The following is a 72,089-nucleotide window of genomic DNA, read 5'->3' on the forward strand; positions in this document are numbered from 1 at the left end:
TCTTCCTCAGTGTCTACATCCTTTCCTTTTTTTTTCTAATTTTTAATTTTGTCTTCAAAAAAGTTTTACGTCACTGTAATTCACATACACAATATAGAGAACTCCCATATATCCGACATTAAATCCTTTTCCCCTTTCCCAAGCAATGATCTTTTAACATGTTCATGTTATATTTGCTGCAGCTAATGTACAGATTTTGAAACATAGTTATGAAACATGGTTCCAGTTTGGTTTACATTAAGGTTTATATTTTAGACTGCACAAATTTCTAAATTTTTAGCTTCCTTATGTTTAACATTATGGTTTACATTTTAGCTTATATACTTTTATAGATTTTGGTGTAAGTTAACATGTCCTATATCCATCATTGCATGATCTTGTTGAGCATTCCCATCACCCCCCAGTTGCCCTGCTTCCATCTATTCTATACCTCACTTCCCCTCCCCTCAGGGTCCACAGTGACAATCAATCTTCAGTACTTGAGGGACCAGATTTACAGATACTGCAACAATGCAGAAGGCTTGACATACTAGCCTACCCTAACTAATTGGGTGCCATGGATTCTCTCAAGAGACACAATTCCCTTTATAAAATATCAGGTCTCCCCAGGATTTGGGTACACCTTAAAACTCATTGTATGGGTCCACCCAGTAATATAACACACTATGACAAAATGAACACTCACACACTCCCTAAAGATTGCCCCTGAGTAGATGCCCCTCCTTATTCATCTTAAACACGTAATCCTTTCTTATTTTATTTTCTAAAGTGTTTTCTCAACATTATAGCTTCAAACATATACCTGACATCGTCCCATATTCATCTGTTCCCCCAGCACTCCCTCCAATTCCTTGGGCCATCTGACTCACTCTCCCAACCCCCTCAAGCTCACAAAGCCCCACCCAAAGGTATCGCTATGCCCCATCTTATCCCTTCCCTGTGCAAATAACTTACCTTCAACTTATCATAGACTTCACCCATGTAGGCTTCAGCTCACTACTTCCTCTCCCCCCCAAATTCTTTTAAGCATATCTTCCAGTCTCTAGCTTTCTGACACAGCTTGGTTTGCTTGTTTCATATCAGAGAGGTCATGTAGTATTTGTCCTTCAATATTTGGCTTGCTTCACTCAACAGAAGGTCCTCAAGATTCATCCATGTTATCATATGTGCTTGTACTGTATTCCTTTTTATAGCTGAATAGTATTCTGTTGTATGTATATTCCACATTTCATTTATCCATTCATCTGTTGATCATCTTTTGGGTTGATTCCAACTTTTGGCAATAGTGGACAATGCTGCTATGAACATTGGTGTGCATATATTGGTCTGTGCCCTTATCTTCAGTTCTTCTGGGTATATATCCCACAGTGGAATTGCTGGGTCATATGGCAAATCTATAGCTAACTTTTGAGAAATGCCAAACTGTCCTCCACAATGTCTGGATCCTTCTGTATTGCCACCAGTAGTGGATGAGGGTTCCCGATCCTCCACATCTTCTCCAGCACTTGTAGTCTTCTGTTTTTTTTATAGCTGCCAGTCTTAAGAATGTAAGATGGTATCTCATTATAGTTTTGATGTGCATTTCCCTAATAGCTAGTGATTTTGAGTATCTTTTCATGTGCTTTTTAGCCATTTGTATTTCTTTTTTGGAGAAGCATCTGTTCAAATCTTTTTCACCTTTTAAAATGGGTTGTCTTTTATTTTTGAGATATAGGAGTTCTTTATACAGGCAGGATATAAGTCTTCTATTAGATACATGGTTACCAAATATTTTCTCCCACTGTGTAGGTTCTCTTCACTTTCTTGACAAATTCCTTTGAGTTGCAAAAGGCTTTAATTTTGAGGAAGTCCCATTTGTCTATTTGTTCTTTTGCTACTCATGCTTTGGGTGTGAAGTTCATAAAGCCATTTCCTATTACAAGGACCTGTAGATGCTTCTTTACATTGTTTCCCAAGATCTTTATGGTCTTGGCTCTTACCTTTAGGTCTTTGATCCATCTTGAGTTGATTTTTGTATAAGGTGTGAGTTGGTAATCCTCTTTCCTTCTTTTGCATATGGAAATGCAATGCTCTAGGCACCATTTGTTGAAGAGGCCATTCTCTCCCAGTTGAGTGGGCTTGGTGGCCTTCTCAAATATCAGATGACTGAATATATGAGGATCTATATCAAAATTCTCAATATGGTGCCATTGATTGGTATGTCTATCCTTGGGCCAATACCATGCCATTTTCATGACTGTAGCTTTGTAGTATGTTTTGAAGTCTGTTAGTGTGATTCCTCATAGTTTCATTTTTCTTTTTCAATATGTCTTTGGCTATTCAGGATCTCTTTTGTTTCCAATAACTTTCATAGTTAGGTTTTCTAATTCATTTAAAATGCTGTGTTTATTTTTATTGGGATCGCATTGAATCTGTAGATCAATTTTGGTAGGATAGACATCTTCATAATATTTAGTCTTCCTATCCATGAACAGGAAATATTCTTCCATTTATTTAGGTCTTCTTTGATTTCCTTGAACAGTTTTTGTAGTTTCCTCTGTATAAGTCTTTTACATCTTTAGTTAAATTTATTCCTAGGTATTTGATTTTTTAAAATTTGCTATTGTAAATGGTATTTGTTTCTTGATTTCCACTTCAGATTGCTTATCATTGGTGTACAGAAATGCTACTGATTTTTGTGCATTGATCTTATACCCTGCAACTTTACTGAACTCATTCAAAAGTTCTAGAAGCTTTGTTGTAGAGTTCTCAGGGCTTTCTATGTGTAGGATCATGTCATCTGGAAATAGTGAAATTTTGCTTTCTTCCTTTCCTATTTGGATCCCTTTATATCTGGGTCTTGCCTCAGTGCTTGAGCAAGTACTTCTAACACAATGTTCAATAAAATGATTGATAGTGTGCATCCTTGTCTTGTTCCTGATCTTAGAGGGAAAGATTTTAGGATTTCATCATTGCAAATGATGTTAGTTGTGGATTTTTCATATATCCCCTTTATCATGTTCAGAAATTTTCCTTCTATTCCTGTCTTTTGCAGTGTTTTTATCAAGAAGTGTGCTGTATTTTGTCAAATGCTTTTTCTGCATCTACAGATATGATCATGTGATTTTTTTCCCTTCAATCTGTTTATGTGGTGTATTACATTAATTGATTTTCTTATGTTAAACCACCCTTGCATACCAGGAATGAAACCCACTTGGTCATGGTGTATAATTCATTTAATGTGTTGTTGAAGATGATTAGTAAGTATTTTTTGAGGATTTTTACATGTATATTCATTAGAGAGATTGGTCTGTAATTTTCCTTACTTGTGGTGTCATTGTTTGGCTTTGGTATTAGGGTAATGTTGGCATCATAAAATGAGTTAGGCAATGTCCCTTCTATTTTGGTTTTTTGGAAGAGTTTAAGCAAGGTTGGTGTTAGTTCTTTCTGGCATGTTTTGTAGAATTCACCTGTGAAGCCATCTGGCCCAGGGCTCTTCTTAGTTGGGAGGTTTTTAATGAATGATTCTATCTCTTTACTTGTGATTTGATGGTTGAGGTCATCAATTTCTTCTTTCATCAATGTAGGCTGCTTATGTGTTTCTAGGAAATTGTCCATTTCCTCTAAATTGTCTGTCTTGTTGGAATATAATTTTTCAAAGTATCCTCTTATGGTAGTCTTTATCTCAGTGGGGTCAGTGGTGATATCCCCTTTCTCATTTCCTGTTTTCTGTATTTACATCTTCTCTCTTTCTTTCCTTTGTTAGTCTAGCTAAGGGTTTGTCAATTTTATTGATAGTCTCAAAGAACCAGCTCTTGGTTTTGTTTATTTTTTTCAAGTGCTTTCTTATTTTCTATTTCATTTAGTTCTGCTCTGATCTTTGTTATTTCTCTCTTTCTTCTTTCTTTGGGATTAGTTTGTTGTGTTTTTTAACTAATTCCTCCAATTGTGCATTTAGTTCTTCAATTTTAGCTCTTTCTGCTTTTCTAATATATGTATTTATGGCTATGAATTTCCCTCTCAGTACAGCTTATGCTGCATTCCATAAATTTTGATACATTGTGTTATAATTTTAATTAGTTTGAATGTAGCTATTAATTTCTATTGAGATTTCCTCCTTGACCCACTGTTTTTCTAAGAGTTTGTTGTTTAGCTTCCATATCTTGGTGCCCGATCTGGGTCTCTGGCCCTTGCAGATTTCAAGGTTCATTCCATTGTGGTCAGATTCCAGAGGATGTCCACTGGAATCTGCTATTATATTATATATTTAATATAAAAATATCAAATTATTTTGTATGATTTCAATCTTTCTGAATTCATTGAGACTTTCTTTGTGGCCTTGCATGTGGTCTATCCTGGAGAAAGATCCATGTGCACTTGAGAAGAATGTATATGCTGCTGTGTTTGGGTGTAATGTTCTGTATATGTTATTAGGTTCAGATCCTCTAATATATTGTTCAAAGTCTTTGTTTCTTTATTTATTCTCTTTTGAGATGTTCTGTCCAATGGTGATAGTGGTGTGTAAACGTCCCCCACTATAATTGTAGAGGCATCTATTCCTTCACTTAGTTTCTCCAGTGTTTGCCTCACATATTTGGAAGTGCCCTTGTTCTTTCTTCTTGAAAGATTCTCCTTTTCACTAATATGTAGTGTCCATCTTTGTCTCTCACAGTAGTTTTTCCTTTAAAGTCTATTTTGTCCAATATTAATATAGCTACACCTGCCCTTTTTTGGTTATTATTTGCCTGTAAGATTAATTTCCAGCCATTTACTTTCAACCACCTTGAATCCCTGGGTCTAAGATGTGTTTCTTGTAGACAGCATATAGATAGGTCATATTTCCTTATCCAATCTTCCAATCTGTGCCTCTTTTTTTTCTTTTCACTTTTCTCTCTCTTTACTTTATTATATTTTTAAAGTTACATTAAAAAAATGAGGTCCCCATATATACCCACCCCCCTCAGTCCACTCCTCCCACATCAACAACCTCTTTCATCATCATGGGGCATTCATTGCGTTTGGTGAATACATTTTGGAGCACTGCTGCACCACATGGATAATGGTTTACATTGTTATTTACAGTTTCCCCCTGTCCACCTAGTGGGCCATGGCAGGGCCTACAATGTCCAGCATCTGTCCCTGCAGTGCCACCCAGGAAACTCCAAGTCCCAAAAATGCCCCCATATCATTTCTCTTCTTCCCTCTCCCTACCTTCAGCAGCTACCACGGCCACTTTCTCCACATCAGTGCTACATTTTCTTCCAATTACTAATCACAATATTTCCAGAATAGAATACCAGTAAGTCCACTCTAATCCATACTCTATTCCTCTGTCCTGGGGACTCTGGGATGATTATGTCCACTCTACCTCTATATCGAGAGGGGGCTTAGATTCCACATGGATGATGGGTGCAATTCTCCTGCTTGCAGTTGTAGGCATTCTTGGCTTTCTGGTGTTGTGGTTGACCTTCTTCACTTCTCTGTTAGCTGTTTGGGGTAAGTCCAATGAACCAGAGGGAAGGAGTTGCAAGTCTGCTGAGGCTCAGGGCCTGGCTGTGACATGGACAGTCCAGAGATTCAGGTCTCCTGGGTATACACTAACCCCAGCTCCAACTACCAGTCTAGTAAAAGTGACAGAAGAGGCATGTGTAGAAAGGTCATATCTGAGTCCACTCCATCACACTCAGGAACACAAACTCTAAAGTAGGGCCAACTGACATGGCACTGAAACCCAGAACCATCTTCTATGACCATAGAACCTGTGGGTCCTCTGATGACCTCCCAGTTGAGTTTAATCCATTGACATTTAGTGTTATTACATTCAAGGAATTAATTATATTAGTCATATTTTCTTTGAATTTGTGTTTGTTATATGTGCTTTGATTTTTTTTTCTCTTTTTGTATTTTAGTTGATCTTACACTCTCCTCCAACTCTTCCTCTCCTGTTTTTTTCTTTCCTCCTGCAAAACTCTCTTTACTATTACCTGAAGGGCAGGTTTCTTGTTGGCATGCTCTCTAGTTTCTGTTTATCTGTGAATATTTTGAACTCTCCATCATTTTTGAAGTTTTGCTGGATAGTTTTGCTGTATAGAGTATTCTTGTTTGGAAATTATTTTCTTTTAATATCTTGACTACGTCATACCACTGCCTTCTTGCCTCTATGGTTTCAGATGAGAAATGAGCACTTACTCTTATGGAGACTCCCTTGTTTGTGATGGTTCTCTTTTCTCTTGCTGCTTTTAGTATTTTCTCTTTGTCTTGCAAATCTGATTATATGTCAAGTATATGTCTTGGGGTAGACATGTTGGGATTTATGCTGTTTGGGCTGTGTTGTGTTTCCTGGACATGTACATGCATCTCCCTCAATAGGCTTGGGAAGTTTTCAACCATTATTTACTCCAACACCCCTTCTGTCCTTTCCCTTCTCTTCTCCTTCTGGGATGCCTATAATGCATATATTTGTGTGTTTTGTGTTGTCATTCAGGTCCCTAAGCCCCTGCTGGATTTTTTCTATCTTTTTATCAATTAATTCTACTATCTGTTTGATTTCCAAAGTACTGTCTTCCTCATCACTAATTCTTTCCTCTGCATCTTCAAATCTGCTGTTATTTGTTGAGTGTTTTTTTGATTTCTTGGATTGTGCTGTTGATCACCATCATATCTGTTATCTTTTTGTGCAAGATTACAATTTCTTCTGTATGCTCTCCAAGTCTTTTCTTAATATGCATAATATCTTCCTTTATTTCATTGAATTGGTCCATGAAACATGTTTTGAGAGCTTTAATTATTTGCTCGATGTTCCACTTTTTCTCCTGGTTTTTAGTTTGTTCATTGGATTGGGTCATGTTTTCCTGATTACTGGTACAGTCCGTAGTTTTCTGTTGTTGTCTGGTAATCATTTTATCTTGTTGGGTTTATTCAGTTGATTAGCATCTTCATCTTGGGGTTTAATTAGTTGTTGTTTTTGTGTGTATGTTAAAACTTATCTTTTTTTTATTGACTTTGTAATAATATTACATTAAAAAAATATATATATATGAGGTCCCATTCAACCCCACCACCCCCACCCCACCTTTCCCCCCCCCCCCCAGCAACACTCCTTCCCATCATCATGACACATCCATTGCATTTGGCAGGTACATCTTTGGGCACCTCTGCACCTCATGGTCAATGGTCCACATCATGGCCCATACTCTCCCCCATTCCATCCAGTGGGCCCTGTGAGGATTTACAATGTCCAGTGATTGCCCCTGAAGCACCATCCAGGGCAGCTCCATGTCCCAAAGACACCTCCACCTCTCATCTCTTCCTGCCTTTCCCCATACACATCAGCCATCATGTCCACTTTTCCCAATGCAATGCCACCTTTTCTATGTGGACATTGGATTTGTTGTGTCCATTGCACCTCTATGTCAAGAGGAGGCTCAGATTCCACATGGATGCTGGATGCAATCCTCCCACTTTCAGTTGTAATCACTCTAGGCTCCATGGTGTGGTGGTTGTCCTTCTTCAACTCCATCTTACCTGAGTGTGGTGAGCCCAATAAATCAGATTGTAGGTGCTGGAGTCTGTTGAGGCTCAGGACCTGGCTATCACATTGTCAGTCCAGAGATTCAAATCCCCTAAATATATCTTAAACCCCAACACTAACTGCACCTCCAGCACATTAGCATGAAAGTCTTATGAAGAGAGATCCCATCTGAGTCCAGATTCATCACATATAAACACCATTTCCAAAGAGGGGCCATCTGACCTGGTAGTTAACCCCATTGGCCATGACCATAACTCCCATGGATCTCTTTATCCCTCAAAGCAACCAATACCTGGGGGTTGTATCTGCTTTATATGTCTTTCAGACTCTGCTCAGTTGTGCATAAGGGCAATCCTTCTGACAGCCTCCAGACTCTTTTTTAGAGACTCGTAGCCATATAAACTAATTTCTCCTTTCCATTTCCCCCTTACATTAGGTCAAACAGCATTTTAAAGTCATGTTATTTTATGTAGACAGGGATATTCTGCTGATCCGCGTTGAACCTTCTGTATAAGGTCATTTTCCAGTTGCATCATCAGTTGGTAGTTGATAGTGGTCCCTCGGTGCCAGGGAGGCTCATCCCCAGGTGTCATGTCCCATGCTGGGGGGAAGGCATTGCATTTAGATGCTGAGTTTGGCTTCGAGACTGGCCACATTTGAGTAACATGAAGGCTGACAGGAGGAAATTCCCAGGCACAATGCTGCTCTAGGTCTTGTTCTTATTTTAGGCTTATCAGCTCACAAGCATAGTCATTAGCATCAGGGGCTCACTGTTGAACCCTCACTCCCTCCCCATCCCCGCCGCTGCACCTGTGAGACTGTCACTGCTCCCCTAGGGACCATGACAGAGCACCACTGGCCAGGAACCCAGTACCCCCCTGCTGTGGTTTTTAATTGTTGCCACTATGAGTATATCCAAACATTACCATGCACCCTGGACATATGTTCTGTACAGCTCCCTGTCAGCCATATATCCCCTGTCAATGGTATCCTATACCAGTATTCCTCCATTGCTATTGTTGAACCACTCTGTGATCCAGAACACCCTGAAATTTGAAGCCCAATATAACGTCAGGGTCCCTTACTAGGAAATGGCATATAGCAATGGGTTTAAAGGTTAGATAAAGAATACGTGTTGACTTGGAAAAAATTCTACATCCTATCTTTTTTTTTTTCCCCCCTAATTATTGAGCTTCTCTTCACAGGAGCCCTAGACTACAGCAATGCATATATATAGTATACAGCACTCCCATACATCCACCACAAAACCTTTTCCCTTCAACAGCGATACTCTTACATCCTATTCACATCATATTTACTTAACGTGATGTACAGAGTCTGAGACAATAGCTTTCAAACAAGGTGACGTCTGTGCTTACATTGTGGTGCATACTTTAGGATACACAGTTTTTTACATTCTTAGTTATCCTATGTTTTACATTATGGTTTACATTATCTGTCTGTCATCTCCTATATGTTATGGTGTAATATTACATGTTTTATATTTATCCTTGTGTACTCTCACGAAACTCCTCTCTTACCCCCCATTTACCTTGGTTCCACACATTTAACGTCCATTTTCCCTTCCACCTTGGTGCCCACAGTGACAGCCAACCTCCGTTTCCCGAGGAGCCACTTCCAGAGATAGATGGAATAGTGTTCAGGGCCTAACTTGCTCAACTACCCCAATGCCCTGGGAGCCACCCTTTCTCTCGAGGGATACAGTTCCCTCTATTTGATGGCATTAGTCCTCCCCAGGATGTGGGTCCACCCCCACTCTCAGTACTTGGGTTTCTATCCCATGGTGTCACCCACTCTGGCAGAATGAGCATTTAGACATTCCCCAGGAGCCCATCCTGCATCAGACCCTCCCCTCCGAGCATTTTAAACAGGTAACCCTCTTTATTATATTTTGATATGATTTTCTCAGCATTTTACTCTCCACCAACACCTGACCCTCTCCTGTGTTCATATGCTACCCCTCCCTCCCCCCACTTTTTGGCAATGTTACCCATCTGCCCATCCCCAGCCTCCCTCAAACCCACAAAGTCCCAACCAAAGGCAACCCCTTGCCCCCCTTTTATCTCTTCTTTGTGTTCATACTTACCACCATCTCATCTTAAATTCCACCCCTGCATACATCGGGTCACATCCTTCCTCCACCCTCCGATTTCCTGTAAGCCTATCGTTCAGTCTCTTGCTATCTTGGGCAGCTTGGTTATTTCATATCATTGAGGTCATGTAGTATTTGTCCTTCAATGTCTGGGTTGCTTCACTCAACATAAGATTCTCAAGATTCATCCATGTTATCACATGTGTTTGTAGTGTGTTTGTTCTTACAGCCGAGGCTTATTCCATTGTGTGTATATACCACATTTTATTGATCCACTCATCTGCTAATGGGCATTTGGGTTGATTCCAACTTTTGGCGATAGTGAACAATGCTGCTATGAACATTGGTGTACATATATCGGTTTGTGTCCTTGTTTTCAGTTCTCCTGGGTATATACCCAGCAGTGGTATTGCTGGGTCATATGGCAAATCTATGGCTAGTTTTTTGAGAAACCGCCATACTGTCCTCCAGAATGGTTGGATCCTTCTGCATTCCCACCAGCAGTGGATGAGTGTTCCCCTTTCTTCACATCCTCTCCAGCACTTGTATTCTTCTGTTTTTTTCATAGCTGCCAATCTTATGGGTGTAAGATGGTATCTCATTGTGGTTTTGATTTGCATTTCCCTGATAGCTAGAGATTTGGAACATTTTTTCATGTGCTTTTTTGCCATTTGTATTTCTTCTTTGGAGAAGTGTCTGTTTAAGTCTTTTTCCCATTTTTTAAATGGGTTGTTTATCTTTTTATTTTCAAGATATAGGAGTTCTTTATATATGCAAGTTATAAGTTTCTTATCAGAAATATGGTTGCCAAATATTTTCTCCCACTGTGTGGGCTCCCTCTTTACTTTCTTGACAAACTCCTTTGAGGTGCAAAAGGCTTTAATTTTGAGGAAGTCCCATTTATCTATTAGTTCTTTTGCTGCTCGTGCTTTTGGTGAGATATTCATAAATCCATTTCCTATTACAAGGTCCTGTAGATGTTTCCCTACACTGCTTTCTAAGGTTTTTATAGTCTTGGCTCTTATATTTAGGTCTTTGATCCATCTTGAGTTGATCTTTGTATAAGGTGTGAGATGGTAATCCTCTTTCATTCTTCTACATATGGCTATCCAGTTCTCCAGACACCATTTGTTGAATAGGCCGCTCTCTCCCAATTGAGAGGGTTTGGTGGCTTTATCGAATATTATGTGGCTGCATATGTGAGGTTCTATATCAGAGCTTTCAATTCGATTCCATTGGTCTATGTGTCTCTCCTTATGCCAATACCATGCTGTTTTCACCAATGTAGCTTTGTAGTATGTTTTGAAGTTAGGTAGTGTGATTCCTCCAATTTCGTTTTTCTTTTTCAGTATGTCTTTGTCTATTCGGGGTCTCTTTCCTTTCCAAATAAATTTCATAGTTAGTTTTTCTAGTTCCTTAAAGAAGGCTGTGTTGATTTTTATTGGGATTGCATTGAATGTGTATATCAGTTTTGGTAGGATAGACATCTTAATAATATTCAGTCTTCCTATCCATGAACAAGGAATAGTCTTCCATTTCTTTAGGTCTTCTTTGATTTCCTTGAACAATCTTGTATAGTTCTCAGTGTATAAGTTCTTTACCTCTTTAGTTATATTTATTCCTAAGTATTTGATTTTTTTATTTACTGTTGTGAATGGTATTTGTTTCTTGATTTCCTCCTGATCTTGCTCATTATTGGTGTACAGAAATGCTACTGATTTTTGCGCATTTATCTTATAACCTGCGACTTTACTAAACTCATTTATGAGTTCTAGAATCTTTGATGTAGATCTCTCAGGGTTTTCTATGTATAGGATCATGTCATCTGCAAATAATGACATTTTGACTTCTTCCTTTCCAATTTGAATGCCTTTTATTTCTGGTTCTTGACTCAGTGCTCGAGCAAGTACTTCTAAGACAATGTTAAATAGGAGCAGAGACAGTGGGCATCCTTGTCTTGTTCCTGAGTTTAGAGGGAAGGAGTCTAGAATTTCTCCATTGTACACAATATTGGCTTTAGGTTTTTCATATATACTCTTTATCATGTTCAAAAAATTTCCTTGTATTCCAATCTTTTGCAGTGTTTTTATCAAGAAAGGGTGCTGTATTTTGTCAAATGCTTTTTCTGCATCAATAGATATAATCATGTGATTTTTTTCCTTCAATCTGTTTATATGGTGTATTACGTTGATTGATTTTCTTATGTTGAACCATCCTTGCATACCTGGGATGAATCCCACTTGGTCGTGGTGTATAATTCGTTTAAGGTGTTGTTGAATACGATTAGCAAGTATTTTGTTAAGTATTTTTGCGTCTAGGTTCATTAGAGAAATTGGTCTGTAATTTTCCTTTCTTGTGATGTCTTTGTTTGGCTTTGGTACTAGGGTAATGTTGGCATCATAGAAGCAGTTAGGCTATGTTCCTTCTGTTTCAATTTTTTGGAATAGTTTCAGCAGGATTGGTGTCAGTTCTTTCCGGAATGTTTTGTAGAATTCACCTGTGAAGCCATCTGGCCCTGGGCTCTTCTTAGTTGGGAGATTTTTAATAACTGATTCTATCTCTCTGCTTGTGATTGGTTTGTTAAGATCATCAATTTCTTCTTTTGTCAATATGGGCTGCTTATGTGTTTCTAGGAATTTGTCCATTTCCTCTAGATTGTCATTTTTGTTGGAATATAGTTTTTCAAAATATCCTCTTATGATAGTCTTTATTTCTGTGGGGTCAGTGGTGATATTGCCTTTCTCATTTCTTATTTTGTGTATTTGCATCTTCTCTCTTTTTTACTTTGTTAGTCTCACTAAAGGTTTGTCAATTTTGTTGATCTTCTCAAAAAAACAGCTCTTGCTCTTGTTTATTTTTTCAAGTGCTTTCTTATTTTCTATTTCATTTAGTTCTGCTATTATCTTTGTTATTTCCTTCCTTCTTCTTCCTGTTGGGTTACTTTGTTGTTGTTTTTCTAATTCCTTCAAATGTGCAGTTAGGTCTTCAATTTTTGCTCTTTCTTCTTTTTTGATATATGAATTTATGGCTATAAATTTCCCTCTCAGTACTGCTTTTGCTGCATCCCATAAATTTTGGTATGTTGTGTTATCATTATCATTTGTTTCAAGGTAGTCATTGATTTCTTTTGAGATTTCCTCTTTGACCCACTGTTTTTCTAAGAGTGTGCTGTTTAATTTCCAAATCGTGGTGTGAAATCTGGGCTTCTGTCCCTTGCAAACCTCCAGCTTGACTCCACTGTGATCAGAGATAATGTTTTGTATGATTTCAATCTTTCTGAATTCGTTCAGCCTTTCTTTGTGGCCTAACATATGATCTTTCTTGGAGAATGATCCATGTGCGCTTGAGCAAAATGTATATCCTGCTGTGTTTGGGTGTAGCGATCTATATATGTCTATTAGATCCAGCTCCTCTAATATACTGTTCAGATGTTTTGTTTCTTTGGTGATTCTCTTTTGAGATGTTCTGTCCAGAGTTGATAGTGGTGTATTAAAATCCCCCACTATAATTGTAGATATATCTATTGTTTCACTTAGTTTTTCCAGCGTTTGCCTGACGTATTTATACACACCCTTGTTAGGGGCATAAATATTTATGATTGTTCGATCTTCTTGACAGATTTTCCCTTTCACTAAAATGTAGTATCCTTCTTTGTCTCTCACAATTGTTTCACATGTAAAGTCTATTTTGTCTGACCTTAATATAGCTACTCCTGCCTTTTTCTGGTTATTGTTAGCTTGTATGATTGTTTTCCAGCCATTCACTTTCAATCTCCATGCGTCTCTGGGGCTAAGATGTGTCTCTTGTAGACAGCATACGGATGGGTCATATTTCCTTTTCCAATGTCCCAGTCTGAATCTTTTGATAGGTGAGTTTAATCCATTGACATTCAGTGTTATTACTATCAAGGAATTATTTGTGTTAGCCATATTTTGATTGGATTTGTGTTTGTCATATTTTGTTTGTATTTTTCTTTGTCTTTTTTGTTGTTGTTGTTGGTCTTATACTCTCCTCCAACTCTGCCGTTCCTGTTTTTTCCTTTCTTCCTGCAGAACTCCCTTTAGAATTTCTTGAAGGGGAGGTTTCTTGTTGGTATACTCTTTCAGTTTCTGTTTGTCTGCGAATATTTTGAACTCTCCATCATGTTTGAATGCTAGTTTAGCTGGATAGAGTATTCTTGGTTGGAATTTTTTTTCCTTTAGTACCTTGACTATATCATACCACTGCCTTCTTGCCTCCATGGTTTCAGATGAGAAATCAGCACTTAATCTAATTGAGCTTCCCTTGTATGTGATTGTTTTCTTTTCTCTTGCTGCTTTTAGAATTTTCTCTTTGTCTTGAGCATTGGATAATTTGACAAGTACATGTCTTGGGGTGGGCCTGTTGGGGTTTATGACTAGTGGAGTGTGCTGTGCTTCTTGGATATGTACATCTGTCTCTTTCAGTAGATTTGGGAAGTTTTCAGCCATTATTTCCTGCAACACTCCTTCTGACCCCTTTCCCTTCTCTTCTCCTTCTGGAATGCCTATAATACGTATGTTTCAGCATTTTGCATTGTCATTCAGGTCCCTAAGTCCTAATTGGAATTTTTCTATCTTCTTATTGACCCCTTCTACTATCTGTTTGATTTCTGATGTACTTTCTTCCACATCACTAATTCTCTGCTCTGTCTCTTCTAGTCTGCTGATATTTGCTTCAAGTGTATTTTTGATTTCTTGAACTGTGGTGTTCATTCCCATCATATCTGTTATGTTTTTGCGTATGTCTGCAATTTCCCCTCCAAGTGATGTCTTCATGTTGTTAACCTCTTTCATTACTTCGTCAAATTTGTTGGTGATAAATGTTCTGAGATCTTTCATTGCTTGTGCCAAGTTTTGCTCCCCTTTGTGATTATTGGTTTGTTGATTGGATTCAGCTATGTTTTCCTGATTACTGGTTTGGTTTGTAGATTTTTGTTGCTTTCTGGTCATCTCTTTATCTTGATGGATTTAATCAGTTTCTTAGCTTCTTTGTCTACTCTTGGAGGTTAATTAGCTGTTATTTTTGCATAGGTGTTATATCTTCTCTTTGTCACTGTTTTCTTCTTATTCTAGTTTCTTGTTGTTGGTTAAGTTCACTTTAAAGGAAAGTATTAGTGTTGGGGAAAGGCAATTGTGTAAGCAGGGAAAAGTGTAAAGTAGTATTGGTGATATATGTTAACAAAGCAAGAATATGAGATCTGGGAGGATGGAGGTTAGATTCATGTAAATTGTGTAGAGTTATAGCTGTAGATAGAGTACCTATTATGAGGTAGATGATTGAATATGGGAGGAATATGGTATGAGCTAAAAAGCTATTGATTTCATGAGAGAGGGAAAGAGAAAAGAAAGGTAATAGTTTCAAGAGTGGATAACAGACAGAAAACAAAACAAAGGTATTAGAAATTAAGACTTAGACCCTTCGTGGATCAAAGAAAGGGAGGTGGGAGGTGGAATATAGGAGAGACAGTAGATGGTGGTGGATATCAAGATGTAGGGGAAAGAGGATAGTGTAGGTAGCCTAAATCAGTTCACACAGAAATGAGGCAGTGGAGGATGAGAAAACCCAGCAAATGTGAGGTGTTTCCTATTGTATAATTGAGTTAAAATAAACTAAGTAGAATATGAGGGACAAGAGGGAGAGAGACAACAGAAAAAAAAGAAAGAAAAAAAAAAAGAAAGGGGGGGAAGGGACGAGAGGAAGAAAGTAAAAGGGGGTGGGCAGAGGGTGGGGAACAGGTAGGGGAAAGAAAAAAAACCCAGATATACACGAACCAGAATTAAAACACCCACTACACAGCACCTACCACAAAAAAAAACCTTAAATAACTGAGTAAAAAAAGACTTTGGGGGATACGCTGTGAGAGAAGACTAGGGGACAATGCGGTGTTAACAATCAGGAAATTGAAAAAAGTAAAGAATAAGTCAAAATGAAAATAAAAACAAAACAAAATGAAACGATAAAGAAAAAAAGCCAACGTTGAAGGCTAGGGCATTTAAGGACCTCAGATTGACCTCAGTGCATGATAGATTCAGGGATGGAAAGTCTGAGATATTGAGGACTCAAGAGGTGTGAGTCTCTGTGGTGTGGGCCACCAGAGTTTAGGGAATTCAGATCTGGCAACCTCCAATCTGGTCAACAGGAAGCCTGGGAGCCCCACAGTGTAACACAGCCCTCAGGGATCCCCACAGCTGGGTGCCAGCCTTATGGGGGAAGTCAGATCCGCAAACTCTATATTATGACTGAACCCTGCAATTCATTTACTTAGCTGGGCTCATTAGTATGAGTATATCTCACTTCAGCTTTGGACAGCTCCCGTCCTGTGATTCCAAACCACTGCCACTAGAGGGCGTCTCTACACCGCAGCCATTTTACTAGTACAGATCTGAAGCCTGGCCTGTGATGCCGAAAACAGATTCCAAAACCGGAATTCCCAAGCTTCGCAAAATATTCCCTAATTGGCTTCCAGACGTGTCCCCCTCCCTTGCCGCAACCTAAAACAACTTTCTGATTACGTCTCTTTATTGCCTACAGCCTATTTGGGTTGGAGACCGGCTGCCAGGCTTTTGGGGGTGGGGCTTCAGGCGGAAGTGCTATTGTTTATGTTCGCAATCACAAGTTTCTCCCGCTTCACAACAAAACACCGTCTATCTTCCCAAATCGATCCGCAAAGGTGACCCTTCGCATCAACCCACCAACAGCTCGCCCAGAACTCGCGAACTCCTTAACAGCTCAGAGCCATCTAAAAGCGGTGCCACCTGGCTGGACCGTGGTTCCCCCCACCCCCAATAGGGAGGAGCCCGTGTGCAGGTCTCACCTACGGGCAATAGAACCCAAATTATATCTACTAGACCAATCCTCTCCGTTACCTTTCCACCCAATCAATGTCCAGGCACTTCTGCCCTGCAAAAATCCCGAAAAAGCCCGGCCTTGGAGAGCCTGTAGCCATGCCCAGCTGTCTCTTCCTGGGACCGACCGCAAAGGCAAGTTCACTCAGCGACCATCTTGCCTCCTCCCTAAATCTTATCTTGATGGCTTTGTTCTTCTTATCCTATTTCCTTGTTGTTAGCTAAGTTCCCTTGAAGGAAAATATTAGGGCCAGAGAAAGCAAAAGGGGTAAGAAAATAAAATATAATAGTAGTAATGATAGTGAATATTAGCAGAAGAACCATGTGAGATTTAGGAGAATGGATATTGAACTCACATAAACCGTGTATAGTTGTAATTGTAAAAAATGGAGTCCCTTTAATGACATATTAAACTGAATATGAGGAGGAATATAGTATGAATTAAAAGGTCAGTGTGGTCAGAAGAGAGGGGAAGAGAAAAGAAATGGCAGGAATGTAAAGAGTGAATAAAAGATAGAAAACAGATTATAGATAATAGAGATAAAAAGTCAGAAATATTGGGGGCTAAACAAAGAGAGGTGGAATATAAGAGAAAAAATACATGATGGACTATAGAATGATGTAAAGGAAAGGGGATAGCATTGGTAGCCAAAATCAGTACACACAGAAAAGAGGAAATTGAGGACGAGGAAGTATAGCAAATAAGAAATGTTGTCTGCAGCATCTAATAAAAATAAAGAAAAAAGAAGAAAAATGAAAAAAGGAAAGATTAAAAAAATTTGAAAAGCAAGGAAGAAAAAGAAAAGGAAGTAAAGAAAAAGAAAGGGACCTAGGGATAAAGGGAAAAGGAAAACAAGAAAATAAACCGGCAAAAAAAGACCAGATAAGATCTCAGGCAAGGAATCCTCTTTGCAACTGAATTAACTGCTTAGGAGTCTGACCTTCCCCCTTTCTCCCTTCCTCACTTCCCTCTCTCTCAGGGCAGCAGGAAGGCTGTGTGAGGGCTCCTATAGGAAATTCAAATGGGTCCCTGGTGAACCAACTCACCACAGAAAATAATGTTTCTTAATTTCTTGAAAGAGAGCAACCACCCCTTGCCAGGACCCCTAAACATGCTATTGGAAGCCCACAAAGCACATCCTACTGTCCCTTTCCCTGAGGTGTTCTACAGGGGGGCTAGTAAATTTTCTGACTCCACCTTCTCCCAGACCAAGTTTCCTATCCCAGGGCATTTAGATAAGTCAGGCTCTCCCCTCTCTTCCTAGCCTCTCCCCAAGTCAGCTGATATGTTCCTCCAAACTCAATAAAAGGAGGGTACCAGAAAATTGAACCTGCACTCCTTGGGCCCCTCTGCAACCCCCACCTAAACTCTCCCACTCCTGGAGTTAGTCCATGACCAGAGGGGTTGGGCAATGTGGGGTTTCTGGGAGTACTGGGCTCGGGAAAGGGCCCTGGGGTAATGTGGACTCAGGGTATATAGGTCTGTGAAATGTGGTTGCCGGGGTTTAGGGAACATGGACTTGGGGTTCATGCATTTGGGGAACATGGGGCTTGGGAAAGCTCCCACACAACTGACAGCTCTCCACAAGTGCTACACCCTCAGCCCTAGGGGGAAGGGATTTACCTTCCCACAGCTTCTCAGTTCAGTGTTAAAAACCTGCCATTCTACCTTGAGCAAAGGCTCATTCTGGTACAGTCTTTCCAGGTCAATGTCCAGACACCTCTTACCCTGTAGGTCCCTGAAAAAGCCTGCTCTGCCAGCATTCTGTCAACACAAAGCTGGTCCTTTGTGGGAGAGATGAGGATGGTGTACTTACTCATCTTTTCCCACCTCCATGACTGACTCCTGAGGACATTATGTTATCAATTTTGATTATTAAAAAAAGACTGATCCCTTACAATAGATATTCACAATTTTACCTGGTCCTATATTTCTTTCTTTTAGAAAATATCTGTTTTAATCAGTGTGGGATGGAAGAGAGAGACATATGGGAATTCTTATATTTTTTGAGTAACATTTATGTAATCTAAGTTTCTTTTTAAGAAAAGAAAAGAAAAAAGTATATTTTAAAAAAAGAATCAACCCTGCCTATGTGTGAACTCGAGCTCTTTCAAACACTGAATATCCCTGTGCCTCACTTCCAATTTCACAAAATAGTGAGCATGCTAATAGTTATTTTATACTAATAGTACCTTCCTCACAGGATTTGTTTGAGGATTAAGAGATAATGACAGTGAAATTCTTAGTACAGCTCCTGGCACAGGGTTGCAGTCATGAAGTGCTAGTTACCATTTTAAAGCAGCTTTCCAAGCCTTCTTTGGCACTGCTGTGTTAACACCCTGCTCACTGTCCCCTGGGCAGAAGGGCTGAGCTAGTTCCAAATACCTAAAAGCAGGGCTCTCTGGAAGTGTGCAGTGCTGTGTCCTGTCTATAGGCCATGCAACTGGCTGGGCTGAGGCTGCTATTCTGCGTTAGGTCCATGGCCTGTTACTTGCTGCTTTATTCCACAATATGCCCACAAGCAATGGAGGGAAGACTTGAACTCAAGGTATTGACTTGAGGCTAAGGGGGGTTTAACAGATTTCCTATAACTTCAACAAATATTTATTGTAATACCAGGGTTCTGAGTTGCACTAAGAATGATAAAATAGAAAAGAATGTATTGTCTCTGCTTCTGATTTCCAGAAAATCTTAGGAAAAAAATCTTTCAGCATCTCAAAGCCTTTTGGATAGATGAGTCTTTCTAAAGAATGAAAGTTCAAAAATGTATTTGAAACATTTTTGCATACCAAGTGCTTCCCTGCTTAGATTACAAATTTCATTTTGATTTCTTCCTATACAGATACCACTGCATCTTTTTTAAGTAGTTGTGCAGTGAAGGGATAAGATGGGGATAGGGACACTTTTGGGTGAGGCTTTGTAGTCATGGGGAGGCTAGGGTTGGAAGGATGGGTCAGATTGTCCAAGGAATTGGGGCAGGGATGGTGGGAGGAAGTGAACAAGGGAGATTGTCAAGGATGTGGATGAAACTATAATGTTGAGAAAACTCTTTAGAAAATATAAGGAAGGTTATAGGAGAATAAAAGCGCCCAAGAGCACCCTGTGCACAGCCGACAAGGTATAGCTTGTTCAGTAGCTGACATGCTGTCTCTAAGGCAACCACACAGCTAAATGGAATGGCTGCTGTACATGAGGTGAGACAGAATAGCAACCAAGCCCTGTCCAGCTACACCAGGTCTTCTTCCTCCTCTCCGAGCCCTTCTCCCTTTGTTTAATCCCCAACAATCAGGCAATATGGTGCAAAAAAGCTCAGCCTATGTGATCAACCTAACCATCCCCCATAGCTTACCCCTCTCCTTGTTTGGACATATATTCACCCCCGCCAATCTAATACCACCTAGCCCCCCTTCCCTATTGCCCTGAACTATAAATTGCTGTTCCTACATAATAAAGTTAGACTTGGTCCAGAACCCTGTCTCCGGAGTGTGCATAGTCTCCGTATTCATCCTCATTCTCCCAGGGCCAACTAGCTCGAGCCCACTGGCCTGGGGGATGCCTCAGTCTGGTGGAAAACAGTAGCAGTGTCAAATTGCAACAGAAGGTTACTGGTTTAAAGTGTTTGATGGGGGCATCTGGCACAGGGTACACCTTGATAATGATGACTAAGCTTATGAGCCAGTGTGCTTGAAATTTCAACTAGGCCTAGAGCTGCAGGATGCCTAAGAGTAACCCCTTGAGCCTCCATGTTGCTCAAATATGGCCATGCTGTAAGCTAAACTCAGCATGTAAATGCATTATCTTCCCCCCAGTGTGGGACATGACCTCCAGGGATTAGCCTCCCTGGTGCCGAGGGATTACTACCAAGCATCAGCTGGTGATGCAACTGGAAAAAGACCTTGAATAATAGGGGGAAATGGAAAAGACAAATGAGTTTATATGGCTTAGAGACTTCAAAATGAGTTGGGAGGTCATCACAGGTTTATGCACATCTCAGCAGGGTCTCAGAGACAAAGTTTGTACAATCCCAGGCAGTGGTGCTACTGAGAGCTACAGAGATACCCAGGCCCTTCAGTCATGACAGATGGCTGTGGAGATCAAGACTGCCAGTGGGCCCTACTTTGGAATCAGTCTCCTGAGTGTGATGTGGTGGGACTCAGATGTGACCTCTCTATGCATGCCTCTTCTGTCACTTTTACTGAACCTGTGGTTGGTGCTGGGGTTCGTGTATACTCAGGACACTTGAATCTTCAGACTGTCTATGTGCCAGCTGGGCCCTGAGCCTCAGCAGACTTGCAACACCTATTCTCCAGTTGGTTGGACTTACCCAGGGCAGCTAAAAAGGAGGTGAGGATGGTCAACCACCATACCAGGGAACCAAGAGCATCTACACCTGTAAACAGGAGAGTTTCACCCATCAGCCATTTGGTATTAAGCCCCCTCTCAATTTAGAGGTGGAATGGACATCACTGTCCCAGAGTCCTCATGATGGAAATATAAAATATGGATTAGAGTGGACTTATTGGTATTCTACTATAGAAATATTGTAACTCTAGCAATGGAAGACATTTTATCATTCATGTGGAGACAGTGGCCATGGAAGTTGCAGAAAGAAGGGAGAAAGAAAAAGAGGTGTGATATTGGGGCATTTTCAGGACTTGGAGTTGTCCTCAATGATATTGCAGTAATAGATGCAGCATACTATATACCCTTTATAACCCACTGAAGGGACTCAGAGAGAGTGTAGCCTGCAATGTAAACTGTAATCCAAGCTGTGTAGCAGTCCTCCAAAATGTACTCATCAAATGCAATGAATGTATCACACTAATGAAAGAGGTTGTCAATGTGGGAGGAGTGGGATGTGTGGAGAGTGGGGTTTATGGGAACCCCTTATATTTTTCATGTAACATTTTGTGTGGTCCATGTGTAGCAGTCCTCCAAAATGTCAGCTGATCTGCTGCATCTCTTATTATCTCTTCTCTATGTCTCTTTTTGTTGTACCATCTTGCTGTGACAACACTCCTCATGTACCAACTCTCTGCATGGACCAGCATGTTTTCACCAGGAGGCTGTGGGAACTGAACCCTGGACTGCCTATATAGTAGATGGGAGATCAATCACTTAAGCCATATCCACTTCCCCCATTGCATCTTAATTCAATTTTTTCTTACACAATTAAAATATTCTTTTTAATTATATATTAATGGTCTGCTGATGCATAGACCATTTGTCCCTATAAAAAATTGTCTCTTAATATTGGCCTTTTTGAGTTCTTATGTCTCTTCTGCATTTTTTTCTATCTCCTTCATCATGACCAGGCTTCTAAACTTCACTTGACTCAGGTAGTATGGCTTAAAATCTGCTTGAATCTGTTACTTAAAATCTAATGTGAGAAGATGAACATGAAACTTACAAAATTTACAAAGGTCCTTTATAAGGTCTGGGCAGACCAAGTGGGCCCTAAGGAATTCCCAGGAGCTCCTCAGCTACTGGCTTGGGCAGTTGTGCTGCTCCAAGCCATCCACACCAAATTCCCCATGCAATACCCAGAGGTTCTACGAAGCACGGCCACACCTCTAGTTCAGTTAATCATTCAGAGCACTGGGGCAGATGCCACAGCCTCAGGCTAACTCAGCTTCTGACCCACAGATTCAATGTGCTGTGCCCCAGGAGCCTTCCAGGCCAAGTGGGGCCGCACCATTGTTTGCCTTAGAGCTGGTAAAGGTCTAAAGATATACAACCTTTCCAGTCTCCTTCTTTACTAGCCAGGACTGCCTGTTGGAGACTCAGAGGGGAGGGGAAATATGTCCAACTTGGAAAAGGGAGGGGATTGTCAGGGAAGAATGGGGAACTGTCACTGAGAAAATTTAAATCACAAGGCTCTTAGCCTCCAGGAAGGAAGTTTAATCACATTGATCCTGTCTGTGTTGCAACAAATACACTCTGACCAGGCATTGACTAAGAGTCGTCAAAAAGGACTGTCTGATAATAGACAAAGAAGGACATGTGAGAAAAATAAAAATATGTAAGAGGCCTTTTCTGGCATCTATAGCTCTCCTCCCCAATAACCTAGGAAGCAGGTCTGCAACTGATTACTAGTTCATGAGCCTATTATTGACAATTAGCAGGGAAAATTCTGACAATCCAGGTCAAGCCAAAAATCAAAGACCAGTGGTAACACACAGTGTCCCACCACTAAATCCCTACAAAAGAGAAAGAAATTGAGCATCTGAGTAAACTATTAATACATCCTAATCAGATATCTAGATATCAGCAAAAAACTATGAGCCATACTAAGAAAATAGAAGACATGAACCAAAGAAAGGAATATATCAAAGCCCCAGAAGAGACATAGGATTTGAGAGAACTAATTAGCAAGATGCACACAAATTTCCAAAATCAAATTCATGATTTGAAAGACAATATGAGTAAAGAGATAATGACATCATAAGACATTGAGCAAGCACAAAGAAGAATTTGAAATCATGAACAGAAGAGTCACAGAGCTCATGGGAATGAAAGACACAATAGGTGAGATCAAATACACATTTGAGGCATAAACAACAGACTCAAAATGATAAAAGAAAGAAAAATAATACCAAAGAAGAACTGCTAAAATTGGATGCAGAAATGAACAGAGAAAAGAATGAAAAAAAACTGAGCAGGGGCTCAGAGAGTTGAATGACAGTATGGAATGCAAAAACACACCTGTTATGGGAGTTTCAAAAGGAGAAGAGAAGGGAAAAGGGCAGAAAGTGTATCTGAGGAAATAATAGCTGAAAATTTCCCAACTCTTATGAAAGAAATGAACTTAGATGTCCAAGAAGTGCATCACACCCCAATCAGAATAAATCCAAATAGATGTACTCTAAGACACATAGCACTCGGAATGTCAACAGTCAAAGAGAAAATTCTCAGAGCTACAAGGGAGGAGCAAACCTTCACATACAAGGGACATCCAGAGAGACTTTGCACAGATTTCTAAGCTCCATTTATCACATATCCCTATCTGCCTGATATCTGCATTTATTGTTGAATTAATGATGAAAACAATAAGTGATGATAGCCCTTCTCCTTCCTCAATTATTTGAATATCTGAGTCCTTGGGCAACACCCCCTTCCCTAAGTGATGAAACTCCAATCTATTTTTCCGGTAATAGAAAAGGGTGATCCCCATGTTTTACAAAGTGATGGGAAGGACCTTAAGCCTATGTGTCAAAACAATACCATTTTCATGCCTCAGTGAAAGGAAGCATAGTGTGTGTTTAAAGAGGAATTAAGGGAAACAGACTTGGTTTACCACAGGGGAGGTCTACAGGTCAAACCCCAGGCCTCCTTGACCCATGTGGAGCTGGCCCATGCACAGTGCTGATGCATGCAAGGGGTGCCCTGCCACACAGGGGTGTCCCCACATAGGAGAGCCCCATGCACAGGGAGTGTGCCCTGTAAGGAAGGCCACCCAACATGAAAGAAAGTGCAGCCTGTGCAAGAATGGTGCCACCTATATGGAGAGCTGACACAACAAGATGATGCAACAAAAAGAAACACAGATTCCTGGGGCCACTGATAAGGATAGAAGCAGTCACAGAAGAACACAGCAAATGGACACAGAGAGCAGACAACTTGGGGGGAGGGGAAGGGGAGAGAAATAAAGAAATAAGTCTTTAAAAAGAAAATAGAGGAATTAAGTGAAGGGAAAATCAGCCTGAGGTTGAGCAAAGATTAGAGAGAAAACATTTTATTATGTTCTATTTACTTGAACTTCCCAATACACAACAAGCAATCTATTTGATAACTGTTCTTCCTACTTCTGGGAATCCTCTGAAGCCTTTGCTTCCCTGAGCAGAGTCTTTAGCTCAGTTGACCTGCTCAGAGTGTTCTGGTCCTACCTCCCTTGGTACATTGTCTGCAATAGGAGCAGCCTTTTCCTAAGGGCAGTCTGTTGGTTGGATGGTTGGTTATAAATGAGTTGAGAAAACACAAAATTTGCCTGAAAGTAGCAATTGTATCAGGTAGCACTAAGTTGAGTAAAGGATGTCTCTTTTTGCCTCACTAAACCCAAAGTAGGATTTGTTATGCAGCAGAAGCCCGAGGACAACAGCAGTAAGTGTTCAGGAAGGACAGAATGATCAATTAGTCTGAATATAACTGAGAAGTTGAGAAACATGAGGGTCAAGTACTGATGTTTAGAATTCAGTGGTATGGAGTGTGTTGATTTGACCAGAGCTCTCTCAGGGCTTGGAGCAGACAGAAGCCTGAAAGCAGTAGGCAGAGGAGAGAAGGAGAAGTGAGGTAGGGGGTGAAGACAGGACAGAGAATTTTCTGTTTGGGAAGTTGTGCTGTCATTGTGGTTGCATGGAAGAAACCATTTACTAGAGCATATTTTGATGCTGGCAAGAGCAAGGAAGTGGAGAGGAAATTGATGGTGATGAAAGACAGAGAATGACTGCTGGAACCAACTCCCAGGCAGATGAGAGTAGGGCAAATCCACAGCATCAACGGAGGCAGTGGCCTTTCAACATCTTCAAGCCACTTTGGGGTACAACTATACAGTGGACAATTTCCTTGGGATAAGGGTCATTGATTGCATGTTCACAAATCTACCTTTCACATATCACAATGCTACTTCAGGCCATGTGTGTTCTCACAGATTAAATAGGATTTATGGTTCCTGTACCTACATGGTCCCATTTTTAAAATCCAAACTGGAAGCTTATTTCACATTTACTTAGGATGTTATTTGGAACTATAGTATTTGTTCCTATTTTCATCCCAACTTTAACACTTAATGAAATACGTATGTCTTTATATTTCAGTTACTGCACATTGAGGATATATCACAAAGGAGAAGTAATCAAGAAACAAACTAATTCAACAAATATAACATCAAGATGATTTGAAACTACTTTAGAAATAATGTCAAATACACAGTGCCTCAATGTATGTGCAGACTTTCTGAATGCAGTGCTTGTGAAGAAAGTGGCCAGATTTGTATGGGGATCTAATTGGTCTGATATTTAAAAAAAAAAAAAATGGAGATCAAAATTATTTAAACACTTGTGTCTGAACCTGCCAAAATTCTCAGCTGATTTGATCTCCACACTTTGGACCCCCACAAGCTGAGAAAACCTGTCATCATCTAAGGGCATGTATTTTGGAGGCAGAGAGCCCTGGCAGGAAGCCCTGGGTTTTCCAATCCTTATTGCAGACTGATCCAGGGCTGGAGCTCCAAAGAAACACCTAGGTAGGAAATAAAGATCTGCCATTCAGATCAGAAGGAGCAATTGTAGCCCCAGGAACAGATGCTCTGAAGTGAGGCCTTTGACCTTTTACAGGTTTTTGAGATGGCTGTGTCATGCCAAGCATCACATTGTCCCACAATTGCAAGCACGTATTTTATGTGGGCTTGTCTGCATTTCTATCATAGATGAAAATCTTCTCCAACTCACCCACCACCAGACTTCTCTACTCCAGTTGCCTGGAAGTGGATCACCCTCTTGTAAGAAGGCCAGGAAAGCAGGAGTATGGCCCTCTGAACCTCTAGGTAAGGGATGGAACAGCTATTGGCCAGCAAACAAGTGTCTGCCACAGGGATTTGTCAAGAGAAGTTTCAATGGAGTGCTTGAGGTAGAAGCCACATTGCAGATGGTCAGGGAGTAAAGTGGAATTAAAATGAAATAGTGGATTTAGGCAACTCTTCCAAGAAGTTTCCTTTACCTATGAAGAGAAGGAAAGACAGGGTGATAGCTGCAGGTAGTGAGAGATCAAAGAAAACATTTACTGAAAAAAAGATTTAGGTATTTAAAAAGTTATGAGAAGGAGACTAGGGGCTTGAAAATATAGGAGATAAATGATAATCAGTTGATTCCAGAGGTTCCTGGAGCTGTGGTAAGGGACGACGCCCAAAGCCCAGGTAGGGGAGGGTGGTGTCAATCTTGGAGAAGAGGAATATGACTTTCCAGGAAGGAACAAGGTGGCAAGTAGGGATATATTTAGTTGGTTTCACAGTCTGAAGTCTGTAAAGTTCCCATCTGATGACTTTTATTTTCTCTGAGCCTTAGATGGCAAGATCATCAGTCGAAAGTGAGTTGGAAGATGAAAAAGTAGAATGTGGGGGAGCAGATGTAGCTCAAGTGGTTGAGCATCTGCTTCCCATGTACAAGGTCCTGAGTTCAATTCCTAGCACCTCCTAAAAAAAAAAAAGAAAATAAAAGAATGTATAAGAAGAATAGAGTAGTTTTGATGAGGTTTGGAGGTGGGCGTGGGTAGATCCTGAGACCACTGACTGTGGAGGCAGATAGACCTAACGGTGAAAGCCCAGATCTTACCCCATCTCCATCTCCTCACCCCCCAAATCCAGATCACCATTCTTCCTACTGTATGGAGTGGTTTGATTGGCAGCTATAAGACAGTGCCATGCCTGACACAATGGATATTCACTGTATCATCATATTCCCTTGATCCTAAAATGGTATGTGTTATGTAATTATTGAAGTTGAACAAAATAAAGCAAAACCACTATCACACTGCATTTGCCTGTAGATAGAAGATGCTTGTAGAATTTCAACAATATTAAATGTGGTAAAAGTTGGTATAAAATGGAAGAACTGGACATGATTATAGCCTCTCTGAAGAATGGGATAAAGGTCACTTAGGGACACTGGGACACTTAGAATATGGGAACATAAGGGCAGAGCAGCAGGCTTCTGACATGAAAGGGAGCTCTGCTCAAGGGGCTTCCAGTGGGAGCAGAAGAACCAGGCTGGAGTTCATTGTAGATTCTTTAACATCTTGGAAGGATGTCAGTGCACAGTGAAGAAAACTCAACAGTATTTGCACTGCTGAGTATGAGGAATCAATACTTTTAAAAACCAAGAGTATTTATTTTGGGAATTAAATATTGATACAAATTTGATATTTAAATTCTCCTAAGGGACTTACATTAGATAATAAATTTAGTATGGCAGATTTGTTTTGAAAACCTCTAACAACTTATATGGTAGATAAACATACTCAAGAAAAGTAATAAACTTATTAATAATGTTATATCAAAACTGAGCAAAGTGAACTTAAATTTTTCACATTTGTGCTGATTTTAATCCTTTCTAGGGTTTTGTAATCTTACCAGACTCAAGAAGAGGCTAGAGGAGGTTGCACTTTTTGGTTGTCAAATAGTTGTCTCTTGGACTTGGTTGTGTGTCTAAGATGATTCAAACCCCAAAAACAGATGATTATTTTCAAGAACAAAAACGTTTTCTTTGTCATGTCATGGCACTCTTTTACTGCCTTTTATTTAAATTTTAATATTGAAAATGTGCCTTTCCCACAAATAAATGGTTCTTTAATTTTTCCTTGTCAGTTGGTTTACAGGTAATTGTCCCTTCATTATGGCATGCTTATTTAATTGGCATTATAAACACATATATAATTCTTGCTGGAATCTTACTAAAATTAGTATGGGTTATTATAATTAATAGAATTAATATCCTGTGAAGGATGTAGTGTTGAGACCAGATCTATATATGACAAGGACACACTCATTTATCTTTTTGCATCTGGAGGGGACCCTCTGTTTCAAGAGCTATTTGGTATCACCACATTCAGCAGTTCTATGCTCTCCTCTCCACTTATTAATTGAAACCAATAGCTTGGTCAGCCTTTCCTGCTTAGAATATTTCTCATTTTTTCTTTGCCTGTGATTCAATTAAGTTTTAGTTTACTCTATACCATTTATACAGGCTGAAAAAATTATGTATATTGGACATATTTGCTTAACATAAGAAAAATATCCATATGTATCAATGGCTTCCCACTAATAAAAATTAATGAAAAGTACAAGTCTATGTATCTACCTTTACCCTGAATCAACAACCACCTTTTCATAAATTTTATAGTGACGTCCCTCTTTTGAATAGCATTATGAACATAGAGAAGTCTTCCGATTAAAACAGAGCCATGAAACCATTATTTTCTTTTTGCTCTTTTTAAATTGATGTCTGATGTACAAATTGTGGATCATTGGGAAGCAAAGGTAGTTTCCTCTTAATGTAAACCATTCAGGCAGAATTCACAATAAAATTGTGCCAACTCAATCTAACAACCCAAAGCCAAACACACTGCTGCTAATGTTTTAACTTTATTTTTGATAGAGAAAGTAAGAAAAATCATAAAGAATACAGAGTAAAATCACTCTTTTCAATATCTTCAGATTGGATTTTGCACTGTTTGGCATCTCAGTTGTCATGGCTCAGCGGCAGCAAAACCTGTGACGGAAGCCATTGAGAGTACAAGTCCCCACTTGACGCTCACCAGTACTGCATAAACCACGTCTGCAAAAGCAGGTGGCTCTCTGCTGAGGGCCTGAGGAAAGAAGGGGTGTGTCAGGCACAGTGGGAAAGGAGGGAAGGTTGAGAGGCAGAGAAGGCCAGGGGAGATGCTCTAAGAAATGACTTGTCTATCAGTAATCAACCAATATACACTGATCATAAAAAGATGGAGAATATTAATATATTTGTCATAAAGCAGAAATCTTACTCTGAGTTGCTCATAAAGGATCATGTTCTTCGACCATTCTAGCCTATCATTTATGGGCTTACCACATCCCCTGTGATATAGCTCCCAAATTCAGGATTACTCACCTCTCACTCTAACCCATCCGCACACACCCAGCTTTTGAGTCCTGCCTGCAGGTGCTAAGGAGCAACTTGAAGAGGCTGGTCTAGCCTCTGACCCTAAAACTGCTAAGTCTCCCACTCACACCTCCTCACACCTCCTGGAACCCAATCCAAGAAACCTAGAAGTCTCTAGCTTGAAGGCCCTCACTTCCTAATGCTTTTGGGACTTGTTGATGGCATCACTGAGCTCTCACCTGAAGCCTCTCGAGTGGCCCTTTCATCCCCCTCAAAGAAGATGGCCATATCTTGGTCCTGGGCTTCAGGCTGCTCCTGGGCTGGGAGCTCATCAGCGGTTTCTCCGAGGGGCTCGGCATGGGTCAGGAAGGCCAACAGGAGAATGGCAGAGAGGACAGTAAGGGTCCTCATGGCTGAGAGTCACCTGGGGGTCGGACCAGGATAGGAGAGCAGGAGGCTGTGTGTGGTGGAGAGGGAGGAGGTTCAGTCCTCCCTTTATAGTGTATCAGTACCTAAATGTGTCAATACACAAATGTGTCAATACCTTAGGGAGGGGTCCTCCTGTTACCTGAGTCACTTTGATGTTCCTCTGATCTGCCTTCTCCCTCTACTTACAATATGTGTCTATTTGCTCATTATCCATGTTTGTTTATCTGAGGTGATGATGCTTGTTAGGAACTTGATAAGTCTCCCTGCTACTCATCTGTTAAAGTATTTATGAGTAAAAATATTTGTGAGTGTACACTAAATAATGGTCTGGAAAAAGATAATGGCTACAAAGGGGCAATGATCAAACTGGCATTGGACATTCCCCTTGTGACACTGGTGACTAGGTGCCATTTTTTATATTTTTGCAGAAAAACAGTTGAATGGAGAATTCTATGCTGAGATAATATATCATTCATATTTATGGGAGCAAATGGTCTTTTTTTTTTGGATGTTCACAACATAGGAAAAGTACAGTATATGGATACTTTTGAAGAGGAAATTGATCCAGGATATACTCCAATAAAATAAAGAACCCAAGTAAGAAGAAGATAGGAATAGAAACACAGAGTTGAAAAAATGTCATTCAAACAGTTTATATTTTGTTTAGGCTATTTTCCCTTTAATGGTTGATAATAAGGTTGGTCATTTTAATACTGTTGTTAAAAAACATTAAACAAATGAGTGAAATAAAACAATATATGAATTTGCATTTGGCATTAGAAATCCCCAAAAGTTCAACAGAGCATAGGAATTTATCAAGAAAGAAGAAAGTGGAGATTATGGATAATGATGAACTCAATGTGAAGATACTCAAATATCTGTTAAAAGCTGTAATATTGACCAATGGAAGTCTGTATAGTTAGGATATATAATAAATAAACAGATGCAGTGGAAGGTAGAAAAGATAAGAAGGAAGGAAAAAGGAAATCAATTCATTCTCCTTAACTAAAAAAGAAAATTCAGGAATTCTAATAGAAAATGCAAACAAAATGCTAGGAAGGCCATTCACCCCACCACCTACCTGTGCAATTTCTTTCTCCTCCTTGGATCGAAAGTTCCATGAGGGCAGGGACCTGGTCTGCTGAGATCTTTGTGCTTGTCTGTGTGAGTTTGGGAAGGTGCTGCTCTGCCACTCAGCTTTTGTTTTATTCTTATCTTTATTCACATTTTGTTGTTGCAAGCATTAAATAATTAAAACTGTATAAACTCTTTAGAGAAGTGTTTGACAACCCAAAATACATTCCTATCATTGTTATTGTTTTTGTCATCATCAGCATCACCTGCTGAAATGTAAACACTAAGGTAGTGGTTGGCACCAAGAAGAGGCACAGCCATGCCTGGAATACACATTTGAACTGACAAATGGACAGCAATGATTGCAGTCCAGGGCCTGTAATCTCAGCTCTTGCTGTCTGGTTGTGAGGTCCTCACTCTACCCTGCTGGCTGTGGACACCTAGTTGGCACTGTCCCAATCCATCATGCCTTCCCCTTCCCTTTATATCATTCCTGACCTCTGTGTAAACAGCTCCTATTGCTTCACAAGCTGTATCTCTGCCATTTTCTGAGTCTTCACAAGCTGAGTTGAGGCTGGGTGGGAAAAGGATGTGCATAAGAGGAGTTGATTCCAGTTATGACTGTACCACATGCTTTCAGCCATGTCAGTCTTCATCATACAGATTCCTCTTTTATAGGTATAATTTTTACTCAGCCTTTTTTCATCCTTCCCTGGCCCCCAATTTATTTGGATAAGTCAAAAATATAAAAAGAAAAATGGATCACTGAAAATTTTTAAACTTCCAGGCTTTTAACACATAGAATCTAGGATTCCCATGAACCAGAAGGTGACTGTGAACCCATGTGTTTGGGATGAGGATGCTCTCAGCTCACCTTTCAGCCTTAAACACATCCCTGTCTTGGAACCTCCCTCTCTTCTGCTTCTTTCTGGGAGAAGTATTTCTAGGGTTCTCTAGTGGCATTTAGAAAATTGTTTAGGTTTTTAACATGCTTATGAGTAATAATTAAGAATAGTGTCCTCGATATCAAGCCTGAGGTCATTTAAAAGAAAGCCTGAGGACTCACACTTCTCTTCCTCCACTTTGACCTACTCTGGCCTCTCTTAATCCAGGGCCAGGACAGAAGCAGCGCAGCCACCGCTGCCTGGAAACCTACTTACAGATTACATTAATTCCCATGAACTGTGAATTAGGAAATCAGGAAGAAAATGAATGTGGCTGTGTTAAAAATATATAGTGAAAGTGAGATGGTGTGAAAGGAGAGATTAGACAGCTATAGAAGGTGCTTTGGTAGAGGTTTGTATTCCAGGCAAGTCCGGGAAACAAATAATGCTCAGCTGTGCCCCTTGCAATGCTAATGGTCAAGCTCATGGGGAAGGAGAATTTATGGGCCTTTAGCAAACAGAAACAGCAGGTGTGTATGTGGAGCTGCTATTCCTAGACCAGAGGAGCACTGGAAGTTTGAGCCATCAAACCCCACAGGCTCCTTCACCCTCAGCAATGCACACATCAAACACCCTAGAGCAGACCCTTCTCACTAGTTTATTCCTCTCTGATCCTGCTCTGCTCAGACCTGTATAAAGGCAGAGCAGGTATCTGCTCAGCTCCTGCTCCCCATCCAGGATGCTGATGTCAAGATGGCCCACAGCTACGAGGACCCTCACTCCCTCCACGGCCATTTATCCATTGGCCCTGTAGGTTTAAAATCTGCTTAAATATGTTACTTAAAATATGATGTGAGAAGATAAATGTGCAACTTGGAAAAATTACAAAGGTATTTATCAGGCCTGGGTAGACCACATGGACCCTTAGGAATTCCCAGGAGCTCCTCAGCTCCACACACAGGCAGTTGTGCTGCTCCAAGCCATCTGCACCAAATTCCCTGTGCAATACCTGGAGGTTCTGCAAAGCACAGTCACAACTGTTAATTCACTTAATCATTCAAAGCATTGAGGCAGAGGTCACCCCATTTTGCAGAGGTGAATATTAAAGTTGAGACCTGACATGACTGGCTTGAGGCCTCACAGCAAGTCCAAGGCTGGAACTGGCTCTGTGGTCATGCATAGCAGGTGCCTGTCCAAGTGGGCTTTCAAAGGCTATTTCATGGGCAAGATCTGAGCTGTGAAAAAGTCCCAAAGTAACTGATGGATTCCTACAAAAAATAGCCATAGTTTTGTCCCTTCATACCCGGTTGTTTTCTGTAACTGTCTGCTTTGTCTTCTCTGTGAGAGTTATAGAGGAAAGGGAAGTGTAGGGTAACCCAAAATAATGTGCAGAGCTCAAACCATGTTATTAAAGAGGATCAATGTGCACAGAGAGGTGAGGGTGTGGTCAACCATGTCTGTACCTCAAGTAAACAGAAAGAGCTGATGTCCTGATAAGAAGGGACTCAAAAAACCCTCCTCAAAGAACTTCATGCCTGAAGGCCCCTGCTCTGAGAACAGTGACCTAGTTAACTGCTTTAGATAAAGCTTGTGGTGCTAGCACGGGGCCTTGGCTTTGCCATCCACTAGCCCTGGTCCACCTAGTCCCCTCTAATCTTGTCTTTGTCTCTATTTGTCTTTCTTAAGCTCCTGTCACCTCCCTTCAGGATCTCTATTTATCCATGCAGGTCGCGGCAAGTGGCACCTGAACAGGGACCTTAGTACAGAGGCACATCATGAGAAGACGAGGAGTCCCCTGTGAAGTAAGTACAGGGAGGAAGTGCTGGGTGTAAAAAATGGGGAATCATGGTTCATCACAGCATAGTTTGTATGTCCAAATGTTGAAAGATTTGTTAGGTGAAAGAAGTTCAAAAGTAACTACCTCACAGCTGGAAACGTTTTAAGAGTTTTCCAGCAGAACTGCCCTTGGTTTCCTGATGAAGGCACTGTAAATGAAGACATGTGGCAGAAGGCTGGTCAACACCTTGGGGACCATTACACTGCTGAAGGGCCACAGGGCATGCTGTGTGCACCTTTACTTTGTGGGGCTTAATAAGGGATTCCCTGGATCCTCTGAGGAGCTGGAATGCAGACCTATGGTTGAAGCTTTAGCATCCACCATTAAAAAGGTTTAAAGGAGTCCCCTCCAGCTTCTGCTGAGGACTCTGAGGAAGAGGGGGAAGAAATTACCAAGCCCGTGGGATCTGGGATAGGGGACTACAACACCAGATGCCTCAATTGTCTGTGCAGGATCAGAACCTGTTTGCTGCTGTGGGATAGCCTCCTCCTCAGTAGGGGCCAGCCCTGGCAGAAGGTAGACGCGTAACCTGGAGCCAGTGGTCAAGGGAAGGGCTGGTACGGGCGCAAGCCCTCAGCCTGCCCAGGCCCACTACGAGGTGGCCGGTATGGATGCCACGTCCTCGGACCGTTGGTACGCTGCGCTCCAAAGCCCGCCCAGTCAACTAGGCTACACCCACTGTTTTCGCCTAAAAGGCAACATCCGGACGGCTCCCCCACTCCCCCTTCCCCCTCCTCCTCCCGCCCCCCCTCGCTGTGACACCATTCTCGCCCCTCCCCGCCCCCCCCCCTCCGAGCAGTTCCGTGTAGCTCCTTACCAATCCTCACCGCGAATCTCCCCAGCACGCCTTATAAGGCATTCCAGCTAGAGATTTCCCCCCGCCCCCGCGACTGCCCTATATAATCTCTGTACTTCCCCCAATAAACGGCTCTGTTTTACGACCTACCAAGAGAGTGTCACGCATCTCCCTCCCGCCGCCCTCCACACCTTGCACGCCTCCGCTGGGGACTCCGCCAAGTCCCCTGCCTCGCCCTCGCCTCCGCCTCCGGGAAGAGCTGCCGCCGGTACCCCTCGAGCAACGCCGAGCGCTGAGGGTCCCGCGGCTTCCCGCCCCTGACCGCAGCTGCAGCTCTCCCTTTTCCCCTGCACCACATGAAGCAGAAGCTCCTTTGGTGTCCCCACTGAAGCAAGGGCTGTGCATGGCCCATCTTGCTGGGGAAAACATCACAGGGTTCCAATTGTTCCCTGTGATAGAGCGCCAGACCCTAATAATCCCGGTCAGGTCTTGCGCTCTCATGACCCCATTCCTTTCAAATTGCCGGAAGAGTTAAAAATGGCTTGCAGTACTTATAGTCCTATTTCACTTTTCACCATGTCCCTTTTGGAATCTGTGGGTACAGACCCACTTTGCCCAAAGGACTGGACAGGTATTGCTAAAGCTTGTCTTTCTGGGGGACATTATTTAATGTGGAAACATCATTGATTTGAGGAATCTAGTGCACAGGCAGATCACAGTCAAGCTCATGGTGTGCCTATCTCCATGGAAACGCTTACTGGCACAGTCGATATGACCCTCTCCTACAGCAGTTGCTGTTTGGGCTTCAGGCCTACCAACAAATCAGTCTCTGCACCTTACACACCTGGAGACAATTATCCTCAAAGGGAGAGAAATCCTTAGAATTATCCCAAATCATGCAGGGACCGGAGGAGCCTTATGCTGACTTTGTGACCTGCCTTTTTAAGGTGGTAGGGTGAGTGATCACTGATCCTGAAGCTGGGGCATCATGGTGAAACAGTTTGCATTTGAAAATGCTAATGTAGCTTGCAAAAATGCTATCAGACCTTACCAAAAAACTGCCATCATCACAGCCTACAAATGGCTTTGTACAAATATTGGTCCTTCTGCAGTTTTAGCAGCTGTCTTGACATCACCATCCAAAATTCTCAGCTGGTTTGTTTTCAGTGCCAACAATCATGACATTTTCATTGGAACTGCCCTTCTGTGGCTTTGTGTCCTTCTCCCCTAATGCTGTTGCATCCATGAGTGCAAGCGCTGGGCAAGCATTGGGCAAGTGAATGCTGATCTAAGACCACTGCATTGGAACAACCTGTTTAGCCACTGGGAAATGGCTTGCAGGGCTGATGTACCTATCATCACCCAGCAGCACTGGTCTGCAACTTGGCCAGTGGAAACAGCACCAGGTACCTTACAAGGGGTGGGCACCACGCATCACCCCTTCCAGAGCACCAACTCATTCAGTGGGAAGATGAAGAAGGACATAAAGCTGGTGTCAGCCTTTTGTCCTGACAGCATTGCCTATTTATTTATGGGGATGAGACATTCTTTCTAATCTTGACATTTTGCTTGTCAGCCCATCATCTACTCTTATGCAAACGATGGTTGAACAGGGCTATGACCCCAAAAAGGGACTGGAAAACAACAACAGGGTTTGTTGGAACCAGTGCAAACTCAGATTCATCCTCCTCAATGGGGGTTAGGGTACCTACATTTTTAGCGGGGGTCACTGATACTTCAACCTAGCCAACTACAGCACCCATAGTTTGGCTACCCAACAAACCTGTCTGAGTGGATCAGTGGCCCCTTACACAGGAGGAGTTAGTTACTGCAGAAATGCTAGTGAGTGAACAGAGAGCTGCCAGCCATCTCTGTGAAACTTTTATTTCATGGAATACTTCCATTTTTATTATTAAAAAGAAACCAGAAATTTGGCAGTTGTTACAAGATCTACATGCAGTAAATAAAACCATGCAGATTATGTTACATCCTGTCCATTACATCCTGGACTCCCATCTCCAACCACTATCCTTTCACAATATCACCTTTTGGTACTAGACCTAAAGGATGCCTTTTTCACTGTTCCTTTGCAACCTACCGACCACTCCCATTTGCCTTTTCCTTGCTGAGCCCTAATTTTCAACAACCTTTATGCTGGTTCTGTTGGACCATACTGCCTCAAGGCATGGCCAACAGTCCTGCTCTCTGCCAAGCTTATGTAGCTAAGGTGCTGACCCCAGTGTGGGAAAAATACCCTTTTGCCTATATTGTTCACTATATGGATGATATCTTGTTGGCTTGTGCAACAGAAGAACAGTTGCTTTCACTTTTTGCAGACACCCAACAGTTGCTTATGCAGTGGGACTGCAAATTGCTCCAGAAAAAGTTCAAAAAGACTTTCCTTTCACTTACTTAGACCTTCTAGTGGAAAAGCGGTGAGTAGTGCCACCAAGGCCGACTATTATTGTGTCACACTTAACTACTTTAAATGATTTCCAAAAATGGTTAGGGGACATTAACTGGTTGAGACCCTCTGTGGGACTAACCACAGGTGATTTAACCCCTTTATTTGACATCCTCTGAGGAACCTCGGATCCCATGTCCCCACGGACACTGTCACTTGAAGCTGAGTCTGCTCTATGTCTCATGGAGCAAAAAAAGCAGACACTGAACTAGCATGAGTTGATACTACCTCTCCTGTTGAATTACTGATTTATGCCTGTATTTGTTCCCCTACAGGTGTTTTATGGCAATCAGTAGGCATCCTGGAGTGGATTCACCTGTCTCATAGTCACAAAAAAGTGTGCTTCCCTATACAGAAGAGGTTGCCACCCTTGTCGCTAGGGGCCGTGCTCGTGCAGTTCAGTTACTTGGCACAGAACCCCCATGGATTGTTTTCACGTACTCAAAAAACGGCTTGATCAATTGGTAATATTCGCCACCCCTTGGCAGTGCACACTGGGCAATTCCCAGGACAAATTAACAATCATTATCCAAAACTTCCTCTATTACAGTTTCTCTTGTTAACCCCTTCTGCCTGTCCCATATCACATGCACGTACTATCTTTACAGAAGGTTCCAGTTTGGGTCGGGCCGCCATTGTTTCATCTTCTTTCTCTTGTGTCTGGCAAATGCCTTACACTTCTGCCCAGTGAGTGGAGCTATGTGTACTTTGTGATGCTCTGCAATATTTTCCACATGAGCTCCTTAACGTTTATTCTGACAGCCACTATGTGATCAGCATGGCCCTGTGAATTGAAACTGATTATTTAAAAACTATCCCACCTGAAGAGCTTTTTGTTTTGTTCTCTCGTTTGCAAACTCTTATCCGCCAACGGTCTCTTCCCTGTTATTTTGGTCATCTATGTCCACACACTCCTTTACCTGGACCCCTAGTGGAAGGTCATGCCCAAGCCCATCACTTAGTAGCCCCCACCTCTGACAAGGTTTCATAAGCCCAATGCGCACATGCAATGTTCCATTAAAATGCACATAGTTTGCAGAAACAATTTCTGCTAATCCATGAAGAAGCCCGGCAGATTGTAAAGCAATGTACTACCTGTCCTCCTTTCAGTTCTTTCCCCACTGTTGATGTTAATCCCCATGGCCTGTGCCCCAATCACCTCTGGCAAATGGATGTCACCTATTTTGCCCTTTCTGACCGGGTTCGGTGGGTTCATGTAACTGTAGATACTTACTCCCATTTTCTCCATGCTACCTGCCAAATGAAAGAAAGTGCATGGCACATTACAACCACTGTTTGCCAGCATTTGCAGTTATGGGTTTGCCCCATCATGTAAAAACTGATAACACTCCTGCTTATTGCAGCCGTGCACTGCTACAATTCCTTTCTGCTTACAGTATCTGCCACTCAATGGACATTCCATATAATTTGACCAAACAAGCAATTGCTGAGAGCACCAATTGCACCCTAAAAACACAGCTCTTAAAACAAAGAGTGGGGAAATGAGGAGGCAGTAGAGTCCACAGCGTCCATTGCTGCTGCTCTTCATACCCTTAATTTTTTAAATTGTGATGATGCTTCAGGGACCTCTGCAGCTAAATGGCATTTCACTAAGACCTCGCAGGAGGCAAAAGGGCTTGTCTTGTGGATGGATCTCCTTATGTGCCTGTGACATGGTCCTGACCTGTGTTATTATGGGGTTGAGGTTTTTATTGTGTGTTTCTTGAAGCAGCAGATCAGCCACTGTGGGTTCCTGATCATGCAGTCCTGTCACCACAACACTGGTGACCCTGCCTCCTTACCCATCAACCCTGCCAGGAGCTGAAGGAGAAGATTCAGAAAACCAGGAAAGGGGCCAGCAGGATGCTGGGTAAGGAGGCTGGTGGCTGTGGTTGCTGCAGTTAATCTGTGTCCAGGCATCTTACTCCTATTGGATGTTTTTTTCCAGGCCTCCCCTATTGCACCTGGTCACTTGGTATGACCTGCCTGAGCTGTGTTTGTCAACAGCACAATTATGATAGGAGGCTCATTGATGGATCATATCAAACCTTATGTTATCAACTCATTTACCTACAGTGGCCTCACTGCTGAAGTGCCTCTTTGTTTTTCCCCCCAGGAAACTGTGAGTTGTCTACATAACCAGGAGGAAATCAGACAGCCTATGGAGGCAGACATAAAGCCAGTGTCACTGGCCTGTGGGGTCTCTATGAATACATCCAAACTGTAAGCAAATAGGGATTTGATAATGATACTCCAGCGGCCACACACCAATGTCCCCTATTACCACTCTCCACTAAAAGCACTAATTTAGAGTTTAAGGGCATTCTTCCTTGGGTCTTGTGGGCTTATGTCCCAGCCTGTGCTCATAACATCTCAGGAGGCTTGGGTACTTTGTAGACTTGGGCCCACCACGTGGGCCACCAGCATCTGAATTTTCATTATATGTCTGCAGGAGGTTTGGTTGCTAATGTCAGCACTTCTCCAAAGTTTGTTTTGTAGAATGAGCTGTGGCAATTGTTTGCTGTAACTCATCATGTCAATTTCACAGGTGCTGGGACTGCAGATCATGGTCTCCAGTTTTGATATGGAATGAAGGCCTGTGTCCCCAGCCCATGTGCAGTTTTAGCAGGCCATGTAAATATTTCCTTTCAGGGTTCTTACTGTGTGGTAGAATTCCCCCTCTGTAACCTTACCAACTGCATTACCACTGCTAACTGGGATGATGATCTACTCATCATCTGACAACCAAGCTTTGTCATGCTTGTAGGGACCCTGGATGAGCCCTGGCATGATGACACTGGGGAATGAACTTTGTGACTGGCTTGAGGCCTCATAGCAAGTCCAAGACTGGACACGGGGCTGTGTCCATGTGTAGAAGGCTCCTGTCCAAGGAGGCTCTCAAAGGCTATTTCATGAGCAAGATCTGAACTGTGAAAAAGTCCCAGAGTAACTGATGGATTCCAGAGGTACAGTCACAGTTTCATCCCTTCATACCTGGTTGTTTCCTGGAACTGTCTGCTTTGTCTCCTCCATGAAGGTTAGAGAGCAAAGGTAAGTGTAGGGGCCCCTGAAATAATGTGCAGTGCTCAAGCTAAGTTGCTCTAGAGGATCAATGTGTGCAGAGAGGTGAGGGTGTGGTCAACCGTGTCTGTACCTGCAAGTAAGCAGAAAGGACGTCCTGATAAGAACTCTAAGAAAACCTTCCTCAAAGAACTTCATGCCTGAAGGCCCCTGCTCTGAGAACAGTGACGTAGTTACCTGCTTTAAACAGAGCTTGTGGTGCCAGCTCAGGCCCTTGGCTTTGCCATCAGCTAGCCCTGGCCCACCTGGTCCCCTCTAAACTTGTCTTTGTCTCAGTGTCTTTCTTAAGCTCTGGTTAAGTCATCTCAGTTTCGCTGTTCACCCACACAAGTTGTGGCATTCCTGTCCTCTCCTAAGCTAGTTTAGGATGGTACTTCCAGCAGTTAATGATGAGTCTCTGAACTATCAAAATTGCCTTGGTTTCATTCAAAATACATATGAGGTCATTCCACTTCCAATTTAGGATGTGAGGTCATGGAAGAACTTTTCCTCAGGTAGCACCAAGAAAAATCTAAATGAATAATTTATATAGCATAAAATCACACATATCTCCTGAATTACTGAACAGTAGTGGACACTACAGGGCCTTGGTGAAGTGGTTTCCTGAGAATGGCACCCTTCCTAGTGAGCAGCAAGTTGCACTGATTTCCAAAGACCTGAGTGCAGATGGACAGAAGAGAAGGCAGCTGAAATGTGAGAAACTTGAGCTAGTCAAGGGAAGCCAGCAAGGCTGTCCTTTGGGTGCTCTCATATGGAATTGACCTGAGTCTAGAGAACTCCCAGGTGAAATAATTTGTTTAGCATAGTAATTCTTCCCTACCCACCATTCCCCAGTGAGGGTGAGAAAATCTTTGCAAAAAACACTCCTGGGTCAACAGGATATCTATCTTAGAAAAAAATAGAGATAATGAACATCAACTCCTACCACACATAATACATAAAAATTATACTAGAGGTGGAGTATAGTCCTATATGTAAAAACATTAACCAGCAAAACTGTCATGGTTTTTATTCAAGATACTGAGATGGTTTCAAATAAAGTGCCTAGATGATAACACAGGAGAAAAATCTTTACAACCTGGGAAAGGTAAATATTTCTTAGGAGGAACACAATAAAAAATATTAAAAGAAAAAAAAACATCATGTACTTCATCAAAACTAAAAACCCCTGCTCAAAATAAGAGGCAAACAATAGGATGAGAGAATATATTTTTAGTACAGGTATTAGACAAAGTATTTCTTCCTAGAATATATATTATGTAAAGACTAATCAAACAAAAAAGACTTAGACTTCTAATTTAGAAAAAAATGCAAAAGATTTGGACATTCACAAAAGAGGATATATTCATATAAATATATATTAACATAAAATATATCATGATATATGATATGATGATAAAGAGGATGCTTTACTCTGTTATTAGGGAACAGCAAATAATAAAACCAAAGTGAAATGCCACTACAACAGCTAAACTTGAAAGAGTAACAATATTAAGTATGGGGGAGGAGAGACTCAGAGAACTGGAGCTCTCGCTCCACTGGTGGGACTGGAACAACTACTGCATCAGACCTGGACAGCAGAGGATTAATTTCATGAGTCAGCTTGGCTGGGTTATGGTGGCCAGTTGTTTGGTCAAGCAGCCTTGACTTGATTGTTACTGTGAGTATGTAACAGATGGACTTCAGTCATTGGTCATTTGATTGCATCTGTGGCTGATTACATCTACCCTGGACAAAGGAGGTAGAGACCTTAAAGGATTTCAGCATTCAGAAAGGAGAATTTGTATCTCTACTTCAGACAGACAGCTTCTCCTGGAGAATCCAAAGTCATCTTCATTAAGTTTCCAATTTGCAGCGTGCCCTACACATTCAGATTTATCAATCCCCTTGGACGCATGAATGATTTCAATAAATCAAAATGGATCCCTATTGTATATCCAGTACTTTCAACACTAGGTATTTCTACAAAATAATGACAGTGTATATCCTCAGAAAGACATGTGGAAGGATGTTCCTTGTAGCTCCACCAGAGGGCAGAGGCATTCTCACAAAGGCTCTGCCACACAAGTTTTGGATTCCAGGGCCTCAGCCAAAACCCCAAGGCTGCCTCTAAGCAGGCAGATGTAAGCAAAATACTTGACCATCCTGTGCTCCATTTCATTCATTTGTAAAATAAGTGATAGAACCTACTTCAATAGGTTTTCGTGAGATTAACTGAGTGGCACTCAGGAATAGGTGCTGGAAAGAGGAGGTGCTTAAAAAGCATTAGTCATATGATGATGGTGGTGGTGATGGTGAGGGAGACCAGCTCAGGGTGATGTAAGTGTGTGGGAAGGGGGCTGGGCAATGGAAAGTCTTACGCATCTCTGTGTTCAAGTGTCCCCAGTGTCACCACCACTGCTGTCCATAAATTCATGTTGACATCTCCTACCAACTCAAAGGCATATCCCGGTGTTTCCTACTACTTTTTGCTCAGACAAGTCATCAGACTCCCACAGGGAGTCTTCACTGTGCTCCTTCTCTCTTGTAGCTGCCCCCAGAATAAGTGAGCACACTGCCCCCTGGACCAACACTGGGCTGTAGGTGAGCATCAACAGGGATCAAGCAATATCATGGATAATACGGCATTGACCATGCTCTATCAATGGCTGGAAGAATATAAACTTATCATGTCCTGTAAAAAAATAATTTTAAAAAGTTCAACATACACTGGGCTTATGGCCAAAACTTGATTTGGAGAGAGAAAGACGTGAAGTACAACTGCTATTTCCACATCTTCAGGTGGAACCTTGTGCTGCTTTGGTTCTCAGCTGGCAGAGCTCAGAGCAGCAGAGCCTGCAGGGGCTGCCCCCTGAGTCAGAGGCTCAGGGCATTTCACCTTCAGGGTCTGCAGTGGCAGGAGGGTCTCTCCCAAAGACCTGGGAAAGTAGGGGTGTGTTAGGCCCACAGTGGGCCCTGGGGGTAGAGGTGAGCAGGAGGGTCATTGGCATGAAGCAGCCCAGGGAAGGAATCGCTGCCTCCAGGACACCTGGGCCATGCGTCCTATTAGAGCAGGAAGAGGACACTTAACTGACCACAGGCTGGTCACTCAGAATGTGGGTCTTTCTCTCATTTGGGCTGTCATCTGTTTCCTGTAACAACCATGCACTCACTCAGAGACACACCTATTTGCATCCACTACAACCCAAGGTTTCCATCTTACCAACCCCCGGCCCTCCAAACACACTTATAAACACACACAGATGAGCGTGCACACACCACCCAGCATACTCTCAGACACAGGTGCCCTGAAAGGCTGACCCCAGTGCCCACCAGTTCCTCTCCTAGACCTGCCTTAGTCTCTGTGCTGCAGCTGCTGAGCCTCACGTGCACAGCCCCAGAGCCAGCACCTTTAGCACCCCAAGCGCTGCTGGGAGCCTCTGCTCCAAGGGCCTCAGCTTACAAAGAGCAGAGGCTGGAGGGGCTGGTCACTTGCTCATGACACCATGGTTGGTAAGGGCACACCTGGGCCTGGAACCCCCCACACATGGTCTGGTGCCACCTTAGAAGCCTCCAGAGCTGAGGAGCTGCCACACTCTGCCTTCTGTCCTGGGCCCCTCCTGGTGGGAATCTCAGCTTTCTTCCTGGTGGCTCAGCTGGCATCAGCTGGGAGAATGGGGGAGAGGGCAAGGGTCCTCGTGGCTGTGGGCTTGATATCGATGACAGTAGGCCATGGATGCCCTGTGGCAAAAGGAAAGTTATTTTATTAATTATTATTAATAAGCACATTAAATCACTAAACAATTACCCAAAATGCCACTAGAAAGCCCTATAAATACTTCTCTCAGCAAGAAGTCAAGGAGAGGGAGGTTCCGAGGCAGGGCTGTGATTAAGGCTGAAAGGTGAGCTGAGAGCATCCTGATCCCAAACACACGGGTTCACAGGCACCTTCTGGTTTGTGGGGATGCTAGATTCTACCCATTAAAAGCCTCAAATTTAATATTTTTAAGGCAGCCATTTTTCTTTCCATATTATATACTCACCCCATTAAATTTGGGGCCAAGGAAGGATGAAGAAAGAATGAGGTAAAATATCACCTATAAAAGAGGAATCTGGGTGAGGAAGACACACATGACAGAAAGAATGGGGTATAGTCTTAACTGTAAAAAACTCCTCTTATGTACATCCTTCTCCCACCCAGCCTCACCTCATCTCATGAAGACTCAGAAAACGTCAAAAAGATGCAGCTCATAAGCAATAGGAGCTGTGTATGTAAAGCTCAGGAACATTATAAAAGGAAGGGGAAGGCATGGTGGATTGAGACGGTGCCAACTAGGTGTCCAGGGCCAGCAGGGTACAGCGAGGACCACACAACTGGACAGTGAAAGCTGAGATTACGGACATTGGACAGCCATCATTGCTGGCCATTCGTCACTTCAAATTTTATTCCAGGCATGGCTGTACCTCTTCCTTGGTGCCAACCACTACTTCAGTGTTTGCATTTCAGCAGGTTACACTGATGATGACAAAAACAATAACAACAACAGGAATATGTTTTGAGTTGTCAGGCATTCTCTGAACACTTTGCACAATTTTAATTATTTTATCCTTATAAAACAAAATGAACCTGAAGATAAGAATAAAAATAAAACTGAAGGGCAGAGCAGTACCTTACAAAACTCACACAGATAAGCACAAAAATCTCAGCAGACAAGGTCCCTGCCCTCACGGAACTTTCAATCCAGTGAGGAGAAAGGGAATCACCTTCCTGGTGTTTTGTTTACATTTTCCATTATAATTTCTGACTTTTTCTTTCTTAGTTAATCAGAATGAATTGATTCCTATTTCCATCCTTCTTGTCTTCCCTTCCTTCCATTGCATTTGTTTATTAATTATATATCCTAGTTATGCAGACTTCATGCATCAACATTACACCTTCAAACATATATTTAATTATCATCTTACTCAGCTCATCATTATCCATAATTGCCACTTACCCTTCTTTCCTGATAAATCCCCATGATTTGTTGAACTTCTGTGGAATTATAATTCTAAATGCCAATACATATATTGTTTTAATTCACTCTGCTTTGCTTAATAATGTTTTTTAACAACAGTATTAAAATGTCCAACCCTAATATCATCCATTAATGGAAAATTAATCTAAATAAAATATTAACAATTTTAATGAGTCTTTTTTCAACTCTGTTTCTATTCCTGTCTTCTTGTTATGTGGATTCTTCTTTATTTTATCACAGTATATCCTTGAGCAATTTCCTTTTAAAAATATTAATGTTCTGTTCATTTCCTGTGTTGTGAATATCCAAAAAGAAAAAGACAATTTGCTCCCATAAATATGAATTATATATTGTCTCAACATAGAATTCTCCATTCAAGGTGTTTTTCCTTAGAAATGTAAAAAAAGCCACCTAGTAACCAATGTTGCAAGGGAAAAGTTCACTGCCAGTTTGATCATTGCCTCTTTGTAGTAATTTTTCTCTTTTTCTAGACCTTTTTATAACATATACACACAAATATTTTTACATGTAAATATTCGAACAGATGAGTAGCAGGGAGGCTTATCAAGTTCCTAACAAGAATCATCACCTGTGAAAAACAAACATGGACATGAGGCAAATAGATGCATATTGTAAGTAGAGGGAGAAGCCAGATCAGAGGAACATCAAAGTGACTCAGGTGACAGGAGGACCTTGGGTGGACACCCCTCCCTAAGGTATTGACACTTTTAGGTCCTGACACACCTATAAATGCAGGTCTGAACCTCCTCCCTCTCTACCACACTCCTCCCTCTCTGCTGTCCTGTCCAGGGTCTGACCCCCAGGTGACAGCCATGAGGACCCTTGCTGTCCTCTCTGCCATTCTCCTGTTGGCCTTCCTGACCCACGCTGAGCCCCTCGGAGAAAGCGCTGATGAGCTTCCAGCCCAGGAGCAGCCTGAAGCCGAGGACCAAGATATGGCCATCTCCTTTGTGGGGGATGAAAGGGCCACTCGAGAGGCTGCAGGTGAGAGCCCAGAGGTACCACCAAGTCACAAAAGCATTAGCAAGTGAGGGCCTTCAAGCTAGAGACTCTTCTAGGGTTCTTGGAACACCAGATGACTGGGTTCCAGGAGGTGAAAGTAGGAGACTCAGCATCTTCAGGGTCAGAGATTAAGCCAGCCTCTTCGAGTTGCTCCTGAGCACCTGCAAGCTGGGCTCAAAAGCTAGTGTGTGTGGATGGATTGGAATGAGAGGTGAGTAATCCTGAATTTGGGAGCTGTATCACAGGGGGTGTGATAAGGCTGTAAATGATAGGCGAGAATGGTCGAAGAACCAGATCCTTCATGAGCAACTCAGGTAAGGTTTTTTTGTTTTATGACAAATACATGAACTATCTGTCTTTTTATGAATGGTGTATGTTTTTTGAGTAGTAGCACACATGTCACTTCTTAGAGCATCTCCCCTGGTCTGCTCTGCCTTTCCTTCCCTTCTTTCCCACTGTGCCTGACATGCCCCTTCTCTTCCCAGGCCCTCAGCAGAGAATCACCTGCTATTGCAGAACTGGGCTCTGCATGTTCCGGGAGCGACTTGTGGGGACCTGTACTCTCAGCGGCCGCCGATATAGTTTTTGCTGCACCTGAGCTGTGTCAACTGAGATGCAAAACAGTGCAAAATCCAATCTGAGGACCTTGAAAAAAGTGACAACTTTGTATACTTTGTGCTTTCTTTTACTTCTCTATCCAAATAAAGTTAAAGCATTAGCATCAGTGTTTGGCCTTTGCTTATTTGTTTGTCTGAGTTGATATTTGGCTTATCTGTGCTGTCCAATTTTATTGTGAATTCTGTCCCAAATTGGTTTACATTAAGAGGAACTTGCCTTTGCTTCCCAGTGATCCACAATTTGAGCATCAGACATCAATTAAATTTAAAAAAGAACAAAAAGAAAATAATGGGTTCATTGATCAGTTTGAATCTAAGGAATTCTACATGTTCATAATGCTATTCTAAAGAGGACATCACTATAAAATTTATAAAAAGGTGGTTGTTGATTCAAAGGAAAGGTAGATACAATAGACTGCTACTTTTCATTAATTTTAATTAGTGGGAAGTCATTGATACATATGGATATTTTTCTTTTTAAGCAAATATGTTCAATAAGTATTGTTTCAGTCTGAATAAATGGCATAGAGTAAACTAAAGCTCAAGTGAATCACAGGCAAAGAAAAAATGAGAATTTTTCTAAGTAGGAAACCCTGACCAACCTAATGGATTCAATTACTAAGCAGAGAAGAGAGCCCAGAAGCTGCTCAATGTGGTGAGACCCAATAACTAGTGATCACAATCCAGATCACGCTCATGAAATAGCCTTTGAAAGCCTCAATGAACAGAGTCCTTCTACACATGACCACAGCCCATTGTCCAGCCTTCTATTTGCTGGGAGACCTCAAACCAACATGGAGCTCCCAACTTTAGCCTCTACCTCTTCACAATGGGGTGACTTCTGCCTCGGGGCTCTGAATGATTAAGTGAAGAGAAAGGTGTGACTGTGCTTTGCAGAATCTCTGGGTATTACATGGGAAATTTGATACAGATTGCTAGGAGTGGCACAACTGCCTGAGCGTGGAGCTGAGGAGCTCCTGGGAATTCCTTAGGGCCCACTTGTTCTACCCAGGCCTGATAAAAGTCCTTTGTAATTTTTCCAAGTTGTCAATATTTAAGTAACAGATTTAAGCAGAAATTAAGCCATTCTACCTGAGGCAAGTGAAGTTGAGAAGCCTGGTCATGATGAAGGAGATAGAAAAAAAAATGCAGAACAGACATAAGAACTCAGAATGGTAAATATTGTGAGACTATTTTTTATAGGGACAAATGACCTATGTATCAGCAGGATAATAATATATAATTAAAAAGAATATTTTAATTGTGTAGGAAAAAGTTGCATTAAAAAGCAATGGGACTTACTCTCACAGCCAAACTCAGCGTGTAGATGTGATGCATTCCCCCCAGCGTGGGACACGACACCCAGGGATGAGCCTCCCTGGCACCGAGGGATCACTACCACATACCAGCTGAAGAAGCAACTAGAAAATGACCTTGAATTAAAGATTCAATGCGGAACAGCAGAATATACCTGTCTACATATAATAACATGACTTCGGGAAGCGGTTTGACCTAATGTAAGGGGGAAATGGAAAGGAGAAATGAGATTATAAGGCTGTGAGTCTCTAAAAAAGAGTCTGGAGGATGTCAGAAGGAATACCCCTATGTACAACTGAACAGAGTCTAAGAGACAGATAAGGTAGATACAACCCCAGGTATTGGTTCTTTTGAGGGATAAAGAGACCCACGGGTTCTATGGTCATGGCAGAAGGGGTTCACTGCCATGACAGATGGCCCTTCTTTGGAGCTGGTGTTTCTGCATGATGGAAATGGACTCTGAGGGGATCTCTTTTCACAAGACTTGCATGCTACTTTATTGGAATTGTAGTTGGTGCTGAGTTTAAGATATATGTAGGGGATTTGAATCTCTGGACTGATAATATGACACCCAGGCCCAGAGCCTCAACAGACTTCAGCTCCTACACTTTGACTTATTGGACTTACTCCACTCAGCTAACATGGAGTTGAAGAAGGTCAACCACCACAACATGGAGCCTAGAGTGTCTACAACTAGAAGCGGGAAGAGTGCATCCAGTACCCATGTGGAATCTAAGCCCTCACTTGACATAGGTGTGGAATGGACACAACCAATCCAATGTCCACAGAGGAAATGTGAAATGGGTGTGGGAACGGTAGCCATGGGGGCTGCTGGGTGTGGGGAACGGGAGGAAGAGATGAGATGTGGAGGTGTTTTCGGGACGTGGAGTTGTCCTGGATAGTGCTTCACGGACAATTACGGGACACTGTAGATCCCCCCAGGGCCCACTGGATGGAATGTGAGAGAGTCTGGGCTATGATGTGGACCATTGACTATGGGGTGCAGTGATGCTCAGAGATGAACTTACCAGGTGCAATGGATATATCACGATGATGGGAGAGAGTGTTGCTGTGGGGGGAGTGGGGGGCGGGGGCGGTGGGGTTGAATGGGACCTCATATTTTTTTTTAATGTAATTAAAAAATAATAATAATAAATAAATATTTTAAAAAAAAAAAAAAGCAATGGGACTTACCCCACTCAGCTGACATTGAGTTGAAGAAGGTCAGTCACCACATGAGGGAGCCAAGAGTGCCTACAACTGAAAGCGGGAGAATTGCATCTAACATCCATGTGGAATCTAAGATCCCTCTTGATATAGATGTGGAATGGACACAACCATTCTAAGGTCCACAGGATGGAGGAATAGAGTATAGATTAGATTGGACTTACTGATATACTATTCATGAACTATTGTGATTAGTAATCGAAGAAAATGTGGCATTGGTATGGAGAAAGTGGCCATGGTGGCTGCTGGGGGTAGGGAATGGGAGGAAGAGATATGATGTGGGGGTGTTTTGGGGAACTGGAGTGGTCCTGGGTGGTGCTGCAGGGACAGTTATTGGACATAGTATGTCCTCATATGGCCCACTGGGTGGACTGTGGGATAGTGTGGGCTATGATGTGGACCACTGACCATGAGGTACAGCAGTGCTCAGAGATGTATTCACCAAATGCAATGAATATCTCATGATGGTGGAGGAGAATGTTGTTATGGGGGGAGTAGTGGGGTGAGGGGGTGGGGGGGTATTTGGTGACCTCATACTTTTTGAATGTAACATTAAAAAAATAAAGATAATTAAAGAAAAAAAAAACCAATAGCCTCTCCAGTAAACATAAAAAAAAAAAAAAAAAAAAGCAATGGGAGAAGTGGATGTGGCTTACACAAATGGGTTCCCATCTACCATATAGGAGGTCCAGAGTTAAGTTGCCAAGGCCTCCTGGTGAAGGTAAGAGACCCACATGGAGAGCTGGTGCAGCAAGAGGAGGCAACAGAAAGAGACACAGAAAAGAGACAATAAGAGACACAGCAGACTAGGATCTTGAGGTGGCACAAGGGATCGAGCACCTCTCTCCTACTCCAGAAGGTCCCAGAATTGGTTTGCAGAGCCACCTAAAAAAAGCAGACACTGAAGAACACACAGCAAATGGACACAGGAAGCAGAGAGTGAGCCCAAAAGAATGGGGGCAAAGATGGGGAGAAATAAATCTCTGAAAAAATAAAAGTACTATCTTTTTTTAAAAAAGATTCACGTATCACATAAAATACTAAATTAAAAAAATATAAAAGGTTCCATATATCCCACTCCCCACACATCTCATTCCTTCCACACTGACAACTTCTTTCATTATCGTGATATATTCAATGCATATGATGAGTACATTTTGGAGCATTGCTACACAGCATGGATTATAGTTTACATTGTAATTTATACTCTCTCCCAGTCCATTCAGTGTAGTATCCTGCATCTGTCACTGTAATATCATTGAGGACAACTCCAAGTCCTGAAAATGCCCCAGTAACACACCTCTTTTTCTCTCTCTGTGTCTTCAGCTACTCCTGTGGCCACTATCTCCACATCAATGAGATGATGTCCTCCATTGCTAGAGTCACAATGTTCATATAGTAGAATACAAGGAAGTCCACTCTAATTCATATTTTATTCCTCCTTCTTGAGTACATTAGGATGGCCATGTTCACTCTGCCTCTAAATTGAGAGGAGACCTAGATCCCATATGGCTGATGGATGGAATTCTTCTATATGCTGTTATAGATGCTCTCAAGTTCCCTGATGTGGTATTAACCATCCTCACCTCCCTTTTAGCTGACCTGGGTAAGTCCAACGATCCATAGCGTAGGTGTTTCAACTCTGCTGAGGCTCAGGACCAGCTGGCACATAGATAGTCCAAAGGTTCAACTGTCCTGAGCATACAGCAACCCCAGCATGAACCACAGGTTCAGTAAAAGTGACAGAAGAGGCATGCATAGAGAGGTCACATCTGAGTCCCACTCCATCACACTCAGGATCACAAATTCCAAAGTAGGGCCCACTGGCAATGTACTGAACTCCAGAGCCATCTGTCATTAATGTAGGTCCTAGGTGTCATTGTAACCTCAGGAGCACCAGTACCTGGGGTTGGATCTGCCTTGACTGTCTCTGAGACCCTGCTGAATGTGCATAAGTGCAACCCTCTCTAATGACCTCCTGACTCATTTTGAAGTCTATAGGTCATATAAACCCATTTGTCTTTTCCATTTCCCCCATTTATTCAAGGTCTTTTTCTAGTTGCATTACTAGCTAGTGCTTGATAATAATCCCTCCACACCAGGTAGGCTCACCCCCAGAGAGTCATGTCCCACACTGGAGGAAATGCTGAGTTTAGCTTAGAGAGTGGTCACATTTGAGCAACATGGAGGCTCACAGGAGATAACTTCTAGGTACCCTACAGCTCTGGGCCTAGCTGAAATTTCAAGCACACAGGCTCATAAACATAGTCATCAGCATCAAGGTCTCATAATTGGACCTTCCTTATTTACTGGTATTTGACCTTTTACTTGGAGGGTTGTTGCTGCTCCATTGGGGAGTGTGACAGAGTTTCCTGGAATGGGAACTCAGCACTCCATCAGTTGTCATGTGTAACTCTATCCCCTATGTCAATAGCCAAGGAACATTTGAACATAACTCTGTACTATATATGGATGCCCTGGAGAACTCCCTTCCATCCATGCATCCCCCATCAGTGACACCCCACATCAGTACTCCTCCTCTGCCATAGTTGAATCCCTTTGTGATCCAAAACTTCAAAAATTAAGTCTAATATATTCCCAAATTCATTTAATAGGAAATGACATGGTAATGATAGATTTAAAGATTAGAAATAGACTTATATAATAATTTAGAAAAACTAAAATAAAGGAAGAAATAAACTGGGGCATTAAAAAATGCAAAATATCATAAGAATTTTTTTTTTTTTTTACATTTTGCCTTTCATCACTCTAATAGGTATTGCCCTGTATATACAGTGGTAAGGCAGTCATTTATTTCTCAGTATCTACATGCTTTTTAAATTATTATTATGTCTTCAAAAATGTTTAGTTCACAATATTGTCACATATATAATACAGGCAACTCCCATATACTCAACATCAAACCCTTTTCCCCTTCCCCAGTAATGACCTTTTTACATGTGGCTGTTACATTCCTTCTTCTGATGTACAGATAACAAAACATAGCTCCCAACCATGGTTCCATTATGGTTTACATTATGGTTTACACTTTAATCTGTACAATTTTATAATATTTTTAGTTACATTGTGATTTACCAGATGGTTTACCTTTTCAACTATAGACCTTTATAATTTCTTGGTGATATTTAACATGGTCTGTATCCATCATTTCAGAATCATGCAGAACACTTCTACTGCCTCCCAGTTATGCCCACTTCCAACTATTCCACTCCTCTCTTCCCCTCCCCTTGGGGCCCACAGTGACAACTAAGCTCCATTGCTTGAAGGACAAGATTCATAGACACTTGCCACAAGGCTGAGGGCTTGACACACTGGTCTGTCCTCCCCCATTGGGATCCAACCATGCTCTTGAGAGACACCCTCCCCTCTGTTGAGATCACCAGGCCTCCATAGGATGGGACTGCAACACCTTCCCACCAATTGAATGAGTCTCCACCCACTGATATAACACACTATAAATGATGACCACTCACACACTCCCTAGAAGCCTGCCCCAGGTGCACCCTCTGCCAGATGTTCCCCGTCAAGCAACTTAAACCAGGAAACCTTCCTTACTATATTTGCTAAAGGGTTTTCTCAACATTGTAGTTTCATCCACATACCTGACAAACTCTCATGCTCACTTTCTCCCTTCCAACCATTCCCCTAGTTCCTTGGACCATCTGACCCATCATCCCAACTCTAGCCCCTGCAAGCCTACAAACCCCACCCAATAGTATCCCTATACTCCTGTCTTCTCCCTTCCATGCACAACTATTTAAAAATGATGCACTGGTTTCTGTATAGGAAGAAATTGAAATGAAATTTGTAATCTAACCAGGAAAGCACTTTGCATGCGAAAATGTTTCAAATATATTTTTAAACTTTCATTCTTGTAGAAAGGCTCATCTATCCAAAAAGCACTGACATGCTGAAATATTTAGTTCCTAAGGTTTTGAAAATCAGAAGCAGAGACAATACATTTTGTTTCTATTGTATCATTCTTAGTGCAACTCAGAACCCTGGCATTACAATTGTTGAAGTTGTAGGAATTCTACTGAAACCCCTTAGCCTCCAATCCATACCTTGAGCTCAAGTCTTCCCTCCACTGCTTTTGTGCATGATGTGGAGTGAAGCAGCAAGTAAAGGGCCATTGACCTAACAGGGAACAGCAGCCTCAGCCCAGCCAGTCGCGTGGCCTATAGACAGGACACGGCACTGCACACCTCCAGGGAGCCCTGCTTTTAGGTATTTGGAACTAGCTCAGCCCTTCTGCCCAGGGGACAGTGAGCAGGGTGCTAAAACAGCAGTGCCACAGAGGGCTTGGAAAGCTGCCTTAAAGTGGTAACTAGCACTTCATGACTGCCACCCTGTGCCAGGAGCTGTGCTAAGAATTTCACCACCATTATCTCTTAATCCTCAAACAAGTCCTGTGAGGAAGGTACTATTAGTATATCACAACTATTAGCATGGTCCCTACTTTGTGAAATTGGAAACAGAGGCCCAGGGACATTAGGTGTTTGAAAGAGCTTGAGTTCACATGCAGGCAGTATTGATTCTTTTTTAAAAAATATTTTTCATTTTATTTTCTTAAAAAGAAACTTAGATTACATTACAATTACTCACAATATAGGGGAATTTCCATATGCCACATGCCCCCCTCCCACAATGAGGAAAAAAGATATTTTCCAAAGGAAAGAGATATAGGATGAGGTAAAACTGTGGACATATTTTTCAAGGGATTGATCTTTTTTTAATAATCAAAACTGAATGACTCCCCCCTCCATATCACACAGGAGAAGCACTAGTTGCCCTGATACCTCCCAGGATTCCTCTGCAGAGCACATTTCTCCTATTTTAATCTTTCTGTAAGTTTCTGCTTTACTGAGTCACTCTTTACCTTGCCCCCTGCCACAGCTGCTCTTCTCCAATGTTCTTTGACTCACTCAGCACATTTCCCTTATTTTCTCCCCTCCCTCTTCTAAAGAAAACAAGGAACTCAGAGCAGTTATGTGTAATAGATCTCTTAAACTGAAGCTTTTATATAATAGATGTGAATTATAGAGCACCATAAAATAGACAAAAAATAAAAGTCTGATCAATCGTATCATTTCATAAAACTCCATCAGCATTTCCAGGTTGGGATATTGTTCTCTGATCATGATCAGTCTAGGCCCAAGTTACAACCATTCCCTCTCCTCCAGTGGTCATCTTACTACCCTCAAATTCTTCCTAAATTTTTCTTTGCAGTTAGTTACATCCCTGTCCTCTGCTAAGCTAGTTTGGGATGGTACATCCAGTAGTTAATGATGGGTCTCTTAACTAGCAAAATTGCCCTGGTTTTGATTAAAAATACATACAGATTCATTGCACTTCCAATTTAGGATATGAGGACATGGAAGAACTTTTCCTCAGGTAGCACCAAGAAAATTCAGATAAAATAAAATCACACATATCTACAGAATTACTGAACAGTAGTGGACACTATAGGGCCTTGGTGAAGTGGTTTCCTTAGAACAGTGTCCTTCCCAGTGAGCAGCAAGTTGCACTAGTTTCCAAAGACCTCTGAGTGCAGATGGACAAAAGAGAAGCCAGCTGAAATGCGAGAAACTTGAGCTGGTCAAGGGAAGCCAGCAAGTCTGTCCTTAGGGTGCTGTCATATGGGATTGACCAGAGTCTAGAGAACCCCAGGAGAAATAATTTATTTAGTGTAACAATTCTTCCCTACCCACCCTTCCCCAGTGAGGGAGAGAAAACCTTTGTAACAAACACTGCTGGGTCAATAGGATATCTATCTGAAAAAAAATACAGATAATGAACATCAACTCCTACCACACACAATACATAAAAATTATACACGAGGTGGAGTGCAGTCTAAATGTAAAAGCTTTCAACCAGCAAAACTGTCATGGTTTTTATTCAAGATACTGATATGGTATCAAATAAAGTGCCTAGATGATGACACAGGAGAAAAATCTTCACAACCTGGAAAAGGCAAATATTTCTTTGGAGGAACACACATAAAATAAAGTTTAAAAAAATCATGAACTTTAGCAAAATTAAAAACCTCTATTCCTCAAAATAAAAGGCAAGCCATTGAATGAGAGAAAATATTTTTAGTACAGGTATCAGACAGAAGATTTTTACCTAGAATATATATTATATAGTGAAATAATCATTCCAAAAAGACTTAGACTTCTAATTTAGAAAAGAAAGAGGCAAAAGACTTGGACAGTCACAAAGAGGATATACTAATATAAAATATATCCTGATCTAATATGATAGAATGATAAATAAGATGCTTTACTCTGTTATTAGGGAACAACAAATATTAAAGCCAAAGTGAGATGCTACTACAACAACTAAACTTGAAAGACTAACAACATGGGGTATGGGGAGGAGAGACACTTTTGCAGGTAAAAGTGGCACAACTACTGCATCAGACCTGAAGAGAGTTAATTTCATGAGTCAAATTGTTTGGCTTATAGTAACCAGTTGATTGGTGAGGCAAGCCTTGACTTGATAGTTACTATGTTTAACAGATAGACTTCAATCATTGGTCAGTTGACTGCATCTGTGGCTGATTACATCTACAATTGACAAAGGAGGTAGAGACCTTAAAGGATTTCAGCAGTCAGAAAGGAGACTCTTTATCTCGACTTCAGACAGACAGCTTCTCCTGGGGAATCCAACGTCATCTTCAACAAGTTTCCAATTTGTAGCCTGTCCTACAGATTTAGATTCATCAATTCCCTTGTATGCATGAATGATTTCAATAAATCAATGGATACCTATCTTACATCCAGCACTTTCAACACTGGGTATTTCTACAAAACAATGACAGTATATATCCTCAGAAAGACATCTGCAAGGATGTTCCTTGCAGCTCCACCAAGGGGGTGGAGTCACTTTCACAAAGACTCTGCAGTACATGTTTTGGAATCACAGGGTCACAGACAAAAAGTCAAGACTACCTCTAAGCAGGCAGAATATAAGCAAAATCCTTGACCGTTCTGTGCTCCATTTCCTTCGTTTGTAAATAAGTAATAGAACCTACTTCAAAAGGTGGTTGTGAGATTAACTGAGTGATGCTCAGGAATCCATCCTGGAAAGAGGAGGTGCTTAAAAAGCTTTAGTCATATGATGATGTTGGTGGTGATGGTGAGGGAGACCAGCTCGGGGTGAGGTAAGTGTGTGGGAAGGAGGCTGGGCAGTGGAAAGTCTTACCCATCACTGTATTCAAATGTCCCCATGTCACCAACTCTGCTGTCCCTCAATTCATGCTGACATTTCCTACCACCTCAAAGGCTCATCACAGGGTGTTCCCTACTACTTTTTGCACAGACAAGATTTCAAGCTCCCACAAGGAGTCTTCACCCTGCTCCCTCTTTGTTGTAGCTGCACCCAGAATAAGTGAGGACACTGCCCCTGGACCAACACTGGGCTTTAGGTGAGCATCATCGGCGGTCAAGCAATATCGTGTGTGATACAGCATTGGCCTCATCGGTTCATGACTGGAACAATATAAAGTTACCATGCTGTATAATAAAAATTAACTTTAAAAACATCCATACACTGAGCTTATGGCTAAAACTTGATTTGGAGAGAGAAAAACACAAGTTAAAATGCTATTTCCACATTTTCAGGTGGAACCTGTGCTGCTTTGGTTCTCAGCTGGCAGAGCTCAGAGCTGCAGAGCCTGCAGGGGCCACTCCCTGAATTACGGGCTCAGGCCATTGCACCTTCAGGGTTTGTAGTGGCAGGAGAGTCTCTCCTGAAGACCTGGGAAAGAAGGGGAGTGTGAGGCCCACCACATGGCTGGGGACAGGGGTGAGCAGGAGGGGTCATTGGCATGGAGCAGCCCAGGGAAGGAATTGCTGCCCCCAGGACACCTGGGCCACAAGTCCTATTAGTGTAGGAAGAGGACACTTAAATGGCCACAGACCAGTCACTCAGGATGTGGGTCTTTCTCTCATTTGATTCCTGCAACATCCACATGCACTCACTCAGAGACATATATAATTGCACACATAACAGCCCAAGGTTTCCACCTTACCAAGTCCTGCCCTTCCATACACACTTATAAACACACACAGATGATTGTGCACACACCTCCCAGCACACACTCAGACATGGACACCCTGAAATGCCGTCCCCAGTGCCCATGAGCTCCTACTGGACCTGCCTCAGTCTCTGTACTGCAGCTGCTGAGCCTCACGTGCACACCCTGGAACCAGCACCTTTAGTGCCCCCAGGACTGCTGGGAGCCTCTGCTTCAAGGGCCTCAGCTTACAGGAAAGAGCAGAGGCTAGAGGGGCTGGTCACTTGCTCATGATGCCATGGCTTGTTAAGGGCACACCTGGGCCTGGAACCCCCCACACAGGGTCTGGTCCCTCCCCAGAATCCTCCTAGCTTAGGAGCTGCTACACTCTGCTCTCTGTCCCAGGCTCCTCCTGGTGGGAACCTCAGCTTTCTTCCTGGTGGCTCAGCTGACCTCAGGACCACAGGAGAATGTGGGAGAGAGTGAGGGCCACCTGGACATCAGTATCCTGGATGGGGAGAAGGAGCCGAGCAGATACCAGCTCTGCCTTTATATAGGTCAGAACAGAGCAGGATCAGAGAGGAATAAACTGAGAAGGTTCTGCCCCCAGGATGTTTGATGTGCACATTGCTGAGGGTGAAGGAGCCTGTGGGGTTGGATGGCTCAAACCTCCAGTCTCCTCTGGTCTAGGAATAGCAGCTCCACATACACACCTACTGTGCCTGTTTGCTAAGGGCCCATAAACTCTCCTTCCCCATGAGCTTGACCATTAGCATCACAAGGGGCACAGCTGAGCAACTTTTATTTCCTGGACTAGCCTGGAATGCAAACTTCTCCAAAAGCAACTTTCGTACCTGTCTAATCTTTCCTTTCACACCATGTCCCTTTCACTGTACTTCTCAGCATAGCTACGTTCATTTTCTTCTTGAATTCTTAAGTCAAGGTCATGGGAATTCATGCCATCTGTAAGTAGATTTCCAGATGGTGGTGGCTGTGCTTCTTCTGTCCTGGCCCTGGATTAGGAGAGGCAAGAGTAGGTCAAAGTGGAGGATGAGCAGGGTGGACCTCAGGCTTTCTTTTAAATGACCACAGGTTTGACATCAAGGATGATAAGCCATGAATGCTCTGTTGAAAAAGAAAGATATTTTATTCTTAGTTATTACTCAGAAGTACATTAAAACACTAAACACTTTTCCAAAAAGCCTCTAGAAAGCCCTAGAAATACTTCTCCCAGAAAGAAGCTGAGGAGAGGGAGGTTCTGAGGCAGGGCTGGGTTTAAGGCTGAAAGGTGAGCTGAGAGTGACCTGATCCCAAACACACAGGTATGCAGGCACCTTCTGGTTTGTGGGGAATGCTAGATTCTACCCATTGAAAGTCTGGAAGTTACAATTTTTAAGCCATCCACTTTTCTTTCCAAATTTTATACTCACCCCATTAATTTGGGGGCCAGAGAAGGATGAAGAAAGGCTGAGGTAAAATTTTTCCTATAAAAGAGGAATCTGGGTGATGATGACACACATGGCAGAAAGCATGGGGTATGGTCATAATGGTATTAAACTCCTCTTATGCACGTCCTTCTCCCATCCAGCCTCATCTCAGTTCATGAAGACTCAGAAAATGACAAGGAGGTACATTTGGGAAGCAATAGGAGCTGTGTATGCAGAGCTCAGGAATGGTGTAAAAGGAAGGGGAAGGCATGGTGGATTGAGACAGTGCCAGCTAGGTGTCCACACCCAGCGGGGTAGAGCCAGGACCGCACAACTGGATATCGAAAGTGGAAATAACTGACATGGACCATTGTCTTTGCTGTCCATTTGTCAGTTCAAATGCATATTGCAGGCATGGCTGCACATCATCCTTGGTGCCAACCACTACCTTAGTGTTTACATTTCAGCAGGTGATGTTATGAGGACAAAACCAATATCTAAAACAAGAACATATTCTGAGTTGCCAGGCACTTCTCTAAACACTTTACATGATTTTTATTATTTTATCCTTGCCACCACAAAATGAAATGAAGATAAGAATAAAAAGAAAGCTGAGGGCAGACCAGTACCTTCCCAAACTCACACAGATAAGCACAGAGATCTCAGCAGACCAGGTCCCTTCCCCCATGGCACTTTCAACTGAATGAAGAGAAAGGGAATCGCACAAGCAGGTGATGGGGTGAACGGCCTTCCTGGCATTTTGTTTGCATTTTCTATTATTATTTTTGACCTTTTCTTTCTTAGATAAGGAGAATGAATTAATTTCCATTTTCCTTCCTTACCTTTTTTTCCTTCCATTGCATCTGTTTATTTTATATCCTAGTTATACAGACTTTCATTGGTCAACATTACACCTTTAAACAGATATTTAATTGAGTATCTTCATATTGAGTTCATCATTATCCATAATCCCCACTTTCTCTTCTTTCTTGATAAATTCCCATGTTTTGTTGAACTGTTGGGGAATTCTAATTCCAAATGTCAATTCTTAAATTGTTTTATTTCACTCTACTTTGTTTAATGTTTTCAACAACCATATTAAAATGTCTAACCTTATTAACAACCATTAATGGGAAAATAATCTAAACCAAATATAAACAGTTTTAATGAGACTTTTTTCTATTCTGTGTTTCTATTTCTATATCTTCTTACTTGGATCCTTCTTTATTTTATTGGAGTATATCCTCAAGCAATTTCCGTTTAAAAAATATTCATGTACTGTACATTTCCTCTGTTGTGAACATTCAAAAAAAAAAAGATGATTTGCTCCCATAACTAAGAATTATATATTTTGTTAGTATAGAATTCTCCATTCAAGTTTTTTTTCCTCAAAAATGTAAAAAATGCTGCCTAGTAAACAATGTCACAAGGGAAATGTCCAATGCCAGTTTGATCATTGCCCCTTTGTATCCATTTTCTCTTTTTCTAGACCTTTTTATACTGTACACATGCAAATATTTTTCCTCATAAATATTCAAACAGACGAGTAGCAGGGAGACTTATCAAGTTCTTAACAAGCATCATCACCTGTGAATAACAAACATGGACACCAAGCAAATAGATGCATATTGTAAGTAGAGGGAAAAGCCAAATCAGAGGAACATCAAAGTGCCTCGTATGACAGGAGAACCTTGAGCTGGCCATGCCAGCCTTGGGTATTGACACATTTAGGTACTGACACACCTATAAATGCAGTACTGAACCTCTTCCTTCTCCACCACACTCAGCCTCCTGCTCTCCTTTTCAGGGTTGACCCCCAGGTGACTCAGAGCCATGAGGGGCCTCCCTGTCCTCTCTGCCTTTCTCCTGTTGGCCTTCCTGACCCACGCTGAACCCTCAGAGAAAGCACTAATGAGCTTCCAGCCCAGGAGCAGCCTGAGGCCCAGGACCAAGATATGACCATTTACTTTGCAGCAGATGAAGGAATCATGTGAGAGGCTTCAGGTGAGAGCCCTGCAGTGCCACCAACAAGACACAAAGCTTTAGAAAATGAGGGCCTTTGAGCTAGAGACTCTTGTAGGGTTCTTGGAACACCAGATGACTGAGTTCCAGGAAGTGTGAGTGGGAGACTCAGCAGCTTCAGGGTCAGAGGCTAGACCAGCCTCTTCAAGTGTCTCCTTAGCACCTACAGGTGGGGCTCAAGAGCTGGGGTGTGTGGATGGGTTAGAATGAGAGGTGAGTAATCCTGAATTTGGGAGCTGTATTGCAGGGGGTGTGATAAGCCTGTAAATGATTGAGTAGAATGGTCAAAGAACAAGGTCCTTCATGAGCAACTCGAGTGTCATGTGGGAACCTGTACTCTCAAGGCAGATATTATGGGTTTTGCTGCCACTGAGCTGTGTCAAATGACATGTCAAACAGTGCAAAGTCCAATCTGAAGATCTTGAAGAGAGCAATTTTACTCTGTACACTTTTTGCTTTTTCTTACTTCTTTATCCAAAATAAAGTGAAAGCATCATCCTCAGTGTTTTGGCTTTTGCTCATTTCTTTGTGTGAGTTGGTATATGGCTTCTTTGTGCTGCCCAATTTTATTTGGAATTCTGTCCTGAATGGTTTATATTAACAGGAACCTGCCTTTGCTTCCCAATGATCCATGATTTGAGCATCAGACATCAATTAAAATAAAAAAGAGTCAAAAGATTCTAATGGGTTAATTGGTCAGTTTGAATCTAAAGAATTCCGCATGTTCATAATATTTTTCAAAAGAGGGACATCACTAAAAAAATTACAAAAAGGTGGTTGTTGATTCAAAGGAAAGGTAGATACAATAGACTGCTACTTTTCATATTAATTTTAATTAGTGGGAAGTCATTGATACATATGGATATTTTCCTTATTTTAAGTAAATGTGTTTTATATAATTTTTTCAATGCATATAAATGGGATAGAGCAAACTAAAGCTTAAATGAATCACAGGCAAACTAAAAATGAGAGGTGTTCTAAGTAGGAATGGCTCACCAGCCTAATAGATTCAATTACTAAGCAGAGAGGAAAGCTCAGAAGCTTCTCAATGAGGTGATACCAATAACTAGTGAAACAGAGGGTCCCCCTAGACACAAAAGTATAAATGAGTCCAATGTCCTAGAAAGGATCTGGTCTCAACCCTCCACCCTTTTGAAGATTTTAATTCTATGAATTATATAAACTACTAATTTTAATAAATGCTGACAGGAAATATATATGTGTTTATAAAGCCTATGAACTAAGTTAGCATATCATAATGTAAGACAATTACTTATACACTTAGTGCCTAGCAAAATTTAAAGAATACCTTATTTGTGGAAAGGAATGCTTTCAATATTAAAATTTCAATAAAAGCCAGTGTTTTAAGAGTTCCATGACATGACAAAAGAAAACATTTTTGTTACTGAAAATAATAATCTGTCCTTGGGGTTTGAATCACCTTAGAGACACAACCAAATCCAAGAGTCAGCTATTTGACACCAAAAACTGCAATGTCTTCTCGCCTCCTATTAGTCTTAAGATTACAAAACCTAGAAAGGATTAAAATCAGGACAAATGAGAACAAAGTTAAGTTCATTTTTGTACAGTTTTGATATAATGGTATAAAGAAGTTTGTTATTCTTCTCGACTATGTTTATCTGTCATTTAAGGTGTTACAGGTTTTCAAAACAAATCAGTCATACTAAATTTATTATCTATTATAAATCTTTTAAGAGAATTTAAATATCAAATTTGTATCAATATTTAATTCACAAAATAAATACTTTTTATAAAAAGATTTATTTTTTATTTATTTCCCCTTTCCCCCACCCTGGTTGTCTGTTCTCTGTGTCCATTTGCTGTGTGTTCTTCTTTTCTGCTTCTGTTGTCAGTGGCTGGGGAATCTGTGTTTCTTTTTGTTGCGTCATCTTGTTGTGTCGGCTCCGTGCCATTCCTGGGCAGGCTGCACTTTCTTTCGCGCTGGGTGGCTCTCCTTATGGGGTGCACTCCTTGCACGTAGGGCTCCCCTACACGGGGGATACCCCTGCATGGCATGGCACTCCTTGCACGCATCAGCACTGCTCATGGGCCAGCTCCACATGGATCAAGGAGGCCCCAGACTTGAACCATGGATCTCCCATGTGGTAGATGGATGCCCTAACCACTGGGCAAAGTCTGCTTCCCAAAATAAATACTTTTGGTCTTCATGTTATTGATTCAGCATTAAGCAGTGCAAATAGTGGTGAGTTTTCTTTGCTGAGCACCAACTTCCTTCCAAGATGATAAAGAATCTACAGTGAACTCCAGTGTGGTCCTTCTGCTCCTACAAGAGCCCTTCATGCCAGGAGCCTGGTTCTCTGCCATTATGGTCCAATATTCTAAGTGTCCCAGTGCCCCTAAGTGACCTTTTTCCCATTCTTCAGAGAGGCTATCATCATGTCCCAATTCCTCCATTCTATACTACATTTCACTACATTTCATGTTTCTGAAATTCTATATGGATCTTCTGTATACATGCATATGCAAAGTGATAGTGGTTATGCTTTACTTAATTCAACTTCTATAATTGCATAATACATAACATCTTAGGATCAAGGGAATATGATGATACAGTGAATATCCATTAATAACCTACATTTTGTCAGTCATCACACTGTCTTATAGCTGCCTATCATGCCATGCCATGTGGCAGGAAGAATGGTTATCTTGGTTTGGGAGGTGAGGAGATGGAGATGGGGTAAGATTTGGGCTTTTATCCTTATGTCCATCTGCCTTCACAGCCAACATTCTCAGGATCTACCTACCACCACCTCCAGAACATGTCAAAACTCCCCTATTCTCCTTGCACATTTTTTTAAGGAGTTAATGGGATCTGAACCCAGGACCTTGTAGATGGAAAGCAGGTGCTCAACGACTTGAGCTGCATCTACTCCCCCACATTCTGTTTCTTTTTCTTGCACCTCACTTTCGACTGATGATCTTGCCATCTAAGGCACATAGAAAACAAAATCATCAAATGGGAACTTCACAGACTTCAGGCTGCCAAACCAGTGAAATATATCCCTATTTGCCACCTTCTTCCTTCCTGGAAAGTCATATTCCTCTTCTCCAAGGCTGATACTACACTCCCCCATCTGGGCTTTGGGCCTTGTCCCTTACCACAGCTCCAGGAACCTCTGGAATCAACTGATTATCCTTTTATCTCCTGTGTTTTCAAACCCTTCACCTCCTCCTCATAACTATTTTTAAATGCATAAATCTTTTTTTCAGTATATGTTTTCTTTGATCTCTCACCACCTGCAGTTATCACCCTGTCTTTCCTCCTCTTCATAGGTATAGGAAACATCTTGGAAGAGTTACTTATATCCACTATTTCATTGTAACACCCCTTTACTCCCTGACCATCTGCAATGTGACCTCTACCTCAAGCACTCCATTGAAACTGCTTTTGCCAAAATCCCTTTGCAAACACTTACTTGTTTCGCAATAGCTCTTCCATCCCTACCTAGATGTTCCGATGGCTGTACCACTGCTTTCCTAGCCTTCTTTACAATGAGGGCATGTGTCTGTGATCTACTTCTAGGCAACTGGAGCAGAAAAGTCTGTTGGTGGGTGACTTGGAGAAGACTTTCATCTATGATAGAAATGCAGACAACCCCATGTAAAATATATGCTTGCAGTTGTGGAAGAATGTGATGCTTTGCATGGCACAGCCATCTCAAACACCTGAAAAAGTCAAAGGCCTCTTATCAGAAATTCTCCTCCTGGGACTTTAATGACCATTTGTCCAATACTTAACAGAGGTCTTTATTTCCTACCCATGTGTTTCTTTGGAGCTCCAATCCTGGATCATCTACAATAAAGAAGCTGGCAGCTAATGACTGGCAAACCCATGGCTTCCTGCCAGGTCTCTCTGTCTCCAAAATTCATGCCCTCAGATGATGCCAGGGTTTCTCAGCATGTGGGGGGCCCAGAGTGAGGAGATCAAGTGGGCTGAGCATTTTGGCAGGTTCAGAGGAAAGTGTGTTGAAATAACTTTGATCTTAATTTTATTTGAAATATCCGAAAAATTAGATCACCATAGAAATCTGGCTACTTTCTTCTCAAGCACTGCATTCAGAAATTCTACACATACATTGAAGCACTACATTGTTTACACTATTTTTAATGCATATTCAAATCACCTTGATGGTATTGAATATATTTGTTGAATTAGTTTGTAGCTTGGTTATTTCTACTTTGTGTTATATCCTCAATGTCCAAAACCTGGAATATAAATACATATGTATTTCATGAAGTGTTAAATTTGGGTTGAAAATAGTAACAAATACTACAGTTCCAAATAACATCCTAAGTAAAATGGTAAATAAGCATCCATTTGGATTTTTTAAATGGAAGCATGTAGGTACAGGAACCATACATCTCACCAAATATAAGAACATACATGGCCTGAAGTAGGATAGTGATATGTGAAAGTTATATTTTGTGAATACACAATCAATGACCCTTATCCCAAGGAAAGTGTATACTGTATAGTTATACCCAAAAGTGGCTTGAGGACATTGAAAGGCCACCCTCTCCATCAATGCTGTGGATTTCTCCCACTCTCATCTGTCCAGTAGTTTGTTCCTGCAATCATTCTCTTTCATCACCATCAATTTCCTCTCCACTTGCTTGTTCTTACCAATATCAAAATATGCTTGGTCACATCCTAAGAAAGCAGAGTTTCTAGTGTTCCTGACAATTCTGTAAGGAAGCAATGGTTTCTTTTTGGGTTGGAGGAAGGAGAGTACAACAGATACTCAGGAAGGCGGGAATAAGAGGTGTTCTAATTTCCACTAGTGCAGACACCCAGGCAAATAGACCCTTGTAATCAGTAGACTCACTAGATCAGACAGCTATCACAGTTACTGACTGTGAAAGCAGCAGGAAGATTTCACATGGTTTATCTCACCCACCACTCCCTGCCTATGTTCCAGATAATTACAGGATGTACAATTCTAATTTGTCAAGTGATTGATTTTTTTTTATCTATCTGCAAATAGACACATTAAAAATAGGGATCCCTTCACTCCTAACAAATACATGGGTTGGTATGGTCCCTTCAGGCACTCTCATCTCCAGAGGCCTCACATACATTAAGATGCTCATCATCTTCAATGTAAATGGATTAAATTTCCCAGTTAAAAGGCAGAGATTGCCAGATAAGATAAAGAAACATGACCCAACTTTACACAGTTTATAAGAGACTAATCACATAATGAAAGACACAAGTAGGTTGATAGGGAATGGATGCAAAAAAATCTGACAAAAAAACCCTACAAACAGTAACTAAAAGAGGGCTGTGTTGTTAGACTAAAATCAGTAAAATAGACTTTAAGTAAAACAAAATTTCTGAGACAAAGATCAGTACATCCTGATGAAAATGACATAATTATAAATATATATGCACATGATGGCAGAACTTCAAATTACATGAAGCAAATTTGACAGATTTGAAGGGAGAAATAGGTTTTTCTACATTAATAGTAGTAAACTTCAATTTACCACATTCAGTAATGGATAGAACATCAAGGCAGAAGTACAGTAAGGAAGCAGAAGATTTGAACGATATGATGAATCAACTAGAACTAAAAGACATATATAGAACACTTCACCCCAAATCAGCAGAATAGACACTTTTCTTTAAAAAGTCAATCTCCAGATTAGAACGTGTCTTTGATCAGAAAACTAGTCTCAATAAAATTAAATATATGAATCCTACCATACACCACAGATCTTTGACCACAATGTAATGAAGCAAAATTTCAAGAGTGTGTTGTTCAGTCTACACATATTTGCAAATTTACTTTTTTCTAGTCTATTATTGACTTCTGGTTTCATTCCATTATAATCTGAGAAGGTGCTTTGTATAATTTCAGTCTTTTTATATTCATTGAGAGCTTCAGTGTGCTGTAACATGTGGTACCCTGGACAAAGCTCCATGGGCACTTGAGAAAAATGTATAACCTCCTGAGTTTGGATACATGTTCTGTATATGTCTGTTAGGTCAAAGTCATTTATCATATTGCTCAAGTTCTCTGTTTCCTTGATCTTCTGTCTAGTTGTCCTATCTAATGATGTGAGTGGGGTGTTGAAGTCCCCAATTATTATTGTAGAAAAGTCTATTTTCCCCTTCAGTTTTGTCAGAGTGTGTCTTATATACTTTGGGTCACCCATGTTCGGTGCATTAGATATTTATGACTGTTAAATCTTCCTGGTGGATTGTCTCTTTTATTAATATATAATGGCCTTCTGTATCTCTTGTAACTTTTTTTCACCCCAAGTTTGTTTTGTCCAACATTAGTATAGCTCACCCTGCTCTTTTTTAGTTAAGATTTGCATGGAGTATCTTCTTCCAACCTTTCACTTTAAGCCAGTTTGTATACTGGGTCTAAGTTGAGTTTATTATAGGCAGCATATGGATGGCTCATTTTTTTATCCTTTCTGTCAGCCTGTACTTTTTGATTGGGGAGTTTAATCCATTCACATTCAATGAAATTACTATAAATGCATTATTTACTACCAATATTTTATTCTTTGGTTTTCTTATGTCTTATCATATTTTTGTCTTTCTTTGTTTTTCGTTATTCTTCCTCTAGTCTTTCTTCTTTACTCTCCTCCAGGTCTCTCTCACCTGTCTTTTCATTTCAGGTTCTAAGGCTTCCTTTAATACTTCCTGCAAATTTAGATTCTTTTTTAAAAACTCTCTTAATTTCTGTTTGTGAATATTTTATATTCTCCTTCATACTTGAAGGATAATTTTGCTGGATAAAGAATGCTCTGCTGGTAGTTTTTCTCTTTCAGTGTTTTAATTTCATCTCACTATCTTCATATCTCCATGCTTTGTGAAGGTAAATCTGTGCTAAGTCTCACTGGACATTCCTTGTACATGATGGTTTGCTTTTCCCTTGCTGCTCTGAGAATTTTCTCTTTGACAGTTGACATTCTGAGTAGTATGTGTGTTAGAGCAGGTCTGTCTGGATTTATTCTGTTTGGTGTATGGTGTACGTCTTTGACATGTAAGTTCATCTCTTTCATGAGAGTTGGGAAATTTTCAGCTATTATTTCCTCAGAAACTCATTCTGCCCCCTTTACCTTCTCTTCTCCTTCTGGAACTCCCATAACACGTGTGTGTTTGCATTTCATGTTGCCATTCAACTCTATGAGCTGCTGATCAGTTTTTTTCCATTCTTTTCTCTCTGTCTGCATTTCTTTATTCAATTTTAGCTCTTCTTCTTTGGTATCATTTATTCTTTCTTCTATCATTTTGAGTCTGCTGTTGTATGGTTTTGATGTGTATTTGTTCTCATGTATTGTGTCTTTCATTCCCATGAGATCTGTTATTTTTCTGTCCATGATTTCAAATTCTTCTATGTGCTTACTCCATGTCTTATGATGTCATTTATCTCTAGTCATAGTCTTTCAACTCATGACTTTCATTTTGGAAATTTGTCTGCATCACACTAATTAGTTTTCTCAAACCCTGTGCCTTTTCTGGGGCTTTGATATAGTCCTTTCCTTGGGTAATGTCTTCTATGTTTTTAGTACTGATATGAGCTATGGGTGGGGATTGTATGAGTCAGACAATGAAAGGCTGCATCTTTATCCTTCATAATCATGACAACCCCTCCAGTCCTGGAAAAACAATTAAGCAATGTAGGCTCAATATACTTTAAATATTCAGGGAGGATGCAAACCAAGTGTGTTAAAAGCTTACCTGGAATATATGGGGTTCATGTATAAACCTTACCTGGAATGTGGGGGATATGTTAATTCAAGCTTACCTGAAGGAAATAACCTATCTAATACTTAGATAAAACAATGAAAGGAACTAACAAATGGTCCTTTTGAATAAAGTTCCTTTTGACTCCCTACTCTTATATTCTTTGTGTAAAAGGAACCCAGAAATTCTATCAGGGCTTGGGTTTTGGATAAAGAAGCTCCCAAGCCTGGCCAGTCATAAATAAATTTATTTATTTATTTTCCTTCCCAAATTATTACTGAGTCCTGGCCTTTCCATATGCAATAATTGAACTTCTCTCAATGTCTACCACACTTGAGGGCTCATCCTGGATTGCAAATGAAGGCCAGAGAAGGTAGCATTTTGCTACCCCTTCCAGATCTCCAAGGAAGACATGAGGACTTAGGTGAACCCAAATCTGGTCACTCCTGGACTCTGTGTAGTCTGGAAAAAGATGTGGGCTCTGCCAGAATCCTCCCAGTGAAAATTGGAGGCAACAGAATGTCTAAAGAAATTCTGGGAATGAAAAAAATAACCTCCAACCATGGAAAAAGATAAGACTCCCCCAGGGGAGAATAGTGTCAGGAAAATCTAACTTTAAATGTTAGAAAGGGGAGCCTGATCACCTCCCAAGAGAACCCCAGTACCTCCATAAATTCAGGGAGAACCCATCCTCTCCAGGTCTGAAAGGAAAGAGAAAAAAGGGGAAAAAAGCCCAGTGTTTGGGTTTAGCTAACTGTGTGTAAGCATCTAATTCTGGTCTCGCATCCACTAAGGTAGTGAAGATTTGATTATAGTAGAAAAAGAATGTCAGTAGGCTTAAGTCCTAACACATCCTGAAAATTGATCTAGATTTAGAAAATCTTGGTTATAAGAAAATGCTTTGCAGTGAGGCTTGATCTGAATATAAGGTTAAACAGTGAGAAAGGTTTAACCAGAGTCTTTGTTTTGATGCTGAATTGAAAATGAGCTTAATTTGTAAACAGCAAGGGTAAGCAGAAAATCCTGTTCAAATTTTAGTGTTGAAAGTTCTCTTTCTAAGACTTGAAATGGTTGCAGGGGCAGGCATGCCCAAGAAATAAAGTTGTGGGTCAGATTAACAGGCTTTGTGCTTCTGTCTGTTCAGTGCTGGTGTTGAATTGTGTAATTATGTAAAGTGGTGAACTTTGGTTAAGCTGGAACCCTCCCTTGCCTTTGGCAAAGGAGTGAAATGATTATAGTTTATAAAGCAAAACTGCAGAGTCTAAATATGTGTGCATGCTCTGTTCTCTTGCCTCTGGTTCTTCCCCATTTGCTGAGCCTTGGGGGATGTCTGTTTCTGTGCCAAGCACATAAGTTTATTGGTCACAATGACTGGTGAAACCAGTAGCTTAAATTATGGCCCTTCCAGGGCAGGGGTACCCTTGGTAAGGTGCTGAGCCTGGAAGATTCTTCTTTCAAACCATTTTAGCCCTGAAACTTGCTGCCACTACTTTCTCCCTCTTCCTCCTTTAGGGCAATGCATGACACGGGTGGAGAGCTGGGGACATATAGGGGGCTAGCCCCTCCCAGTGGGCCCAAGACTTTGATTCATAGGCTGTCTAATCATGCCTGATTGCCTGGAAGGCGGAGAGGTGAAGGTTTGTTTATCCAAACAAAACAAGGATAAATGCAATGAAAATTCCTTCCCCAGTTACAGCCAAAATACTTTTGGATAATTGACTTCTGCCCAGATTTCTGAATCTCTCTTTGCAAGTCTATGTAAAATGCTTTTAAATGTTTTAAAACCTGTAGAATTGGTAAAGTACCTTTGTCTAAAGGAAGGAGGCTATTGCCCGAAACAATAAACCTCTAATCAATTGATAGCCCTTTTGATTGTTTGGCTGGGAAATTATCAGCAGTGAGAGTCATAAAACTGCAAGGAAAAAAACAAAACAAAATCAATTCAGCTTGACAATGTCATGCTAAATTTAGTCATCCTATGTTCCAATGCCTGGTAAATGCTAAAGGTATAAAATTCTTCTGTTTTAATCTGTGCTTAACTTTGTGTTCAACTTTAAAATTGGTATTTAATTTCTGTCAATTTGTTTGTGCCTAGGAAATCATGGTAAAAGATAACTTAAAAATGAATCTTTAAATGCCCATAGGGTCTTGCTGATAAATTTAATGAATAACTCGCAAATAAAATTTATTCAATTACTAGAAAAACAGGAAAACTTCATAAATGTTACTAATGAGGTTCTTGTAACTTAATTAATGAGGGTGCCCAAGTCATCTTGGGGAGAAAACTTACTAGAAACTGTAACCAATTCAGTTCATTGTATAGGTACCTTTATATATATATATAAATTTATAACTAAAGCTATTACAGGAGAGTAAGTATAGCCTAGATTTCAGCTATTGTAATGGTAATATTAAATTAATTTGCCTCTGTTTATGGTTACTTCAAGTTTATCTAGTGCTTATTATAATAATTATTATTGTTACTTAAACTTATCCTATAGTTATTTTATAACTAATTTCACCCCTGGTCTTCAACTATTGTAATGGTAATTATAAACAGCATTTGCATTTGCCTTTGCTTATGGTTCCTGCAAATCTGGCAAACTCCTTAACAATTCAACTTAATAATTAAGCTGTAAAAACTTGTAGTTAAATTAAAAAGAATGGGGTTTATGCATATCACTGTTGTGCCATTCTAAATATTTTTGGTCTTCTCATTTCCTCTTTACCCTTTTAAAGGAAAAGCTGATTTTTCCTTAACCTTTTGAAATAATATGAATTAATTCTGATTGGCCATTTCCACCAGAAATAAAAAATAACAGTTGCCAGATTTTCTAAGAGTAAGCAATACTCTTTCTAATGTACCAGGCCTCTCCTTTGCCCAAAGAGGACTTACTAAGTAACCCCCATTGTTCAGGCTGTCTCAGGAGAAGGTGAGTCAAAGCTACTCAGTTTCTTTTCAATCTAAACAGAAGCCCCAAATGCTTGCCAGGTTCCCTCCAAACAGCAATGTAACCAGGGAAACCAATGAAAAGACTGTACTTTGCTGGATTAGCAAAAAAAAAAAAAAAGGTTTTAAATAACTAAGTGGTGTTTCTGGATCAAACTATTCATGTTGGCCTATTAGCTCAAATTGTTAAAGTTAAAAATGCAGTTATATAAGTAATATATATTCCTAAAACCCAAATTAAACTAAAAGGTTTAAAAGCATATTGAAATCTAAATATAAAACTGTTGAAAAAAAGTATAAAATCCTTATGAAATTATAATTGGAACAGGTTAAATAATTGCTTTATATTCCAAAGCCTAAAGCCAGTATGCTTTTAAAATTACTCAGTTTTAAAATTATCAAAAACAAAAAGTTTTAGCCCTTGTAAAAAGGGAAACAACATTCTTTGTTTGATCAATAGCAATTTCAACTTGTTTAGCTTGAGTATTATCTCTATGGTTTATAAAATACCAGGTTAATAAGTTAACATTATATGTGTTAAATCTTTAAAATAATAAAAGCTGGCCGGGCCCGGTCCCTCCCGCCGCGGGGGCGCGCCGGGCGGGGCCGTGCTCCCTTCCGGGGCGCGCGGCCGCCGCGTCGCCCCACTCCACCCCGCCCGGCCCCGGGTGACGCTGCTCCAATAGCAGCGCGCGGGGAGCCGCAGCCCGGCCCGTCGCGCCGCCACCATGCGGGCGGAGGGCGACGGCGGCCTCGAGCGCTTCTGCAGCCCGGGCAAGGGCCGGGGGCTGCGCGCCCTGCGGCCCTTCCAGGTCGGCGACCTGCTCCTGTCCTGCCCGGCCTACGCCTCGGTGCTCACGGTCAACGAGCGGGGGAACCACTGCGAGCACTGCTTCTGCAGGAAAGAAGGCTTGTCCAAATGTGGAAGATGCAAGCAGGCATTTTACTGCAACGTGGAGTGCCAGAAAGAAGATTGGCCCATGCACAAGCTGGAGTGTTCCCCCATGGTTGTTTTTGGGGAAAACTGGAATCCCTCTGAG

At 41.3% G+C, this 72,089-nt stretch overlaps 2 protein-coding genes across 3 annotated transcripts in view; both read left to right on the top strand.

The window, feature by feature from the left end:
* The first annotated feature begins 45,511 nt into the window (after positions 1–45,511).
* Positions 45,512–46,299, top strand: LOC101422963 (defensin alpha 5-like). The gene is made up of 2 exons (XM_012530251.2): positions 45,512–45,683; positions 46,187–46,299. The coding sequence occupies exons 1-2, from the start codon at positions 45,512–45,514 to the stop codon at positions 46,297–46,299; spliced, it is 285 nt and encodes a 94-aa protein (XP_012385705.2).
* A 25,468-nt stretch (positions 46,300–71,767) lies between these two features.
* The window catches only part of LOC101417964 (N-lysine methyltransferase SMYD2), a 1,734-nt gene continuing 1,412 nt past the window's right edge, over positions 71,768–72,089 (top strand). For both annotated transcript variants that reach the window (XM_004471581.4, XM_058288020.2), the window contains exon 1: positions 71,768–72,089. This exon is cut by the window's right edge. In XM_004471581.4, the coding sequence (XP_004471638.1) occupies positions 71,778–72,089 (312 nt within the window). In that variant the 5' untranslated portion in view covers positions 71,768–71,777.

The sequence above is a fragment of the Dasypus novemcinctus genome, chromosome 25 (genome assembly GCF_030445035.2).
Source record: "Dasypus novemcinctus isolate mDasNov1 chromosome 25, mDasNov1.1.hap2, whole genome shotgun sequence".
Taxonomy (NCBI): Eukaryota; Metazoa; Chordata; class Mammalia; order Cingulata; family Dasypodidae; genus Dasypus; species Dasypus novemcinctus.

Excerpts from the sequence above, each read along its gene's own strand:
- LOC101422963 (XM_012530251.2), top strand. The coding sequence starts at position 45,512 with ATGAGGACCCTTGCTGTCCTCTCTGCCATTCTCCTGTTGGCCTTCCTG. Across the intron at positions 45,684-46,186 it reads GGCCACTCGAGAGGCTGCAG|GCCCTCAGCAGAGAATCACC; the intron begins GTGAGAGCCCAG and ends TTCTCTTCCCAG.